The sequence below is a fragment of the Talpa occidentalis genome, unplaced genomic scaffold (genome assembly GCF_014898055.3).
Source record: "Talpa occidentalis isolate TD23 unplaced genomic scaffold, MPIMG_talOcc4v2.1 talOcc4.15, whole genome shotgun sequence".
Taxonomy (NCBI): domain Eukaryota; kingdom Metazoa; phylum Chordata; class Mammalia; order Eulipotyphla; family Talpidae; genus Talpa; species Talpa occidentalis.
Genome location: NW_023601543.1, coordinates 38278592 through 38347083, shown reverse-complemented (window position 1 = coordinate 38347083; position 68492 = coordinate 38278592). Strand labels below are relative to the sequence as shown.

The 68492-nt window shown below is 36.6% G+C and overlaps 2 protein-coding genes and 1 long non-coding RNA gene across 4 annotated transcripts in view; 2 read left to right on the top strand and 1 right to left on the bottom strand.

Annotated features, from left to right (window-relative positions):
* Positions 1 to 12057, top strand: part of KLHL4 (kelch like family member 4) — a 41808-nt gene extending 29751 nt beyond the window's left edge. The window contains exons 6-10 of the mRNA XM_037511625.2: positions 64 to 202; positions 2287 to 2449; positions 4812 to 5024; positions 6390 to 6561; positions 11014 to 12057. Of these exons, the coding sequence (XP_037367522.1) occupies positions 64 to 202; positions 2287 to 2449; positions 4812 to 5024; positions 6390 to 6561; positions 11014 to 11073 (747 nt within the window). The 3' untranslated portion in view covers positions 11074 to 12057. The remainder of the gene's footprint in view (positions 1 to 63; positions 203 to 2286; positions 2450 to 4811; positions 5025 to 6389; positions 6562 to 11013) is intronic.
* Positions 12058 to 19573: 7516 nt separating this feature from the next.
* LOC129145914 (uncharacterized) lies at positions 19574 to 47418 on the bottom strand. Its single transcript, XR_008552082.1, has 3 exons — positions 47383 to 47418; positions 23420 to 23480; positions 19574 to 19629 (listed from the first exon to the last, which is right to left on the bottom strand). It is a non-coding gene; the product is annotated as an uncharacterized LOC129145914 (long non-coding RNA).
* A 6312-nt stretch (positions 47419 to 53730) lies between these two features.
* Positions 53731 to 59736, top strand: CPXCR1 (CPX chromosome region candidate 1). Of its 2 annotated transcripts, none has more exons than XM_037513003.2 (3): positions 53731 to 53847; positions 55600 to 55684; positions 58306 to 59736. In XM_037513003.2, exon 3 carries the CDS (start codon positions 58314 to 58316, stop codon positions 59277 to 59279), a length of 966 nt encoding a protein of 321 aa, XP_037368900.1. In that variant the 5' UTR covers positions 53731 to 53847; positions 55600 to 55684; positions 58306 to 58313; the 3' UTR covers positions 59280 to 59736. The 2 variants fall into 2 exon arrangements, with proteins under 2 accessions (XP_037368900.1, XP_054551911.1); XM_054695936.1 differs by lacking the exon at positions 53731 to 53847 and adding an exon at positions 55423 to 55514.
* Positions 59737 to 68492: the final 8756 nt, after the last annotated feature.

Here is a 68492-nt window from a genome sequence, read left to right as displayed (position 1 = left end):
AGTAATCTTTAGAGGAAAGAGAAAGAGTGGTGGTATCACACACCCATACTTTATAATACAAAGCTATGGTATTTAAATAGCATGTTAGTAGAACAAAAAGAGACCACAGACACAGACCAATGGAATAGAATTGGGAGCCCCGAAATAAACCCTCATATCCATGGACAGTTTGTCTATGAGCCAAGAATATACAACGGAGAAAGTATAGTTTCTTTAGCAAATAGTGTTGGGAAAACTGAACAGCCACATGTAGAGAATGAAACTAGACCACATGTGTCACAAAAGTTAAGTCAAAATAGATTAAAGACATGAATATAAGATTAGAAACTATAAAATATCTGGAAGAAAAGAATAGATAAAACACTCCATGACATTGGCTTCAATAATACCTTTGTGGATTGTTTCTCAAAGGCAAGAGAAACAAAGGCAAATTGTAAACAAATAGATTTACATAAAACTAAAAAAGCTTTGGACAGCAAAAGAAACTGTCAATAAAAACACAAATATTTGCGCAGAACACACCCAACAAAAGGCTGATTCATGCAACTCACCAAAAAGAAAATAAGTAACTCAATCCAAAAATGGGCAACAAAGAAAACAATCTATTGTCAGTAGATTCATGAAAAATGAAAAATGTGCATTATCACATATCATTAGGGAAATGCAAATCAAAACCCACATATACTTTTGATGGGACTATACACTGGTCACTCCCTGAGGAAAGAGTATGGAGGTTTCTCCAATTATTAAAAATAAATCACCATATGATCCAGCAATTCCACATCTAGGTATCTACCCAAAGAATGCAAAAACACAAATTAGAAGGGGAATATGCACTCTTATATTCTTTAGTTCACACAACACTATTTACACTAACCAAGATATGGAAACAACTTAAGTGTCCAATGACAGAGCAACAGATTAAGAAGATGTTGTATATATGCACAGTGGAATACTATTCATTTAAAAAAGTATATGAAATCTTGCCATTTGCAACAACATGGATGGAATTGATGGGGATTATGTTAAACAAATCAGAAAGTGAAAGACATATATGTGATGATTTTACTAAAATTTGGAATATAGAGAAACAAAAAAAAGTAACACAATCTAACCAAAGCAATCCTTAGAAATCAGACTGTAGAATTTAGGCTATAAGAGAGGGACTGGGATTATAGAGAGCAAAGGTGGGATGCTGCCCAATGGAAGGTGTTGGAGTATTTGGGTGCTTTGGTGGTGGGCATTATCTGGTAACATGCACCTGAAGAAGTGTGAATCTATACCTCTAAATCATATGCAATGTTATAAATCAGTTAATAAATATAAAATATAAAAATTATTGAGTGGAGACTTCTAGAACAGTGGGAAATTTTGATTCTTCTGAATATTTGACAGGGTACACCTTTCTTTATGCTAGATTCCATTGGTTTTCTGTCAGTTTGTTTTTAAAAAACGTTAATTACCTTGTATTTTAAGAAATGACTTTTACACATCTGAAAATTGTCACATCTAGAACTGGCATTGTTTGCTCCCAAATATCTGATAAATTGCCTATGTCAAGTGATAGACTGTAACTATTCACATCAGTTGTGTCAGCGTGACCCCAGATATAACTTGGAAAACCTGCCTTACAGAGAAATCATAGCAAGTTTTAAAAATCTTACTGATAGTACTAAAGAGGTAGAAGAAGTGATACCACAGAGAGCTTAATTGAGATAGTAAACAAGGCAGGGGGGAAAGGCAATAATGTGAATGTTTGGAGCAATAAGAAACAATTCAAAAGGGGTTATTTATAATATCTAATGGAACGAACTTCTAACTAAACCTCAAAAAGCTTTAATTAATTTTCTCACAGGAATCTTTGTTTATCCTTATGATAAAAAACTGGATTAGAGAGACTTACTGGAGTTAGCCTATAATTCTATGAATTATTTAAAATTAAGTATCATAACTTATCTACATCTTAGATTCAAAAATGGCATTGTAGCTGTGCCAGAAAAAAAAGCAGATTCATTTTTCTACTACATCCCTAGAAATGGTATGTTCCAATATATTTTTTGACTCCATTATTACAATGATACCTTTCCATGGTATGGTAACTATGCCTTAAAATTTCTTAAGGTTTAAAGAATATATTTAATTTCATATCAGGATCAGTAAATTATTCACATGTACATAAAACCATTCAGGAAACAAGAACAAATTTAAGTTGTTTGCATAATGCAGCATAATCCATTATGTGTGGCATAATCCATTATGTGCAGTCATAATATTTTTATCCTTTAGGTGTAGCCACACTTGAAGGACCAATGTATGCTGTTGGTGGTCATGATGGATGGAGTTATCTGAATACTGTAGAAAGATGGGATCCTGAGGGACGCCAGTGGAATTATGTGGCCAGTATGTCAACTCCTAGAAGCACAGTCGGTGTTGTTGCATTAAACAACAAGTAAGTAAACCAAAACATGCAGGTTTTTGGTCACAGGTCATATGACACAGCATTCAGTGGTGTGATCCATCAATCAATAAGCATACCCAATGACTGGGACATCATAGTTATCAAAAATAAAAGGGCATTGTTGAAACCTCTTCATTATGATAGACAATACTTTTTTAAAATGAAAATTTAATTAAGTATTCTGTAGTTCCTTGCAAATAAAGTGTGATCCAGGGACTATCAACATCAGTATTATCTGAAGTCTGTTTAGAAATCCTGAATTTTAGCCCCACTCTGGACCTCCTGAATCAGAATCAGAATCAGCATCTTTAATGAGATCCTCAAATGACTTGCATGCATATTAAACTTGAAAAGCATTTTTATATGCAAACCAACTCCAATTTTGCCCTCAGTCTACCACTTTTTACATTGACTTATTCTTGATTTATCAAAATTTCAATCTATATTTATACTATAGAGGGAAAGTCTTTTTGTTCTTTATGCTCCCTCTCCTGAGTATTACCACCTCTAGTAATACATCTAGTCCCAACTTTCTGAATATTTCCCTCTTCCTGATCATTTGCCTGTGAGAGAAAACAAATATATTAAAACTCAGTAATGTTAGTGGTTGCTAAAAATTGAATTGTTGCTCTTCCAGGTAGGTATGTGCTTTCTGAACAAGAAACCTTTGGAGACAATGTCCAGCATATAGGAGGGTCTTGATTGATTAGAATTTCAGACACCAGGATGGATCAATGGAAGTATATAACCTTCTGTGTCCGTACTGACTATGGATGAAATCATTAACTCATTGTATAAATGAGCCCAATAGGCATTACAACACAGATATTTTTTAGCACCTTGCATAAGAAGAAATAGGAAATAGTCAAGAAGAAATACAGCCTTATAGTGACTTAGAGCTAAAGATACTCCTAAATAGGATCATCTCTGGTCTGACCTGAGTAATGTCAATCTCCTGACCATGATAGTGATTATTGTACAGTGCCATAAACTCCTTCCTATTGCATAGCAAACTAAAATCATTGAGCATGACTCATTTCATTGATTTGCTGTTGTTCATAGCTGAACAACATATAGATATATGATTTAGTAAATGTTTATCTTCATTATTGATGCAACATTTAATGTAAATAAGATTAAATATGCAACTCATTGAAAGAATTGGTATTTTAAAGATTGTGGGAGAAATGCTCAGTATATCTTCCTAAAAAAAAATGTAATTTCTAAGTTCTTAGTGACAAATGCTTTTTATGCTAAATAAAGTATTTCGGTCCAACCACTATGGAATGCTGTGTGGATATTCCTCAACCTGCTGAAGATGGAGCTTCCATATGACCCAGCAATTCCATTCCTACATATTTACCCAAAGGACAAAGAATCATTAATTCCAAAGGGCACCTGCACTCCTATGTTTATAGCAGCACTATTTACAATAGCTAAGTTATAAAAACAACCCAAATGCCCAAAAATAGATGACTGGATCAAGAAGATGTGGTACATATACACCATGGAATATTACTCAGCAATCGAAAAAGATAAACTCATGAAATTTGCAGCAATATGGATGGAGCTGGAAGGGATCATGCTCAGCAAAATAAGCCACAAAGAAAAAGAAAAATATCAGATGGTCTCACTCATAGCAGGAATTTAGAAAACCTAAATAAGGGACCAGGAGAAAGACTAATAAAGTAAAAATCAAAATCAATAAGCAACTATAAACCAGAAACACACTACAGGGGTGGGAGGAGGGAATAGGATCAAAAAAAGGGAGGGTGGGAATTGTTTGGGGACTATAACTAATATGAAAATGCATACATTGTGCAAAAATGAAAAAAATGATGTAAAAATATATAAAATTTAAAAAATAATAAAATAATATAAATAAAGTAGTTCATATAAACAGTTTGAACCTGGGTATAATTGTAAGATAACTGGAGTTGGTCTATGGAAACATTCTGGCTACATTTTTAAAATCTGAGTTTATTGAGGTATAATTACTGAAGCATAATTGAAAAATACTGCCAACCCTCAGCTCCATCCTTTCTCTGAACTTCATTTCACATGGGATCTTTTAATCTATAGTACTTGTCAAAGTAATTTTCATAAAAATGATGCAGTCAGGTGGATTTGGTGTAGGGTAAACCTTAACCAAGGTGCCCTTCAGTAATTTCATTCACAAACTCAGGTCATAAGCTTCAGAAGAATGAGGAAGCAGAATACATAGTTAGAAATTTGAAATGCTTTGTACAAGGTTCTCTAATTTTTATTCTGTGCACTAACCAGAATTTATTTGTTTATACACACACACACACACGCACATATACACACATATGCAATTCTGTCTTTTTTCTAGACTATATGCTATTGGTGGACGTGATGGAAGTTCCTGCCTCAAATCGATGGAATTCTTTGACCCACACACTAATAAGTGGAGTCTGTGTGCTCCAATGTCCAAAAGGCGTGGAGGTGTGGGAGTTGCAACATACAATGGATTCTTATATGTTGTTGGTGGTCATGATGCTCCTGCCTCTAATCATTGCTCCAGGCTTTCTGATTGTGTGGAACGGTAATATATTTCCATGTGTGTGTGTGTGAGAGAGAGAGTGTGGGTCTATAATCCTGTGTGTGTATATATAAATATATGAGGAAGATTTTTAGACTACCAGAAAGTAGTCTTGCAAATAAATGTTAATACTTTCAGAGGGTTAAACCTTTGTAAACTTTACATTTACTCCTAGGTACAAAATATTTTGACCAAATCTCCCTTACTCATTTCAAATCTATCATAGGAAATATATTGAAAATACGCTGTTTTAGTGTCTCATAATAACACAAGTAGGAATTTTTTTTTTTCAAATTAGCCCAATACTTAGTAGCTTAAGACAATAATAATTTATTATTTTTCATGGGTTCTTGGACTCAAAACTTCAGGGCACAGTTTCTCCTTTACCACATCTTAAGACTTAGTTGGATGGAGCAAAGGCTTGACCCGGAAGATCAAAAGGCTCATTTACTCACAAGACTGACTGTTGATGTTCTAATGCTAGGCTGGATATGAAGCCAAGTTCAAATTGAATCTTGGATTAGATAATTTGGAATATGATTATAGAAGTAAAAAACAGAAATATGGGGGATAATGGAAATATTATGAAATTAGTAGAAGGTGGTAAATGAACATCTCTTTTGTAAGATGAATGTTTTATATTTAGGTTTTAGAAATAGGCCACTATAGAAAGAGACCATTTCTTCGTATAATTATATGAGTTTTCCTATTTTTCACCCATTTTATATTTTTTTCATTATATGTTTTTTAAATAGCCTTCAAATTTTAGGAAAATGTTGCTGGAAAATATTTTGATTAATATTACTATTTCCCCCTTCATTTTGCTAAATAAAATTAGGATAAGGAGTTACCTTCAGATTAAAATGGAAAAATTCCTAGGATACTTGGAGATAAACAGGAACTCTCGTGGGAGTAAAAGATAGGACAAGACTATGGTAATTCAAGTACAAATAGTATTAAAACCATAGTACTTCATCCTATAAAATTAAAGGAAGTTATATTTGGATTTCTTGGATTTCTTCAACTGTCATGTAAACAGGATGGGGTCTCACAGTATAAGTTTGATGAACAGTACACTGAACTAGTAAGGGGGAATTTTTCACATAATTTTAAAATGCTAGCATTATTTTCTCATAGACAATCTGAATAATGAAAAAAATGCATGGTATTTTGGAAAGGAAATGCTTCGAGTGACCTCTGGTGGGTCAAGAGAATTTTCTATGTACATACTGTTAACATTACATTACACTTGATATTTATAAAGTCTTTAATTGTTTTTATTAGATAAGTACATAGTTTATTAATGCCTGTTATTTTTAATTTTAACAGTATTTGCTTCCCCTTTCAATTGTGTTTGTAAACTTGAAGGTATGATCCAAAAACTGATTCATGGTCAACTGTGGCACCTCTGAATGTTCCTCGTGATGCTGTTGCAGTGTGTACCCTCGGAGACAAGCTGTATGTGGTTGGAGGATATGACGGGCATAATTACTTGAACACTGTTGAGTCATATGATGCACAGAAAAATGAATGGAAAGAGGTACTCAAATTGCTATATTTCAGGTTTCTGTAAAAAGATTTCAAAATATATGAGCATTCCATTCTCTTTCTCTCTAGGGTTCAGTCAGATCATTTTAGTAAAATTTGTCAGATGTGCTTTACCTACCCTATATCAATATAGGTGGCCATTAGCAGGATCATCACTAATTATATGAAACAGGACAGAGTATTCTCTCGACTTCATTTACTCATTCTTTTCACAGAAAAGTAAATCAGTTTCAATAACTCAATAGCTTTACTCTCAGTTCAACTTTCTATATATGCATGTATTATGGCTTAAGAACCAAAGATAATGTCTTTGACTTTAAATGTCTGCCACTCCTTGTTGACTGGTGCCCAGAAGAAAAGTCTTTCAATTCCTCCTTATAGATTGTATAAACTGCAACACTGAATATGCTTAATCAGTCATTCAAGGAATTTAGAATATAGTAAAAGACTAGAATTAAATGACATCAAGAATGCAGGACATCTAATAGAAGAAATTTCAAGCTAAGTTCAGAAAGTGGCAATGAGAGGATATCGTGGGATGCTAAAGGGAAACTTAATGCTTATGAATTTTTTTCCAGGAATAGCTCTAGATTTATTCCAAAATACCTAATGGTTTTCAATGAAATAATAGGTTTAAAAAATCGAAGAGAAATTAAATGCAGCATTTCCATAAACAGCCAAATCTTGTATTTGGCACCTTATACTGACATCTGTATACAAGTATCTAAATAGTACAACTGGTTATTCTTATAAATATATATGCATTAATATAATGACAGCTGATAATTGGTTTCTTTTTTCTCCAACAATTTGATTCATCCCTCAGAAACATGCAAATTCTGCAATGTAGGAAGCTCCTTACTTTGTCAATGCTTAGGACCAGCTGGAAATTGAAGAAAGGAATTTAGCAAATGAGAAATTAGGGCAAATAGAATCATCAAAAAGTATGTCTAAGTTTGTGGAATTTATTTTTATGAAAATTGTAGAAAAGTAGCTATGAGCTGAAGATTCTATTCCTTACATTTCACTCTTTCATTGTGTGACCTTGGAATGAGTGAAAGAGAACAAATAATGGTATTATAACTACTATATTACAGATTATTTTTATTATCTCACCTAATCCTCACAAAAACTTTGAAGGGAATTATTAAATTTCTAAAGTGAAAAAATTAATTGGAAAAGTGAAACATGCAAAATCATCTGCTCCTCAAACTCAGTTCTATATAATTTTATTAATTAATGTTTTAAATGTTTTACTTGTGTATATCTTCTGCTTTTATTTTTTGTTGAAATAACATTAGTGTACAATACTGTATATGATTTAGAGGTATAGGATCACACCTTTCAAGTATTTGTTACCACACCACCCACACCACCAAGGTAACCACAATTATTTATAATAATACGAAGGACACCCCCCTCACTTTGTTCTTTGTGGATCTTGTATATCAGACCCTTGTCAGATGTATGGTGTGCAAATGTGTTCTCCCATTCTGTTGGGTATCTCTTTGTTTTGGTTACAGTTTCCTTTCCTGTACAGAAGCTTTTTAGTTAAATATAGTCCCAATTGTTTGTCCTCTGTGTAGTGGAGAAAGGCCCAGTGCAGGTTTTCTATCAATTTGGGAGACAGATAAAGGAGGCAGGAGCCTGGGGGCCTGGGAGCTTGGCAGGCCTCCTAGCCCTCAGCGAATATTTACTCTTTCTGGGCTCTCTGGCCTTCTCTCATGGTCTCTTCACTGGTCCCTACTGCACTCCACTGTCCTGCCCTCTGCTGCCATGCTCCTCTATGTTGCTGCCTTTTATATGCTCTGTCTCTGTCTCCCACTTACGCACGCCCACAACACACTCCAGGTGCTGTTATCAGGCATGCATGTAAGCCCACAGGTGTAGATGATAGCCGCTAATGGTGGGAGGGTGGAAAAAACCTGATCACCTCCATTTACCCTACACTGCTTTGTTTTCCAGCTACTGAAATGAATCCATGGACATATCTAAAGCCTACATATTATAGTGTTTTACTTATGTTTTCTTTTATGTATATTATGGTTTTATTCTTGGTTCTATTACTTTGAAGAATGTCATTGAAACTTTGGTAGGGATTGCATGAATACATATATTACTTTGGCTAAGGTAACCATTTTGACAAGGTTTATTGTTCCAATAAGCAGGGAAAATATTTCAATTTCTTTGTATATTATTCTATATCTTTAAACATTTATTGTTCTTTGTATAGGTCCTTCACCTCCTTTGTTTATTCCTAGGTATTTGATTAATGTTTTGTTTTTGTAAATGGGATTGCTTTCTTCTTCCTATTCTAGCTTGTTGTGTTTAAGGAAGTGTAGGGTGAATGGGAAAAAATGCATGGTATTTTGGAAAGGAAATGCTTTGAATGACCTCTGGTGGGTCAAGAGAATTTTCTATGTACATTCTACATTTCTTCTATAAGTGATACTGTTAGAGGGGAAGGATGTCCTGAGCTAACAATAACATCCTATATTTTTCTTTTTCTTTTTGGTTTATTTCACTGAGCATAATCCCTTCTGGTTCCATCTATGTTACTGCAAATGGCATGAGTCTATCTTTCTTGATTGCTGAATAGTATTCCATTTTGTATATATACCACATCTTTTTGATCCAGTCATCTATTTTTGGGCATTTGGGTTATTCCAAATTTTACCTATTATAGTGCTGCAGTAAACATAGGGGTGCAGGTATCCTTTTGAATTAAGGTTTTTGTGTCCTTTGGGTAGATTCCTAAGAGTGGAATTGCTGGGTCATATGGTAGCTCCATTTTTAGTAGACTGAGGAACCTCCACACAGCTTTCCACAATGGTTGGACCAGTTTGCACTCCCACCAGTAGTCCAGGAGAGTTCTTTTTCTCCACATCCTTGCCAATATTTGTTGTTGCTAGTTTTTTTAATATATGCCATTCTCAGTGGTGTAAGGTGGTATTTCATTGTGGTTTTGATTTGCATTTCCCTGATTATGAGGGATATTGAACATTTTTATCATATGCCTATTGGCCATTTGCATTTCCTCTTTGGAGAAGTATCTTTTTTAGCACTTCCACCCATTTTTTGACTGGATTGTTTACTTTGTTTTTGTTGAGTCCTGTGAGTTCTTTGTATATCTTTGTGATCAGCCCCATATCAGTTGTTCGGAGTGCAAAAATTTGCTCCCAATCAGGAGGGTGTCTCTTTCTTTTGGTTAATGTCTCTTTTGTTGTACAGAAACTTTTTAGTTTAACATAATCCTAGCTGTTTATCTTTTCCTTCACTTTCTTTGCTTTGGGGAATATTAAAGATGTTACTGAGATGTATATCATGTAGTGTTTTACCTATCTTTTCTTCTATATATTTTATGGTTTCAGGTCTTAAGTTCAATTTTTTTATCCATTTTGATTTGATTTTTGTGCATGGTGTGAGATAGTGGTCTAGTTTCATTATTTTGTATGTGGTGGTCCTAGTTCATTTTTTAAGATTTGGTAGAACTAACTTGTAAAGTCATCACTACTGGGCTTTTTTTTTTTTTTTTAGATTTATTTATTTATTTATACAAGCACTGGGTACAGTCAGAAGTGCAAGAGGGTGAGAGAATTCACCAGAGTCAGAGCGGAGAGCAGAGCAGGCAGACTGACAAAGTACACTGCTGAGGGGAGCAGTGTGCGGCAGGAGAGGTCTGCTGCCATGAGGGACCCTCACCTGGTGTTCAGGGATCAAACCGGCACTGCAGAGGTTGCAGGCAGCTTCTGAACCCAGCGCGCAACCGCTGGGGAGGCCCTGGGTTGTTTTTTTTTTTTTTTTTTTTTTTTTGGCAGACTTTTGAGTGCTGTCTTAATTCCCTACTTTAAATTTATCTGTTCAGGTTTTCTATTTCTTCCTGATTCATTCTTAGATGATTGTATATTTCTAAGAATTGTCTAGTTTATTCAACTTATTAACATACAAAGTTTAGAGTAATCTTCTATGATCCTTTTAGTTTCTCAGATTATTCTTGTAATTTCTCTTTCCTTTCTGATTCTATTTCAGTGTTTTTCCTTTTCTTTGTGAGAATGGCTAGTGCTTTTGCTATTCTGTTTCTTTTTTCCAAAGAACCAGCTTTTGGCTTCATTTGCCGCGGACCAGCACAGCAGTAGATTAATGTCTTTTTTAATTTCTATTACCTTTATTTAATCTCTAATATTTATTATTTCCTTCCTTCTACTGGCTTTGATTTTGATTGTTCATCTTTTTCTAGTTTAAAATGAGAAAGATTACTTTAAAGACTATTTTCTTTCTACAACGCTGGACTCATTTTGGCTGTAGTATCCCTTAGTTTTACACAAAGTAAAGTTTATACCAGAATAGCTAATGATACTTACAAATCTAATGTTCCATATTATGCTAAGGACAGTTGATTCAAGTAGCATTTTCCCCTTGTTTTTTTTTTTTTCTTTTGTCTTAGGAAGTTCCTGTTAACATTGGACGAGCTGGTGCATGTGTTGTGATGGTAAAATTACCTTAAACTATGTTTATCTAATGGAAGAAAACTGGATAATTTCATGAAATAGAGTAAGAAGATGAGAGGAAGGAAAAAAAATCTTCAATTAGTAATCAGCTGAAAATGTTTGTGTTGTTTTACTATATTCTCATTTATTAAGCCAAAAAAAATGTCAGACATGAACTACATGTAGGTGTTAAACGTATGTATTGCTGCAGCTTATGATATAAATGGGAATCCAGTAGTCTAGGTTTAGCCTTGTTATCATAAAATGTTTAAATATTTGAGGGAAATTGATAATGACTAATGTGTGAAAAGTTATAAAGGCACTGGTAATTTTTAAGATTAGAATTTGAGGTTAAAACAGTTTTCATTTCAAAAAAAGAAATCTCTTAAATATAGCTGGTATGAAAGAACAATTAAAATTTGAAATATAAAGTCTGATTTTCTCTAAGACATCATCATTCTCTTATTCGAACAGTATCTCAAACAGCTAAATATGTCTCACATTTATCAGGAGGACAGCTTTTATTGTATTGAGCCTAAAAACAAATTGCTATTTGACATAATGTTATGCTGATCACAGTATGTTACATTTTTCACAGATTTATTGTTTCACAGCACCTTCTTCCATAGTACAAATACATTTTTGGTATTCCTTAACAGGTTGTCTTATATTTGTTACCAGTAAAATATTATTGTAATTTCATATACATAATCTATACAATAAAATAGTATTTATCATATTGATACAAACTGTGACCTCAGCCTTAGAGTGTCAGGGCCTCACTTGTATAGAAATTGATATTCCCCTCAAGCATTTCTGTGAATTCTGTAACAACCTAACATGAAATGAAAGTTTTAAAAAACAGTTTTTAAAGCGCAGTGAAATTGCAAAAATGTTCTACAATATTAACACACAGAAACACTAAAATTTTCCATAACCATTGTTAATTATATAGTTATATTTTATGTATCAATAGTTGTTTTTATTTTAATATTATTCTCATCCAGTAGAAAATAGTAAGAAGATACTTACTACAAAAAAGTTTAAATTAAAAATGAAAAAAATCTAGTTGAGTATCATTTTACCTTTACATTCATCTGTTTATTCCATTATCAAAAAATTTTAGATAAAATGTTGAAAAAACAACTGAAAGTAACTTTTCAAGTGAATATACAATTTTAGAATTTCTGTAGTATGTTCTTTTAAATAGGACTTTTATCGTATTTGTGAAATCAGCAAATATAATCCAGAGAGAGAGGCTTATAAAATGTACTACTACCTTTTAAGTTTAAATAAAGACCAACATAAGTTGTACAAAGATGTGTGTACTTTGACAAATTGAACTAAATAAAATCTATTTTCTCTGGTTACAAAGAGAGTGGTTTTGAAATATGTCAAGTGCAACTTAAACTAAGTCTGGTATTTATTGTCTCAATAGGTAAAATATTTCAATACAAAAATAAAGTTTTGCACCTTTGTTATCCATACTATTGTCTTTTAGTCTAAGATTTTTTATTTATTTACACATACAAGAACTGGGGTACAGACCAGAGGTGTAGATAGTGAGAGGATTCACTAGAGACAGAATGGGGAGCAGATCTACTGAAATGCACTGCTGAGGTAAGCAGCAGGCAAGACAGGAGAGGTCTGCTGTGCCATGTGGGTTAGCTCCCTGGCCTGGGATTGAACTCATGCCACAGTGGCTGGAGATTGCTTGATAGCACTGAGACTTTAACCCCTGTACCACCAGAGAGGCCCCCATTGTCTTTTATTCTAAATACAGGTCTGTTGACATCTTAAGTCCTGGATGTAGAGACAGAGACAGATGTTGTGAAAACACACATACACACACGCAATCTCTCTTGGCTCTTTTAAATTAATACCTATCCAAATCAGTGTAAAGGTAGAGTTTATCCCATAACATAGTTTAGCCAGTCAAATTATTTTTCATTTTTTTATTTATGCATAAAATAACTGGGGTGTAGGCCAGAGTTGAGGGGAGTGTGAGAGGGTTCACCAGAGACAGAGTGGGGAACAGAACAGGCAGATATGCTGAAAAACACTGCTGAGGGGAGCAGCAGGCGAGACAGAAGAGGTCTGCTGCACTATCACCTGCCACAGTGTTGGTGATAGCTTTATAGTGCTGAGACTTTTATAGTGCTGCACCATCAGGGAGGCCCCCTGGCCCATCAAATGAGAGTGTCAGTTAGTGGGAATGGGAAAGATCAAAGACCCTGTCACAGCTCACTTATCAATACTTACAGATGGCACCAATAAAGAGATGGTGTCCAGTGTCATGACTGGTCAGCAAACATATTGGAAACCTTTTTCTTGATGGTCCAATTGGACTTATTTCATTTTGATAAGAGAGAGGATATAATTTGCCCAAGATCACCACTGCACAGCTACACTTGCAAATTGTGCTTGGACAGCTATAGCCTAACTGGCTGCTAAAATCTGAGCCTATCTTAGGAGTCAATATGGAAAACTGTAGAGGCCCAGGGCATGAAATCAAAACTGATTACCGCATTAAAACTTTGCTGTAAAAGGGAATTATAAGGGCAGTCCCCTTGTCACTATGGCAGAGTGGATCTGACCTATCAGGAGTGGTTTAAGCTAACAAGGATAAGGAAGTAATTTATATATTCTTTCAACAAGTATAAAGGTTCACACATTTGCATACTATACTCAAATTGAAAATAAAATGTTCTTGATTTTTTTGTAATCACTTAGGAACTTGCTCAGGATTCCCTACTCTAACTTTTTTTTTTTTTTAAGATTTATTTATTTTGGGGCCTCCCCTGGTGGTGCAGCGGTGTAGCGCTGGGCTGCGAAGCTTCCCACAGCCTCTGCAGCACCGCTTCGATCCCCACCCACCGGCGAGGGGCCCACATGGCGCGACAGACCTCTCCTGTCTTGCCCACTGCTCCCCTCAGCAGTGTATTTCGTCGATCTGCCTGTTCTGTTCCCCACTCTGGCTCTGGTGAATTCTCTCACCTTCCAGCGCTTCTGACTGTACCCAGTGCTTGTATAAATAAATAAATAAATCTTTTTTAAAAAGAGCTGGGATACAGGCCAGAGGTGTGGGGGTGTTGAGAGGATTCACCAGAGACAGCGGGGAACAGAACAAGAAGACTGACTGAAATACACTGCTGAGGGGAGCAGCAGGCGAGACAGGAGAGGCTTGCTGCTCCATGTGGGTTACTACCTGGCCGGCCAGGAATCGAACTCATGCTGCAGAGGCTGCAGATTGCTTCATAGAGCGTTGCTTAACCCCTTGCATCACCAGGGAGGCCCCCACTCTGTAACTCTTAACCTGTATCGTGATACCTATCTAGACACCATCAGCTACATTCCCTGTATTTCTGCAGGCACACTGGATCTTCTAAAAATCTTCTCTACTGACTGCACAGAAGCTAAAGAAGAATCTGGGGCACTAATTTCAGATCTTCTCTTTCCCTAACCATGCCATCCATCACCGTGACTCAGATATTTTTACTGCCCAATTTTGAAATGGAGGGAACACTGAAAGGAAGTCTCCACCTATATTCCCAAGTGGGGTGTGGAACAAAAACTCCAATTTCAGATTTTCCTTTAAGCTCTTTAACAAGACTCTGGCCATGTAACCCAGAAAACAAAGAACATAAAACATATGCTTTCTCAAATATCATCATTCTCTGTCCTCTTTTTCCTACCATAGTTATCTAAGGTAGAAGGGACAATTTTCAGTTACTTTTTCTCTTTGCATGGACTTCCCTTATATCTCCCTTGCTGGAGACAGCAAGCCCCAACCTGAATGATGGGAATAAGTATCTAATCTGTGAAAGATATTATATGAACTTCCTATTTCACCTAATACTATATCTCAAAGTAAAACTTTTAAAAAGTTTTTTTAAAGCTTTTTCCTCACTTGACAAGATTGATGCCTGCTGCAGACAAGGAAAAGTCTTATTCTGGACTCTAAATGTTTAACATTTGTTGCCAGCAGGGCACCAGGTTTGGAGGTGGTGCAGGATGAGAGAAAGAACACTCTAAATCCAAGTGAGAGAGGTCTAGAGGGACTCACACCTAAAAATGTGCAGCCCCAATCTATGCTCAGTCTCATATTCATTTAGAACTTGTTTCAGAAAAAAATGGTAAGTATGTGAAGGAATGTACACGTGTGGGGGTGTGTTATTGGGGATAATTATTGTCTGGTGCAAGCTAGGGTGGAGTGTCCAGGGGCTATTGCTTGTGGGGCTCCATAATTCCTGCTAATCAAAGCACACTATCTCTAATCCCTAGTCTCACCACTAATCGTTACAAGTAAGGTATTCTAGTTGATCTTGCTAATCTGGCTATGTCTGCCTGCTGTTTTCAGCAGATACTGTTTCCCATTATGTTCCTCATACCAGGACTTTTGCCCTGGTGAGAGGCCTTCTGCCTGACTCTACATTTTAGCTTGACCAGCATGAACCGTGGGTACCAAGACAATAGCCCTGAAAATAAAGAGGGCTGGGGATTCCACAAATACTGACATCCTTTTTCTTGTATTCTTGTTTTGTACTTGGTGGCTGAAGCCAACGACTGTTAAAGATGGTGCCCCTGGAGGGGGTTGCTGATGAGCATAGATAGCCCCAGGGAAAATGCTAAAAAGTATCACATTTTGTGGTGGAGCCACTGATAAGAAATATAAGGGACACAGAAGCAACCACGGATTATTCCATGGTCGGGATTCAGCGTTTGAGGATTTAGAATTTGGGATTTAGCATTTTTGTGGTCAGTGATTTTGGCCCCCACTGCACCCATCTTTTCGATGGCTGTTGCAGGCCTCTGAATGGGGAGAAGCCTCCAGAAGCCAACCTCAGAGAGGAAAGTTCGAAAGCTTTGCAAGTAGTCAAGCAACCGAAACTGTTCCTGATTTTGCTGCTTTTATAGCCTGGCAGAGAAGGCAAAGACACAGAGCTGGGCACCTTGCTGAACTGTGTGAGTGTGGCCATTCAGTCACTGCAGCTGCTGTTTTGAGTGTCGCTTGTCTGGTGCTGTGCTAAGGCATCTCAGCAGCTCCAGGAACATCTCTTGCTGTGTCTTCTGTTGTCTTCATGAGTTGGAACCTGGTCTATAGTCTGGTTGCTGAGTGCTTCAGGTCCACAGTGGCAGGAAGATGCCATCTCGGACATATGGCCTATTGTTTAGGAGAGGAGCTGTGCATCCTCAGTGGTGGGAAGACACCATCTTAGATGCTTTTTGCTTAGAACTTGAAAGCATTGGACACAGCTTTGGGTGAGGTAAACAGCCATTTTTGGTGAGTGTGAGCCATTTTTGGTCAGTAACTTTTTGTTTTTCCCTGTTTTTTTTTAAATGAATCCCATTGTTGTTGTTCACCTGAGTAGTCAAGTGAAGAACTCAGACAGTGACTCATAAACTATTTGGGCAGTTTCTTTGGCCAGTTTTAGTGCCCCTTGTTGCCTTGTATCAGTTTTAATTATAATCCCCCTTCTTACAGAACAGACACACACAGTCTATACAGACAATGAAGAAAATGAACACATAAAGAATGGGAACATCATATATGAGTAAATGTTTAAAGATAAAATCATTAATATTCTTCAAAAATAGAATTCTCTTGTCACAAAATTCATAAGTATCTACTGTTTCTTTGGTGTTGGTGATAGGTAAATTAGAAATAAATTTAGAAATCTCTACCTGTCCGGAGCCATCCGGAGCATGCACCGTGTTGCGTGTGCGTGCCATGAGTTAAGTTTCGCTTTACCGTTTAGCTTTCGGAGAACCACAGGTTTTTCCCATAAATCACATGAGACTGGGAGGTATGGGGGGAGGAGCTACCAGGATATAAGAGGAGAACGCAGGAGAGAGAGGAGAGAAGAAAAGAGATTTAGGAGGAGAACCACGAGAGAGGAGAGTGCTGCGAGAGGAGCAGAGAGAAGGCCAGGGAAGTAAGAAAGACAGGGAAAAGAAAGACATGGAAAAATAAGAGAAGGAAAAGGAAAATTAAAGAAGCATGCGCTAGCGTCAAGTTGTCTCAAGCCCCTCATTTCATCCTCAGCCCTTCTCTTTTCGTGCCTACAAATCCTGCGGGTCGGGACAGGTGGCGCCCAACATGGGGCACGAAAAAGAACGAAGGAACCGCTGAAGGACCAGCTATGGTGAGCCAGCAAGTAAGAGTAGGTAGCTGGGATTCATGGGCAATTCAATGTCCAAGGGGCGGTTAGTTATTTCCCTGGAAGCTCTCCTAAAAAAGTTTGGGGTTCCTCTTAGTAAGAAAAATTCTTAAAAGATTTGTAGAGACCCTTAGTATCTCTAGTAAGTGGTTTCTGGAGCAGGATCAGGTCGATAGTGCCAATTGGAATAAGGCAATAGGAGATAGAGGAGGAGCTGACATTTAATTAACAAAGGTCATTCAAGGGTCGACAGAACCATATGCGGAGTTCCTAGCAAAATTGATGACTGCAGCTGGCCAAATTCTAGGTAACACTGATGCCTCCCTACCGATAGTTAAACAGCTTGCATTTTGAAAATGCTAATAAGTGGTGTTAGGAAGCTATTAGACCCTGGAAAGCTCGGGCTAGTTTGTATGATTATGTGAGACTTTGTTAGGATATTTGTGTATGTAATAATCGTTCATGTCTGGACTGGTGCCCTTTTGCCCTGGTGGGCCAGGGTGAGGTGAAATTATATAATAGCACTTACTCAGCAAACAGTACCTTTGAACAATCCATTAGTGTCCAGAATAATGGGTCGAAGAGTTTGTCTGCTGCTGTCTGTTTGTCCCCTCCCTTCTTTCTTGTCCTCTCCAATAATACAGGAAATGCCACTGTGTTGAACTGTTCAGCGGAGCCCGGCGCCCTCTCGCTTGCTGGGCCCGGAGTGCGGAGAGGGCGGTGATCGTTCATCTACCTTCTATTTTAATCATGCCCGTGGATGTTTCTGCACATCTTTCCCCTGTTCTACTCAGGGGGAGACGTGATTTTGGCATCACTGCAGCTATTGTCGCCGTTTCAATAGCGGTGGCTGCGGCTGCTGCCGCCGTCTCTGTCACTCAAGCTGCTGCAAATACGGACACTATAAACAATTCAGCTGCCAGTGTTGCTTCTGCATTATCAACACAGCAAGATATGAATGGACATTTACGAAATGGACTTTTTATGCTTAATCAGCAGATAGCTCTAATGTAAGAAGGGATAGAAACACTTTTGTTTACTGCTCACATACCTTGTAACCCTCTGTACCGTTTTATTTGTGTTACCCCTGTTATGGGTGAGGGTCTCATTGCCTGGTTTAGAGGACTCCTCCCAGAGTTGCAAGCTTGGGGCAGGGTGGTAACCTTAGCTCTTGGCTTTTTGTGCATTTGGCATATGGTTTCTCCGTCAGCTACGGAAGTGAAACAACGAACGTGCTATTGCGGTCAGGCAAGCACTTGGCACCATGGTACTCGAGCAGGACTTCCCAGTGGCACCTGGATGGGTCAACTTAGCCCTAGAGAACCTGTGAGACAAGGACTGGTAAGAGCGTAGCCCGTCCAGACCAACCAAAGACAGCGGTCCGGACCAAGTGCGCCGGACTAGCAATGACGGGTAAAACTGGTCACGGGATGTGCCAACCTAAGACAGGCCAGGTGTCTCATTTAAAAGAAAAAAGGGGGAGATGTCCGGAGCCGTCCGGAGCATGCGCAGTGTTGCGTATGCGTGCCATGAGTTAAGTTTCGCTTTACCGTTTAGCTTTTGGAGAACCACAGGTTTTTCCCATAAATCACAGTAGACTGGGAGGAACGGGGGGAGGAGCTACCAGGATATAAGAGGAGAATGCGGGAGAGAGAGGAGAGAAGAAAAGAGATTTAGGAGGAGAACCACGAGAGAGGAGAGTGCTGCGAGAGGAGCAGAGAGAAGGCCAGGGAAGTAAGAAAGACAGGGAAAAGAAAGACATGGAAAAGTAAGAGAAGGAAAAGGAAAAATAAAGAAGCATGCGCTAGCGTCAAGTTGTCTCAAACCCCTCATTTCATCCTCAGCCCTTCTCTTTTCGTGCCTACGAATCCCGCGGGTTGGGACATCTACCAAATCCAGGTATAAATAATTTAGGTTTTATTTGAAGGGATGAAGAATCAGAATTTGCCAAGTTTTCATTTCACCTAGCATGATGGAAAGCATCATTCAACAGCCCAATTACATATGCTAAATTCAATTTATAAATGGTTAAGTAATCCTGTACAGATCATAATTAATTGGATTTTATCAGAGTTGGGACACATAGAGGTTCTCACTATCAGAGTATTTAAAAATAAGCCAGAAAAGACACAATCAGGAGTTCTTTGAAGTGAGTGACATCAAGCAAAATGGTGAATAGAAATTTCTACTATTGATCCCTACTTTCAACTGTCCCCTACCAAACAGCAATCTAACAACTGACAACTCTCCATGTATGACAATACTTTTATAAGAGAACAGAATTTCAGGTGAGACATCATAACATTTGGCTGAAACAGAAATGATTAATTGAAGCGTAGGAAAGATAGATTCACATTACCTCATCGTCCTTCCAACAAATTCAGGCAGTCCAGTGTGAAGAGAAACACCTTCCTGTGGAAGAAGGAGAGCAAACTGTGTGATCAAATTCACCTCTGATACCATATTCTCCCACTTACAAGGCTGACTCTTACAGTGATAGGTGGCTCCTTACAGGCTCTTGTGAATCCAATCCTCTCATCTCTCCCCACCTCCAGCAGCTCCAAAGAACATCCTTGGCACCAAATTCCCAGTGGGTTAATGTCAACCCAGATTCCAGCTTATCCCAGCACCAACTGCTCCTGAAACATCAGTAAGTAGCACAGGCCCAGGTAGTGTCCTTTGTAATATTTCCTATGGGATCATATGCACTGAGGCCCCTGATGACCTCTGCACTTGCAGAATTCAGCAACCAAGGTGAAACCTGTAGTACCAGGTTCTCCAAATATTCTCTGGGATGCAGGTTCCCATCTCATCTCATAATGGCATCTGCTAACTCTGATGGTCACAAATGGTATTCTTGATGCAAATTTCCTGGTGGGCTTACATGAACTCAGTGTCCAGTTCCCGCCAGCATCCCAAGTGGTTTCTATGTTAGAACCCCCACCAAGCTATCAAAACCCAGGTCTCAGCTCACCCTGGCATTTGCCTATTTCAAATCCCAGGCACTTGCCATAGTTACAGGTAGTACTGCCAGTAGGATACTGGTAACCCAGGCTCCCATAGCACTCAAATGCCTGAACAATTCCAGGCCTACCTGACTCCCATGACATGAGGTTTCAGCAGGTTTTTTGGGAATCCTGACCTTGGTTTACTCTGGCATTGGCCAGCTCTCCTAGTCCCAAGCAATGTTTTTGCCACGAGACATCAAGTAGGCCCTTATGAACCTAAGCCCCATCTCACTCTGGCACCTACCAGCTCCAGTGACCCCAAGTAGCTCCCAGGGCACCAGATGGTGTCTATGACATTAGGCTCTCCACAGGCTCTAAAACTCTAGGCTCTAGTTCATTGCATCACCCGTTGGCTCCAGCAGCATCTCTGACACTAGGACACATTTGGGGTCACATGAACCCAAGCCCCTAGTCTCAACCTGTTCCCTAACAACTCCAGGGGCCTCAGACAGCTCCTTCAACTCAGGTAGCTTTCACTGGTAGCTTCCAGGAGGCTCTCACAAAGACGAATCCCAGTCTTCCCCTGATGCGTTCCATTTGATATACCTCCAGTGGTTCCAGGAGGCTTCTACCACTCCAAGTTCTCAGAGGGACTCTGAAAACTCAAGCTTTCAGCCCACCAGTAACTAGTTAGCTCTACCAATTCCAGCTATCCAGTGGCCACAGGTGATTCTGAGATTCAGGTTATGTTCTTTGACTCCAAGACCTTGATAGAGTGTGCCTATGAACTAAGTTCCCCAATATACTCCTATACTCATGGTCCCAGGCAAGTCCACTGACTGCAAGATCCCAGACCACCATGATGCCAGTCAACTCCCCTAACACCAGGTACTTTGTGGACTCGTAAAAAAAGGATCCAAGTTTACCCCAGCACCAGTAGACTCCTGTTGCCACAGGCAAGTTCCATGGCAACTGCGAACTACAACAGACTCTCAGCACATTCCATTGAGAGTTAGCTCCTGCTGTCCTGGGTGACTCCTATAGTCTCAGGCATCTTACAACCACCCCACCAACAAAACTGACTGTTTAAGAATTACCAACATTCTGGCTGCAATAACTTGCAATTTTATAGCAATTGTAGTGATTTTAATAATGCCTCAATGTTTTTGGCTTTATATAGTTAAATGTCTCCCCATATAACATTTAAGAAAGAGAGCATTTATTCTATACCCATCTTATGTTCCATACACTCTGAAAGGTATTCTCACTTATAATAGCTGATAATAAATACACTGTGGCAATATTTGGCTGGAGAACTGATGCTATTTTTCAATGAATTTAACCACCAAGGGGAAATATTATTGTGTATGCTAAGGCATTATGATGAAATTCTTTAGGGGTTGTTTAAATTTCTGTAGTTTCAGGAATAGTGTATTTCATGTGTAGTTGGCTCAGAAGAAATTTGCAATTAGTAGATACAAGATGAATACTTATAACTGTCTGTTAGTTGTCCATGATTTCTCACTACATAACGCTATGACTTAACTAGAGTTGCATTGCCCAAGAAGTGCAAATATTAAAAAGTGAATTGTGGTTCTGAGAGCCTATGATAAGAGTTACTTAAGTCTATAGTGATGTGAAAAAAATGTTTATAAAACTTTTATATTTCGCATATGGCATACTAGCCTTCAGTGACTTAATTGTTGTTAATAAAGGAGCATGCAAAGCAAATTTCCTATTTTACTATAGCAGCAAAATCAATCTCCCTTTGTTAAATTGAATCTATAGCTGAATTTTAATAAAGTAAAAGTGTTTAGTGAAACTGAATTCAAGAAAAATAAAACAGCTAGATTAATAATATATAATCTTATGAAAGTTTTTTCCCTAAACTGAATCAGTTATAAAACTTTTGGACTCAGACTTCTTCCTGTACTTTTAATCTTTAAGATAAAATGCATAAGAGAATCTCTGTAAAATATTGTTTAATAAGCACTGTAATGCTTAGTAAAAACTATACTTTCAAAGTTTCACACTAGATGGCAGCATGAGATAAACAATAGAAAACCATAGTTTCTGATCACATTTGTATGAAGTGAAAAAGTAGTATAAATGCACGTTCCTTCCAAGGTTATTTCAAAATTATTTTCTGTAACAAGTGAAATTGTTTGAGTCTTTTATTTCAGCCAATTGCTACCACTTTCCCCCAAATAGTTACTTTTAACACTGTGCCTTATTTGAAGGATTTCAACATTTTGTTTAGGTTTTGAGATCAATTTAGTTATGTGCTTTGAATTCTGCTGATGGCATAATAAAGAATGAATTCAAATCTTTTATCTGAGGACTGAGAACAAACTCCTGCCTGATTAGAAGTGTATTTAGTCTCAATTTATAGTGAATATTGTATCAATAACAACATTGCCTGTATATATGCTTTAAAGAAGTACACTAAAGATTAGTAAATTGCTTTGAATGCATGACTTGACTCACACTTGAGTGCACATGTACCTGAGCTGGGGATTAGTGGACGTTGTATGTAAACACATACAGCCAGTACAAAATAAAGTTGCTAATAATCTGGGAAGAGGAAAAAAAAAAATCTCACAAATAGCCAGATGTCCCTAAATCAAGAAGGATGGAGTTGAAAATATACAATTAATAAAATATGAATAAAATGATTGATTTCAAGAATATTGATGATATTAATATCAACTTGGTATTCTAAAATTGTCTATTGTGGGTAGAAAATCCATCCTACTTAACACTCCTGTTGATAATTATAAAGACAAGGACTATTCTACTAGACAAGACAGACAGTGTTATTGTTTGAATTGTGTCCCCCATCAAAATTCTTATGTTGAATTCTTAACTTCTAATAGCTCAGAATGTGACCTTACTTGGAAACAAAGAAATTGCAGATGTAATCAGCGAAGATGAGATCATACCGGCGTAAAGGGAGTCCCAAACGTGTATGACAGGTGTGCTTACACAAAGTGAAAACTTGGAGACAGACATGTACAAAGGGAAGATGAGGCCAACGGGAGGGCCTTGGAACAGATATTTACATTAGTTCCTCAAAAGGAACCAATTCTGCCTGCACATTGATTTCAGACTTCTAAAAATTTGTTGGTCTGTGCCATTGTAGTTGGGGCTTCTTCTGGGCATGAGTCTTGACACCAAACCATTTTGGACATTTGTTAGATGTGGTCATGGCAGCTGGGGACTCATGGGGTTTAGGTTGGGAATGAGTCACTCACCAAGGTGTTTGCAGGCTGCATGGAGATTGGAAGGGGTCACAATGTTTCTCATCTCCAGGAACTAGACAAAGAAAAACAAAAAGTCCAAAAGCTAGTAGAAAAAAGGAAATAATAGAAATTAAAGCAGAAATAAATGAAATAGAAATCAAAAAGTAGTCTGAAAATTAATGAAATCAAAGGTTGGTTCTTTGAAAAAAAATAAACTTGTAGCTAAATTCACAAGAAAAAGAAAATCCAAACAAACTAATCAGAAGTAAAGGAATTGTAGCAGAAATCTAAATTCTCCCAGAATACACATGTCCAGGACCAGATTACTTCTCAAGTGAATTCTACCAAACTTTCAAAGATGAGCTAATACATATCCTGTTCAAACTCTTTTGAAAAATTGAGAGAAAGGGATACTTCCAAACACATTCTATGAGGCCAACATTACTCTAATACCAAAAACAAAGACAACACACAAAAAAAGAAAACTACAGACCAAAATCCCTTATGAATATAGATGCAAGAATCCTCAATAAAATCTTAGCAAACTTCTGCTGATCTAGTGCTATTAGTTCTAAAGGGAGGATTGCATTCATCAAGAGACACAGCAATGATTCCATTAAGCTGGAAATTAATACTGCCTGCTAATGTCTCTGAATTAACAAACAAATAAGGGAGTTAATTTATTGACGGGGTATTGATACTGACTACAAGGGGAAATTCTACTAATACTCCACAAAGGAGGTGAGGAAGAGCATGAACGGAAGAAGAAAAGAAGGCAGGAAGGAAGGCAGGAAGGAAGGCAGGCAGGAAGGCAAGAAGGAAGGCAGGAAGGTAGGAAGGCAGGAAGGAAGGAAGGAAGGAAGGAAGGAAGGAAGGAAGGAAGGAAGGAAGGAAGGAAGGAAGGAAGGAAGGAAGGAAGGAAGGAAGGAAGGAAGTAAAGGAAGGAAGGAGGGAGGAGGGAGGAGGGAGGGAGGGAGAAGGAGGGAGGAGGGAGGGAGGGAAGGAAGGAAGGAAGGAAGGAAGGAAGGAAGGAAGGAAGGAGGAAGGAAGGAAGGAAGGAAGGAAGAAGGAAGGAAGGAAGGAAGGAAGGAAGGAAGGAAGGAAGGAGGGAGGGAGGGAAGGAAGGAAACTTTTTAGGACTTGTCTTATTATTGTCACACCCTGTGATTAAGTGTCAATGAAAATTACAGCAACCCAGTCCACAGAGACTACAAATGGCATATGGCCATCAGCAATGAAAATTTGGGTCACTTTGCCAAGGTGAAAAAAAAAACAAAAAGCTGAGGTACTTGGGCCTCCCCTGGTGGCGCAGCGGTTGAGCGCTGGGTTGCGAGGCTGCCCGCAGCCTCTGCAGCGCCAGTTCGATCCCTGACCACCCGTGAGGGTCCCACAAAAAAAAAAAAAAAAAAAAAAAAAAAAAGCTGAGGTACTTGCTGAATGCAAATGGAATTCAGAATGACTAGTAGAAGAAGGCTGTTATAAATACCAGTGACAAATGTGTGAGCAGTTACCAAAATGAGTACTCTACTTGTCATGAGAATATCCTCCTTATTTTTGAGTATATTTAAGTGTATATAAACACACATTAATTAAATATTCATATTTTATTTCTTCACTTATCCCCTTACCATGTAACATAAGATATGTTGACTTTATAAGAATATTTAGTTACTGTTAATTTTGCATCAAAGTGTGTAAGTATGGGATATCAAGAGAAGAATTAGAGAAGAATTATGTGTTCTTTATCTCCTCCTTGGAGGGAGAGATTAATTCATTTCTGGTTGTATTCAGTATTATTATGTCATATTAGGCAGAATTATGACTTTGTTATTGTCTTTATTTGGATGTTAAGTATGGTTTAAGTAGCTTCATATAATTGTCAGGGTGAAATGTGGTGAATTTCTAATGGCTAATTTTATTGGTCATATTAACTGGGTTAAGGCATACCAAGATGGCTAGTAAAACATTCTTTCCATGAGTGTCTGAAATGTTGGGTTGTATTTTTTTTTTTTTCTGGAAGTCACTATTATTTGAATTGGTAGACTGAGTTAAAAAAAAAAAAATTGCTCTCGGGCCTCCCTGATGGCTCAGTGAGTTGAGCACAGCACTGTGAAGCTGTCCACAGCCTCTGCAGCGCTGGTTCGATTCCCAGCCCGCCAGCGAGATTCCTACATGGTGCTGCAGACCTCTCCTGTGGCGCCCGCTGCTCCCCTCAGCAGTGTATTTCGGTTCTTCTGCCTTTTCTGCTCCCTGCTCTGTCTCTGGTGAATTCTCTCACTCTCCTGCACCTCTGGCTTGTACCCCAGTGCTTGTATAAATAAATAAATTTAAACAAAAGTTACCAAAAAAAATTGCTCTCACCAATAGTGGTGGGGATAGTGGTGGGGATCATTCAATCCCTTGAGGAACTAGAATGTAAAACAAAGGCAAAAGAATGGAATTTTTTTTCTCCCTGAGTTTAAACATACATCTACCTTTCTTGCCCTAAACATTTGAGCTACTGATTGTGGGCCTTTAGACTAAGACTGAGACATACCGTTTACTCCTTGAGTTTTCATTCTTTGGGGATTGGACTGGAGCTACACCACAGGTTTCCTAGGCCTTCACAATGCAGATGGCAGATAGTGAGATTTCTCAATCGCCACAATCATATAAGTGAATCACTTATGTTGAGTGAAATAATCATTGTTGTGAAAATATCTCATTGGTTCAATAAAAAAGTAGCTCATTAAAGAAGTTATCAAAAATAAAGCTAAGGGGGCCTCCCCGGTGGCGCAGCGGTTGAGCGCTGGGTTGCGAAGCTGCCCTCAGCCTCTGCAGTGCCGGTTCGATCCCCGGCTGCTCCCCGGCCACCGGAGGAGGGTCCCACATGGCGCGCAGACCTCTCCTGCCGCCCGCTGCTCCCCTCAGCAGTGTACTTCGGTTCTTCTGCCTGCTCTGCTCCCTGTTCTGGCTCTGGTGAATTCTCTCACCCTCCCGCGCTTCTGACTGTACCCAGTGCATGTGTAAACAGAACAAACAAACAAATAAATAAATAAATAAACATGCCTCTATAAAAAAAAAAAAAAAAAAAAAAAAGAGTTTAATAAAAAAAAAAAAAAATAAAGCTAAGGGCGTAGACCTGTGAGAAGCAAACTTCAGATTTCTGAATGCTGGCTGGTCTTGCCATTCAGAAGTTTGGTTTCAGTTTATTTAATTTTGCCTACATGACCTACACATACAGAAGCAGAAAGACTATATAATTCTTCTCTAACAAAAACATCTGGTTAAATTCTAACATTCTTATTCTTTCAGTTAATGATAAAGGAGGTATAATGCTTGCCACTTCAAAAGAATCCTTTATTCAGCAGAGACAAATGATATCTCTGTGTTGGAATATGTAAGATCTGGAGCTATCCCAAAAAATGTTCCTACAGAAATGAGGGCCAAGCTGTACAGTTCAGCAATTATCTCTGGCTCGTCTAAGAACTCACAATATGATAGGGAGATAGACTTGATATGTGGAATCCTCTGTGCATTTTGGCTGCATGGCTGTTTCAAAGCTAATATTGTTGCTGAGTCAGTTTCTGAGTTTGCTCTGGAATGTACTAAGAGTGAAGAACATCCCTAGTAGTAGAATTATACTTTAGTCCATACATATAATTTTTCTGTCTATATCAACCTCTATAACTATCTTATCTCTCTATTATTTATCTATTCTATTCAGCAACAATGTATCTATCAATCATACATACACACACATCTATATCTATCAATCAAATTGTTTCTGTTTTCTTGTCAACTCAAAATACATCTGATTTACATTTGTTACTCCTTTTTTTCTAGACAAATGGTTCAATATTGATATCATTGTTTGTCTTCTATTCTTTACGTAAGCCTTATTCTAGTTATTTACACAGGACCTATATCAGCCTTCAGGTTTTACTCTTTCTCATCAGCCACCCTTTATATTCCCTTAAGGATATGTTTCACATTAGATGAGAGACACTAGAATATATCATCTCTGAGATTCCTTGGGTCACATGTAAGAGGAATTTTCATTTACCGGCACAACTGAAAGCAGATGGAAATTAGAAGTGTTCTTTACACATGATAAAAATTATAATACATTGGAATGTCAAAAATGTATTGAAATATATGATCCCCTATTATTTGATGATTGGAAGATGACAATATAAAGGGAATTCATGTAGTCAAAATAAATATTCACCCAAACTATCAAAAAGGAAGACCAGGAAATGACGTTAATACAATTAATAGTTTACATGCCTGACGATACCTCACCAAGATGGCGATAGAGGAGATTCCTTGCTTCACTTTCAAGTCTAAGAGGGCCATTATGCCAAGATAATCCCCTGTGAGGTGAAACTGAAGTAGCCTATGCACATCAGAGAATAACAGACTACACAAAGGAGATACAGAAGAGATTGATGCATCATTGAACTAGAGGCAAGTAGACAGACACCTGCAAGCTGAATGAAGTCCAGGCCTGTGGACATGGACAGCAACACTGCTAGCAAATTAGGGGTCTTGATGATGGAATAGTGTAAACAGTGCAGGGGCACACACTCTTGAAAGGAAAACCCATACTAAGGAGCTGTGGTAGCTTCATAGTTCAGGTTCGCAGAAAGGAATGGAACAGAGAAAAAACCCTAAATGATGACACCTTTTTTCCAAGGTTGATGCTGACATAAAGAATTATGCAACTATAGACCAGAGACACACTACAGTTGGGGGCAGGGGGAGGAGAAGAGGGATTAGAGTCAGAAAAAGGGGGTGGAAATTATATGGGAATATAACCAAAATGAAAATGCATACATTATGCAAAAATGAAAAATGATGTAAGAATTATATAAAATAAAATAATTTATTAGAAAGAAATAAAATCAGTTCAAAATTGAAAATAAAAAAAAGAAGTATGCTGCCATTGCACACACTGACAAGTCTTGTATTTGCAAGAGTGTGTTTTGTGGTGCCACAAGTACAAAGCAGTCTCCCCAGCACATTTCCACCAGCAGGAGAACCCCTCCAAACCCCAATCTGATCATGCTGACATAAGAACTGTAAACACAAGTCTAAGTGTATAATGGATTATGGAAAGGCCTAATAACCAAATCAGACTACAGCACCACCTGTGGTTAAATAGAAAGTAGTTTAACTCTCTATGTTGCTACTACAGATATTTTAAGAAATAGGAAAATTTAAAGTATCAAACAGATAGACAAAAAATAACACATGACACCTGGAACTATCATGGGAATAAGGCATCACAAGGAGAGCACCACTATCCAGACCCAACTACAAAAACAGGAAAGTTTATATCTACTGACAGAAATTCAAATTTCGATAAAAAAAGAAAATCAGAAAAACAGAAGAAATTTCAGAAAACAAGACAAAGTAATATAACTCAGAAGAGCATATCAAACAGAAAATAAATAATTCAGAAAAAACAAATGGATGAGCTTAGAAATAAAATAAATGAATAGAAAGTAGAAATTTTAAAATAAAATAGAAAATAGAAAAAATTCAGTATGTATTGGGATCAATATATGAGATAAAAACTTGAGAGAAATATATGGAAACAAAATTAAAGAAATGGGAGATCTAATCAGTGACCTGAAAGATAGTGATGGTTTAGGGGTCTCCCTGGTGGTGCAAGTGGTTAGGCAGGGCACTGTAGAGCAGTGCAGCCTCTGCAGTAGGATTTCGATGGCCGGCCAGCTAGGGAGCAACTCACATGGTGCGGCAGACCTTTCCTGTCTCGCTCGCTGCTCCCCTCAGCAGTGTATTTCATTCAGTCTGCCTGTTCTGTTCTCCACCCTGTCTCTGGTGATTCCTCTCCCCCCCACCCAACACACACACCTCTGGCCTGTACCCCAGCTCTTGTATGCATAAATAAATAAATCTTTAAAAAAAAAGATAGTAATGGTTTAAAGGATCTAGGTGGAAGAAGGAAAAGAATAAATATTTTTTTTATGAAACTCTATGAGAACTATATGAATCTATTAGAAGAGGGAACGTAAGGATAATATACATCTCAGAAGAAGGAAGGAGAGAGCAAGAATGGAGCAGAGAATGTATTCAAAGACTTAATAGTGGACTCCATGCACGACATAGTAGAATAGAGAGGCTGGGGTCACCCTTCTCCGTAAAAACAACTATAAAAAATAACATTGGCTCAATGGAAGACCCAGAAACTCTGTTCATTGGTGCAGTCCCAGGACTTTCCCATAGAGATTACTGAGGCTGGTGGTCAATTGAGTGGAAAGAGAGGGAGAAAGTTAAGGGGAACCTGACTGGAAGAATAGATACCCCAGCTGGCATAATGGGCAGGGGATCAACCATTTAAGCCATGATGGGCAACTTGGTATATTGTGAAACTCCCTGAGGAACTTTGCTGACACATATTTGGGCACAGACCCAACATGGGGCATTGGGAACTCTGCTGGTGCAGGTGTGATGTGGGAAATCTGGAAATAAATAGTAAGCATATGCACCAAAAGTCTCTCTTTACCCTCCTCTCTAAAGAGATCAAAGAGGCCTCCCTGGTCGTGCAAGGGTTAAGACGCAACCTATGAAGCAATGCACAGCCACTGAAGCACAAGTTCGATTCCTGGCTAGCCAGGGAACAACCCACATGTCACAGCAGACCTCTCCTGGCTGGCCCACTGCTCCCCTCAGCAGTGTACTTCGGTTAATCTGCCTGTTCTGTTCCTCACTGTTTCTACACCAACTCTTGTATGCATAAATAAATAAATCTTTAAAAAAAGAGAGAGAGAGATCAAAGAGATGTCAGGAGAGTGCAATCAGACACCAGAAAAGGTCCAACAGCAGAGAGAAGGACCTATGATGTGACTCAGTCTCTTGAGAAAGTAAACATATAGCACACAGATCTTGCAGTCCTGCAGAAACTAGAGCAGAGGTAGAGGCAGGGCTTCAATGGCCATTGTTGGCAGCCATAGTAACAAGGTAGAACACTCCTGTCACAATTGAAAACACTACCTCTCTGTCAAGCCCAACTAAGACTTGGATAATGAGTCTTGCAGTTCAGACCTAGATTTCCCTTCTGGGAGACTTGAGCATCATAGATCAAGACCAGCACCAGAAAAAAGCAGAAGGATGGTGGGATGGAAGTTAAGACAAACTAAGCACAGAATACAGCTTGCTGTGGACCAAAAGGAGAGGATGGAGAGGTGACCAACTTCACTCCTCAAACTGAGATTGAGGATTAAAGTCCCAGATTCCCCTCCTGACCACATCTCAAGCCAATGTAAACTAAGAAGAGAAACAAAGCTAACCACAGTGCACCAGCCACCCACCCCCCCGCCACACACACACACACACAAATACCAAATAAGGCAACACACATGCCTAGGAAAGAAGGAGCACAGGAAAACAAGATGGAAAAGCGAAATAAGACGAACAGAAGTCCTGAAACAAGCATGAAAGATATAGAATTGGAGGACTTATCAGACAAATATTTCAAAATAACAATATTAAAATTCTAAATGAGTTACTGGGAGGTCAGTCAGTCAGACAGTTGAAAAATCTTAGAAAGGAGATCCAGTAACAAAAAGATCTCTTCATCAGAAAGATTGAACATATTAAAAGATCACAAAAAGAGACTCTGAATGAAATGTAGAAATGTTTATAAAGTGCTTTAAATAGAATTAAACTGGCAAAAGAAAGAATTTCAGAAACAGAAGACTCAAAGGAACAAATCACCCATTTAGAAAAAGAGAGAGAAATAAAACAAAGGAAAAGAGAAGAAAATCTACAAGGACTATGAAACTCAAATAGGAGAAGAAAGTTAAAAATAAGTCAGATTCCAGAAGGCAAAAAGAGACAGAAGAAAGCAGACACCCTATTCAAAGACATAATAACTGAGAATTTCCCAAACCTTAAGAATGAACTAAATATGAATGTCAAGAAAGCAGAGAGAACACTCAAATTTTTAAATGCAAAAAGACCTACATCAAGACACATTGACAAATTATCAAAAATCAGAGATAAAGAAAAAAAAATTACATAAAGCAAAGAAATAGAATATAACATACAAAGGTTCTCCCAATCTTCAACATAAACACGTTCAAGGAAAGAAGAGAGAGGGAGTAAGTGTTCACAACCCTAAAAGATAAGAACTGTCAGCCAAGAATACTCTATCCTGCAAAATTATCATTCAAGTATGAAGGTAAAATAAGGTTTTTTTCCTAGACAAACTGAAAATAATAGAGTCTATCACCACCAGACCTGTCCTTTCAGAAATGTTGAAATGAAATCTTCTGCAAAGTAAAAATAAAATAAATTCCTGAACAAAATGGCAACAGGAATACAAAACCAGAAACATGAGCGAGAGTTTTACGAGTCAAAAATAAAACAATATAGTTTGAAGTCTAGGAGTGTGATGCCCCCGTTCCCTTCTTTTTCTTCTTTTTCTTTTTTTTTTTTAGGAGAGCTTTGGCTATTCAGGGTTTTTGGTGGTTCCATATGAATTTCATCAATATTTGTTCTATTTTTTTGAAGAATATCATTGAAATTTTTATTAGAATAGCATTGAATCTGTAGATTGCTTTTGGTAGGATGGCCATTTTGATAATGTTAATTCTTCCAATCCATGAGCAGAGGATGTCTTTCCATTTCTTTGTGTCTTCTTCTATTTCTTTTAACAATGTTTTATAGTTTTCTTTGTATAGGTCCTTTACCTCTTTTGTTAGGTTTATTCCCAAGTATTTGATTTTTTTTGTTTTAATAATAAAAGGGATGATTTTCTTGATTTCTTCTTCTTCAGATTTATTATTTGTGTATAGGAAGGCTACTGATTTTTGTGTGTAGATTTTGTATCCTGCTACTTTACTAAACTGATTGATTAGTTTGATTAGTCTTTCTGTGGAGTTTTTGGGGTTCTCTATGTATATTACCCTATCATCTGCGAATAGTGATAGTTTGACTTCTTCCTTGCCTATTTGGATTCTTTGTATGTCTTTCTCTTGTCTTATTGTTCTGGCTAGGACTTCCAGTATTATATTGAAAAGCAGTGGTGAGAGTGGACATCCTTGTCTTGTTCCAGATCTTAAAGGAAATGCTTTCAAATTTTCATCATTGAGAATGATATTGGCTATGGGCTTGTCATATATGGCCTTTATAATGTTGAGGTATGTTCCTTGTATCCCAAGAATTTCAAGAAACCAAATACAAAAACCAGAAATAAACCCCCAGATTTACAGTCAACTAATCTTTGACAAAGGAGCAAAGAATATGCACTGGAGCAAAGAAAGTTTGTTCAATAAATGGTGCTGGAAAAACTGGGCCACCACATGCAAAAGAATGAAGCTTGACTACTACCTCATACCATGCACAAAAACCAACTTAAAATGGATTAAAGAACTAGACATAAGACCTGAAACCATAAAATATATAGAAGGAAATACAGGCGAAACACTACATGACATACACCTCAGTAACATTTTAATGACTCATCACCCAAAGCAGCGATAGCGAAGGCAAAGATAAACAGTTGGGACTATATCAAATTAAAGAGCTTCTGTAGAGCAAAAGAGAAAGTAACCAAAACACAGACACACCATCCACTGGAAGAAAATTTTCGCACACAACACTAATGATAAAGGATTGATCACAAAAATCTATAAAGAGCTGAAGAGTCTCAACAAAAACAAAGTAAATAATCCAGTAAAAAAATGGGCAGAAGAGCTAAAAAGGAACTTCTCCAAAGGGGAAATGCAAATAGCCAACAGGCATATGAAAAAATGATCAGCATCACTTGCAATCAGGGAAATGCAAATCAAAACTAAAATGAGATACCATCTTACACCAGTGAGAATGGCACACATAAAGAAAACTAGCAACAACAAATGTTGGTGAGGATGCAGAGAAAAAGGAACCCTCCTGCACTGCTGGTGGAAGTGCAAACTGGTCCAACCACTATGGAAAGCTGTGTGGAGAATTCCTCAACCTGCTTAAGATAGAGCTTCCATATGACCCAGCAATTCCACTCTTAGGTATTTACCCAAAGGACACAGAATCATTAATTCCAAATGGCACCTGCACTCCTATGTTTATAGCAGCACTATTTACAATAGCTAAGCTATGGAAACAACCCAAATGCCCAAAAATAGATGACTGGAGACCCAAGTTGTGGTACTTGGGTCTCCCCTGGTGGTGCAGCAGTTGAGTGCTGGGCTGCAAAGCTGTCCACAGCCTCTGCAGCACCAGTTCAATCCCCGGCCACCAGCGAGGGTCCAACATGGCATGACAGACCTCTCCTGCCATGCCCGCTACTCCCCTCAGCAGTGTATTTCAGTCCATCTGCCTGTTCTGTTCCCCACTCTGGCTCTGGTGAATTCTCTCACCCTCCTGCGCTTCTGACTATACCTCCTGCTTGTATAAATAAATAAATCTTAAAAAAAAAGAATGAACCATTAAAAAAAAAAGAAGATGTGGTACATATATACAATGGAATACTACTCAGCAATCAAAAAAGATAAAGTCATGTAATTTGTAGCAACATGGATGGAGCTGAAAGGGATCATGCTCAGCGAAATAAGCCAGAAAGAAAAAGAAAAATATCAGATGGTCTCACTCATAGCAGGAATTTAGAAAACCTAAATAAAGGACCAGGAGAAAGACTAATTATAATAAAGTGAAAATCAAAATCAACAAGAAACTATAAGCCAGAGACACACTATGGGGAGGGAAGGGTAGGAGGGATTATGGTCCAAATAAGGGGGGTGGGAATTGTATGTGGACTATAACCAAGATGAAAAAAGCATACATTGCACAAAAATGAAAAATGATATAAAAACATATGTAAAATAGGGCCTCCCCTGGTGGCGCAGTGGTTGAGTGCTGGGCTGCAAGTCTGCCCGCAGCCTCTGCAGTGCTGGTTTATTCCCCGGCTGCCGGTGAGGGTCCCACAAAAAAAAAAAAAAAAACAATAATGGAAGAAATGTACAGACCCTATATAGTTAAATGTTGGAGAGTAGATGACAGTTCATAAAATGCTTAAGCCATAGGAATTTAAGAAAAATCCTCATGGTAACCACTAAACATAAATCTAGAATAGAAGCCCATAGTGAAGAAACAAGACATTGATAGCATTACTAAGGAAAACTATACAGAAAGCACACATAGAAACAAATAAAAAAGAAAAACAGAAAAAGACAACCAAAATGTCTGATAATGAACACCATATATATATAATCACACTAAATGTGAATAATCTACATTAACTAATCAAAAGACAAAAACACAAAAAGTAGATTGAAAAGTCTCAGCATTCTATATTTTGCATACAAGAGACATATAAAACCAAAAGACAAAAAACAAAAACAGACAGTTGAAACAAGGTCATACATGCTAATGACTCACCAAGAAAAGGAAGAATTGCTATTCTTATATCAGATGAAATATACTTTCAACTGAAAAAGGTAATCAGGACCAAATAAGAACACTGTATAATGATCAAAAGAAAAATTCACCAAGAACATATAATTGTAATTAACATTTATGCACCTAAAACAGGGGCACCCAGTCACATAAAGCTACCATTTATAGACCTAAAACAACATATCAACAAAATTACAATTATTATCAGAAACTTCAACATACCACACACAAAGTGATGATCATCCAGGCAGAAAACAAACAAAATGGCCTTAAATGAAGTATTTGACCAGATGAATTTGAAGTACTTTTAAAGAACTTTCTTTCCAAAAGAAATTAATACATGTTCTCCTAAAGTGCACATGGATTATTCTGAAGAACAGATCATATACTGGGACACAAATCATGTTTCAGAAAACATATTAAAATAGAAATTATAGCAAGCATCTTCACAGACAGCAGTGCTGTAAAACTAGAAATTAACCACAAAAAGAATCCTAGAATAAACTAAAATATATGGAGACTAAATGAAATGCTTCTGAATTACTTCTTAGTAAATGAAGAACTCAAGGAAGAGATCAAAAAGTATCTCAAGACTAATAAAAATGGAAGACAAACTACCAGACCATAGAGATGCTCTAAAAGCAGTACTATGTGGGAATTTCATAGCAATAGAGGCCCATATTAAAGTACGAGAGTTGGGGGGGGGTGGGCGGCGAGAGAGAGAGATCTCTAAAATAAGCTCTGAAGGTGAAGGAACTAGACAAAAAGAACAAAAGCATTCAGAGTCAGTAAATTATAAGAAACAACAACACTTTAAGAAGAAATAAATGAAATAGAAAACAAAAAGACAGTTGAAAAGATCAGTGAAACCAAGAGTGGTTTCCTTGAAAAAAATAAACAAAATTCACAAGCCCTAACCTAGGTTTATGCAAAAGAGAGAAAACCCAAATTAATAGAATCAGACATGAAAGAGGTAGAGTTACAACAGATACTGCACAAATACATAGGGTCACAAGAAACTATTACAAATATCCCTATGCAAACAAATTGGACAACATAGAAAAACGGACACATTTTTAGTCTCATACAACCTCCCAATATTGAATCAAGATAAAACAGACAGCTTAAACATTCCAATCACAAGTGTGGAAATTGAAAAAGTAACAAAGGTTCACCCTAAAAACAAAAGCCAAGAACAAAATGGCTTGTCTTGTGAATTCTAACAAACCTTCAAAAAAGATCTAATATCTATCCTGTTCAAATCCTTCAAAAAATATCTAAGAGGGAGAAAATTCCCCAACACATTCTATGAGGCCAACATTACCCTGATCCCAAAACCAAAGACATTACAACAAAAGAAAATTATAGACCAATATCTCAGATGAACATAGATGCAAAAATGCTCAACAAACTCCTAGCAAACCAAATGGTGACATATTAAAAGACTTCATCCCATGGATTTAAGCTTAGTTCAACATATACATACATATCAATCAATGATGTTCACTAGATCAACAAAAAGGGAGATAAAAATCACATGATCATCTCAATAGATGCCAACAATAAATATTTACAAGATTCAGCACAAATTTATGACAAAAAGACTCCATGAAATGGGAATAAATGAAAGTTATCTAAACATTATAGCAACCATCTATGACAAACCCACAGGCAATATCATACTCAATGGTTGAAAGCTGAAGGCATCTCCACTCACATCAGGAACAAGTCAGGGATTCTACAATCTTCACTACTGCTCAGCATAATATTGGAAGTCTTAGCCAAAACAATTAGGAATGAAAAAGACAAAAGACAAAATCTTGAAACAACCCAAATGCCCAAAAAAAGATGACTGGATCAAGAAAATGTGGCATATATACACAAGGAATATTATTCAGCAATCAAAAAAGATAAACTCATGCCATTCACTGCAATGCAGATGGAACTAGAAGGAATTATGCTTAGTGAAATAAGCCAGGAGGAAAAAGAAAAATATCGGATAGTTTCACTTATAGCAAGAATATAGGGGAACCCAATAAGACATCAGTGTGAAAAAGTAATAGTACAAACACAACAAAGCAAAAACGGAAAATTATAAATCAGAGACATACTGCAGGGGAGGAGGAGGGAGAGGGATCAAAGGGAGGGAGGGAGGAGCACAGGGGACTGAGGTGATGGTGCACGGGTGCATTGGTGAAGGAAACTCTATGAGGACTACACCTGAGGGGGTGGGGGAAGCAAATATTGTTTAAAAATGAACAATGATGTAAAAAAATTTTAAAAAATTAAAAAGATGAAAAAATAAATATATAAAATCAAGCCAGAAGGGGGAAAAAAAAGAAAAAGACAAAAGAGTCCAAATTTGAAAACAAGTGAAATTTTGAAAAACTGAGGGAAAAAAGTATTTACAGGCTGGGAGAAGTTATTTGCACATCACATATCTGACAATGGTTTAATTTTCAAAATACATGAAGTACTTATAAAACCCTACAAAAATTCAAAAATCAGGACATCCAATTTAAAAAATGGTTAAAACACATAGACAGTTGTCTGAAGAAGACATTTTTTACTAATTCCAAGCTTTGAGATTTTGTGAAGAAACCACATACTACTAGTAAAGCAGCTAATAATATGTAGTTCCAGCATTTAGAAGCCTGTCTAGTTATATATTAACTATAGTTTTTTTTCTTATATTTTGGTTTAACCATTAAATGAAAGATTTTTATAAAGAAGTAAGATAATGTATTTTATTATGTCAGGGAAACCAAAACTGCATTGGTTCTGAAGGGCACAGGACTTCAAAAAACGGTTGGTGGCAGGTCTATATTGTAGGTTGGAAATCTATACCAAAAATAATCTGTGGATCAATACAAAAGAATGTATACAACTCAACAAAAAGAAAACAAATAACTTATGGCCTTCCTGGTGGTGCAAGAGTTAAAGTGTCAGTGCTATCAAGCTATATAGCCAGCCACTTCACCTGGCCAGGGAGCTACCCACATGGCACAGCAGACCTGTCCTGTCTCACCTCCTGCTCCCCTCAGCAGTGTGTTTCAGTAGATCTGCCTGTTCTGCTTCCCACTCTGGCTTTTGTGAATCCTCTCATCCCCTGCACTTCTAACCTACACCCCAGCTCTTGCATGTATGAATAAATAAAAGTAAATCTTTAAAAAAAATAAAACAAATACCTTCATCAAAAAATCCATAATTAAAATGTAAAGACACCCTACCGAATGGGGGAATATATTGCACACCATATATCTGCCAAAGGACTGATATCAAAGATATGTGAAGAACTCATACAACTACAAAAACAATAGATGGGCAATCAAAAGATGGGCAATCAAAAGATGGGCAAAAGAACTAAAGAGACTTCTTCAAAGAATACATTCAAATGGCCAACAGGCATATGATTTTTTAAAAAATTTTCACAATCACTTATTGTTAAACAAATGCAAATCAAGACTACAATGAGGTGCCATCTCATACCTGAAAAAATGGCTAAATCTAAAAGACCAGAAACAACAAGTGCTGGCAAGGATGGGGAGAAAAGAGAACCATCCTACACTGCTGGTGGGAATGCAAACTTGCCCAGCCCCTATGGAAACAAGCATGGAGGTGTCTGAAAACGTTCACATGATTCTGCCATTCGACCCAGTAATTACACACCTAGGCATTGCTACAAAAAAATTCAAAAACACTAATTCAAAAGGAAACTATCACTCCGATGTTTATTGTAGCGCTATTTACTATAGTTAAACTGTGTAAACAGCTTAAATGCCCCAGGAAAGAAATGAGTGGATCCCAGAAGATGTGGTATATATACATGATGGAATGCTACTCAGCGACCAAAAACATAAACTGGTTCCTTTTGCGGCATCGTGGATGGAGCTTGAAGGGATAATGCTAAATGGAATAAGTCAGAAGGAACAAGACAAATATTGTGTGGTGTCACTGATATGTGGATTATAAAATAACTAAATCAGTAATCAGATAAAGACAAACTGAAAAATTAAGCCGTGATAGCTGATTATAGAACTGAAACAAGTGGAGGAAAGCTTGGGGGAAGGGTAAGGACAAAGAGGGAAGGAAGCAGAATAGTCTATGGTGGTGGAATATGGGTGAGTTGATGGTGGATGCAGTATGGTGGTAATACTTGATGGGGGTACCCCAATATTAGCTCAGTTAAAAATAGATAAATCAATTTATTAAAAATATATAAAAATTAAGAAAATATTTCCTCCCACAGTCTGCTATTAAAAAAAGTTTTGTGGTAAAGGTCACAATGAGAAACAGAATACTGCATTATTAATCTATATTGATAGAGGAATATTTTTTCATTATATTGATGTATATAAGGAAAAACACAATGCAGCAGAAAACTAACTTCGGGATGATTTGTGTTTTCCCATCTCTGCTGAAACTTCATTTTATTTCCTTTCTTAATATTCAAAATTGTTGCATGCTGATCTAAAGTACAGGTTTTCCCCCCAAGGCAATCAGAATTGGAAATATTACATGATTTGTATTTATTTCTTAATCATGTTTTGAGTGAATCACAATTCCATGGTGACCTAATATACTTGCCAGCCTATTGTCATTCAACGTTTTAATGACAAAAAGATGAAGAAACTAGAGAGCCAACTTGCATTATATATAATTATATATTAATTATTAAGTACTTTTCAACTTACTGGATTCAAATAACTCTGCTTCTTAATATTAGAATTATTTTTTTATCAGTTCATATTGCTTACATAAAATAACTTATTGAACTATCAAATAACAATGATGAATTAATTTGACTAATGATTTTCTATTTATAACATCTATTAGCTCAGGGAAGTTGTATTTTTAAATCTGGTAATGACATTCTATCTATTCAAAATTATACTTCAGTCATTCCATATCTTAATTGAGCTTTGCTTTTTATATCATGTACTTTGGTTACCATCTTTTCCCTTCTCCAAATTCTATCTTATTAACTTAACCTTTACTTCCAATAATTTTTATGGAAAAGCTTTCTTATGAACAAAGTTTAACTGTGATTTACAATATGAAAATACTTTCTTACAATGCTTTTAAGTTTTACAGTACTTACTGGAATAACTGAAAAGATGTGAATTATTCTAAGCAAGAGCTGGTAAACAAAAAGTGACAAGGTAAGCACAGCACATGTGAAGAAATATATGTTAGTTTGTGAACTAGGTAGCTAAGAGCAAAAACATTGCTGTCCATTACAAGGTTCTGTAATTTTCTGCTTCAAGTTTTTATTTCTGGCATGAATTATAACTACATCCAACAGCAATTCAGTTCAAATATCCAAGTTTGCATTTAGTATCATGAATTGTTTGACAGTATTTACTGTTACGGAAAAATGAAGGTACAGTTATTTATTTCCCTTAAATAGGTGTTAGGTTTCACAAGTTAACCTCTCAAAAGTGCTTAAATATGAAAAATTCTTAAAACTATTTTTCACATATATAGTTAATATAGAAAGCTATGCAGCAGCTATGGCATGGCTGCCTCACAGACATGTTAAATATCTAAGCTTCTTATTGACATTCAGGAATGGTTCACTTGACATCAAATGTTGTCACATGTCTAAGTTCTAGAAAATAGATTCTGGAACAACATGATGCAATAAGATTTTTGCTCAAAACAAAACTCAGAAGATCCCCGATAGAGTCCCTTGATATTCCAATGGAAAACTAAAATTAAGGTTGGTGACTGCTGAGGCAAAGAATTGGGAGGAAACTAAGTAGAACATGACTCAGAGGGTAAATACTCAGCCAGTACAATGGGCGGGGAGTGAGATATACAGGGAAAAAACAAAGCATTATAGCACATGGTGAATTTCCCTGGAGGAAATTTGTTCATGTACGTAAGATCCAGGATATTTGGAACTCCATGACTGGTGTGGACAAGGAAATGCCCTTCTTTCCCCTCCCAAAAGAGATAAAAGATCTTCCAGGCTGAGCCAGGTTCTGTGCCTTTGCCAGCCAATGACAGATAGAAGGACTGATGACATAAAATAGTGACCCCTTGGTAAGTATCAAATAGTATGCAGAGCTGGCAGCCTCTGAGATCCTTCAGAAGTGGCACAGCAGTGGTGAGAGTGGCTTGAAGATATAGCTGGACAGTGGGAAATATGCTCAGGCTCTCCTGTCTGCCAAGTCCAAGTGATTCCCAAAATGTCAGCCCTGTAGACCAGAGCTAGCTCCCTTTAACAGAAGAATCAAGCTTCATAGATCACAATATGCAGCAGGAATGAGCAGCAGGAAGGAGGGATGGGAAGTTAAGTCAATGAAAACACCAATCAGAGCTTGCTGTAGATAGAAAGGAGGGGAGACAGAGGTAACCACTTTACTGCTCAAACTGAGAATGAGTATTTAAGATGCAGACTTCTTCCGGCCCCCATATTGTGCCAAGGTAAACTAAGAAAACAAACAAGCAAAACTAAACCTAGAGAGCTCTAACCACAAAAAAAAGTAAATAAGGAACACATATGCCTAGGAATTAAATAACATTGGAGCACAAATTGGATAAGTAAAAAGAGAACAGAAGGGCCTCCTCGGTGGTTAAGATAAATTGATGCTTTCGTGGACTCTTCAAAATTGACAAGAGTGCGGCCCTCCCCTGGTGGCGCAGCGGTTGAGAGCTGGGTTGTGAATCTGCCCACAGCCTCTGCAGCTCCAGTTCGATACCCAGCCACCGGCGAGGGTCCCACATGGCACGCAGACCTCTCCTGCCGACCGCTGCTCCCCTCAGTAGTGTACTTCGTCGTTCTGCCTGTTCTGTTTTCCGCTCTGGCTCTGGTGAATTCTCTCACCCTCCCGCGCTTCTGACTGTACCCAGTACTTGTATAAATAAATAAATAAATCTTAAAAAAAAAGAAGAACAGAAGGAGCAATTATAAAGCATACAGAAATAGCGCACTTAACAGACAAAAATTTTGAAAAACAATATTAAAAATGCTATATGAGCTACTAGAAGGTCAGTCAAAGGTAGATAGGCAGGTGAGAGATCTTAGAAATGAGATCTAGGACCAAAGATAATTCATCCCCAAGGAGACTGACACTATTAGTAGAACACAAAAATAAGCTCTGAATAAAATGAAGACAAATATAAAAACCACTTCAATAGAATTGAACGGACAGAAGAAAGAATTTCAGAAACAGAATACTCAAATGAAGAAATGAACACATAATCCAATTAGAAAAAGAGAGAGAAATAAGGTATATGAACAATGAGGAAATACTACAAGAATTACAAGGGGAATTAGGAAGGAAAATGTAATGGGTGTTCCCGAAAGAGGAAAGAGATAGAAGGGAGCAGAGACCCTATTCAAAGAAATAATAACTGAGAATTTCCAAAACCTAAGGAATGAATTAAATATGGATATCCAGGGAGCAGAGAGAACACCCAAATTTCTAAATGCAAAATGATAGCAATAATCACCCTAAATGTGAAGGGCCTGAACTCAGCAATTTACAAAGTATCGGCTGACAAAGTGGTTGAAAAAAGTTTCAGCTGTCTATACTCTGTGTACAAATGACCTTTCAATACTGAAAGACAAAAGCAAACTAAAGTAAAAGGTTGGAGCAAGATCTTACATACAAAAATCTGAAAAAAAAAAGCAGAAATTGCAATTCTAATATCAGATAAACAAGACTTTCAGCTTCTGTCTCCCCGGTGGTGCAGCGGTTTGAGCACAGCTGTGTGAAGCTGTCTGCAGCCTCTGCAGCACGTGTTCAATTCCCGGCTGGCCAGGGAGATACCTACATGGAGCGGCAGACCTCTCCTGTCTCGCCCGCTGCTCTCCTCAACAGTGTTTTTGGTCTGTCTGCCTGTTCTGCTCCCCGCTCTGTCTCTGCTAAATTCTCTCACCCTCCCGCGCCTCTGGCCTGTACCCCAGATCGTGTATAAATAAATAAATCTAAAAAAAAAAGCCTAGACTTTCAGCTTAAAAAGGTAATTAGGAACAAAGATGGACACTCTATAATGATCAAGGGAAATTCATCATGGAAATTTATCTTATTAATATGTATGCACCTAACACAGGGAAACCCAGTTATATAAAGCAACTATTAACAGATGTAAAAAATACATTGGTAAATATACAATTATAATTGGAGACCTAAACACACCACTGATACAAAGGGATATTTCATCCATACAGGTAATTAATAAAGAAATAAGAGCCTTAAATAGTGTTGGACCAGATGTAATTAATGGGCACTTACAGAACTTTGTATCCCATAAGAAATGAATATGCTTTTTTCTAAAGTGCACATGTAACATTCTCAAGAATGGATCATGTACTGAGACATAAAACATGTCTCAGAAAATATATGAAAATAAAAATTATATAAAGCATCTTCACAGATCATAAGGATATAAAACTAGAAGTTAACTGCCAAAAAGAAAAATCCTGGAATAAATCAAGATACGTGGAGACTAAACAATATGCTTCTGAACAACTCCTGGGTCAATGAAGAAATCCAAGAAATATCAAAAAGTATGTGGAAACTAATAATAATGGAGAGACAAGGTACAAGACCCTATGAAATGCTCTAAAAGTCATACTATGTGGAACTTTATAACAATACACTCGTGTATAAAACATAGAAGAAAAAAATTCAAATAAACAATCAAACTCTGCAGCTGGAATTACAAAGGGAAAACAAAAGTATACAAAATCCCGGAAGGAAACAAATAATAAAAATAAAAGCAGAAATAAATGAAATATTAAATAAAAAGATAGTGCAAAAGATAAGTGAAACTAAGAGGGGTTTTTGTGTAAATAAACCAAATTGGTAAACCCTTAACTAGGTTTATGCAAAAAGTAGAGAGAAAACCTAAATAAATAGAATCAGAAATGAAAAAGACAAAAATTACAACAGATGCCACAGAATACATGAGATCTTAAGAACCTAGAACAAACATCTCTATGCAAACAACCTAGATAACCTAGAAGAAATGATAAAATTTAAGATTGATACATACAACATTTCAAGACTGAATCAAGATGAAATAGCTTAAACAGCCTGATCACAAGAGCAGAAATTAAAAGTGTAATAAAAACCCTACCTTACAATAAAAATCCCATACCAGAGTTTCTCCACAGAATTCTGCCAAATATTCAAAGAGGATATAACTAACCTACTCAAACTCTTTTTTATATTAATATTTTATTTTATATAATTCTTACATTTTTTTCATCTTTGCACAATATATGCACTATCATTTTGATTATATTCTCCATACAATTGCACCCCCCTTATTTTGACCCTAGTCCTTCCTCTCCCCTTCCCTCCCCTCACCCCCGTAGTGTGTCTCTGGTTTATAGTTGCTTGTTGATTTTGATTTTTACTTTGTATTAAAAATAAAATAAAAGCAGAAATAAATGAAATATTAAACAAAAAGATAGTGCAAAAGATAAGTGAAACTAAGAGGGGTTTTTGAGTATTTTTCTTTTTCTTTCTGACTTATTTCACTGAGCATGATCCCTTCTAGCTCCATCCATGTTGCTGCAAATTGCATGTGTTTATCTTTTTTGATTGCTGAATAATATTCCATTGTGTATATGTACCACATCTTCTTGATCCAGTCATCTATTTTGGGGCATTTGGGTTGTTTCCAAAGCTTAGCTATTGTAAATAGTGCTGCTATAAACATAGGGATGCAGGTGCCCTTTGGAATTAATGTTTCTGTGTCATTTGGGTAAATACCTAGGAGTGGAATTGCTGGATCATATGGAAGTTCTATGTTTAGTAGGTCAAGAAATCTCTACACAGCTCTCCATAGTGTTTGGACCAGTTTGCACTCCCACCAGCAATGCAGGAGAGTTCCTTTTCCTCCACAACCTCGCCAACATCAAACTCTTTTTAAACATCAAAGAGGGAAGAAAACTACCTACGATATTATTTGAGGCCAATATTAACCTAATCACACAACAAAACAGACAGTATAAAAAATTAAAATTATAAACCAAGGTCCATAATGAGTGTACATGCAAAGGCCTCAACAAAATCTTAGGAAACTGAATACAACAATATATTAAAAGAATCTTCCACCATAGTGAGGGAGGTTTCATCTAGAGAAAGCAAGACTGGTTCAATATATGTAAAACTATCATTTTCATTCACCAGACTGACTAAAAAGAAGATAAAAGTAACACGATCATTTCAAATGATACCAAAATATCATTGGACAAGATTCAACATCCATTTATGATAAATGTAGTCAATAATATTGTAGTAAATGGAACTTATTTAAACATTATATGTGTATTTAAGGCATATATGATAAACCCACTGCCAACAAAAAACTCAATGGTGAATACCTGAAAGCATTTCCAATAAGATCAGAAAAAATACATGAATGTCCACTGTCACCACTATTATTCAACACATTATTGGAAGACATAACAGAAACAATTAGGCAAGAATAAGGTATAATGTGAATGCAAACTGGAAAAGAAGTATAATTGTCAATATTTGCACTATTTGCACATCACATGACAATATACCCATAGAGAACCAAAAAAACTTTACCAAAAAAGCAATAGAAATTAAAAAAGGAATACTGTAAAATGGCAGGATTCAAAATCAATACACAAAAGTCAATTGCACTTCTATTTGTAAACAATGTGTCAGAAGAAAGGGAAATAAATAAAACAAAAACATTTACAATCACACCAAAATGAATAAAATACAAAATACATGGGCATAAACTTAACAAAGTTGAAGGATCTATATATTGAAAACTATAAGGGTAATAAAAGACGACACAAAGAAATAGAAAGCTATCCTGTGCTCATAAAATGTTCCTATTAAAGCAATTTACAGATTCAATGCTGTACCTATCAAAATCCTAATTAGTTTTTTCAAGGAAATTGAACAATGATAATATGTATATGGAACCAAAAAAAAAGGGCCCTGAATAGCTGAAGCAATCCTGAGATAAATGAAGAAAACCTGAGGCATCATACTTTTAGACTTCAAACCCTATTACACAGCAATGGTATTCAAAGCAGTGTGGTGGTAGAACAAAAACAGATACTCAGACCAATAGAATATAATAGAAAACCCAGAGATAAAACCACAAAAATATGGGCAGTTAATCTTTGTCAATGGACTCATGGCTATACAAAGTAGAAAATAATCTACTTAATAAATTGTGCTGGGAAATATGAATAACCACATGCAAAAAAAGAAAGAGACAAGATCCATAGCTATATCTACACACAATAATTAATTCAAAATGGATTAAAGATTTGGACATATGGTCTAAAATCATAAAGTACTTGAAATACAGGACTATATCAAGAAAAAAAGAAAGATCTCAAATCAATAATCTCACATACTACACAAAAATAAAACAATAAAACATACAAATTAGAAAAAGAAGCACAAGGAAACAAAAACCCACCAGAAAGATGAAAATAATAAAAAAAAATTAGAGCAGAAATTAACAATATAGAAACAGAGAAATAGTAAAAAAAAAAAAAAAGATCAACAACAAAAGCTTTGTTCTTTGAAAAGATAAGCAAAGTTGACAAGGCTGTAGCTAGGGTAATTTGAAAAAATGGAATGGACATGAGGGAAAAACCAGATCACATGTAAAGGAAATTTGATTAGGCTAAACTAACATCAGACTTCTCTGAAGAAACACTAAAAGCAATGATAGAAGGGAGAGACATATTCCCAACACTCCAAGATAAAAACTTCCAGCCAAGAATACTCTATCTGAGGTTTCTTCTTCAGATACAATGAAGAAATAAAGGTCTTCTCAGACAAACAGAACCTTAGGAAGTTTGCACACACTAAACACCCCCTACAAGAAATATTAAAAGGAGCTCTAGTATTTCTTTGTTTTTGAAGTTTTTTTTTTTTAAGATTTATTTATTTATTTACACAAGCACTGGGTATAGTCAGAAGCATGGGAAGGTGAGAGAATTCACCAGAGACAGAGTGGGGAACAGAACAGGCAGACTGACGAAATACACTGCTGAGGGGAGCAGCGGGCATGGCAGGAGAGGTCTGCGCTCCATGTGGGACACTCGCTGGAGGCCAAGGATTGAACCTGCGCTGCAGTGGCTGTGGGCAGCTTTGCAGCCCAGTGCTCCATCACTGTGCCACCAGGGGAGGCCCAGCTCTAGTGTTTAAATAGAAGAATAAACACAAAGAACTGAACAAATACAACCGCAAAGCAAAGGAAAATAATGGTAGTAGCAGATCTTCATATATCAATAATTACTCTAAATGTCAATGGGCTGTAATAACCAGTTAAAAGGCACTGAGTATCTAGTTGAATTAGGAAACAAAATCCAACATTCTGCTGCTTCTAAGAAATATACCTAAGTACCAGGATTAACTTAGCCTGAAAGTAATGGAAACAATTCTATAAGTAAGTGGCACCCAAAGGAAAGCAGGGACAGCCATACTTACATCAGATAATATAGACTTCCAGCTTAAAAAGGCAAAAGAGACAGCATAGACACTATATAATGGTTAAGGGAACAATACAGGAGGAAGACATAGCACTCATCAGTGAAACATACTCACCAAATGAAGGAGCACCAAAATAACCCAGGCAATTGATATCAAATCTGAAAACAAACATAGGAGAAAATAATTTATGTGGTTGGAGACTTCAACATCCTACTCTCATCAGTGGACAGATCAATGGGACAGAAAATAAGGACACAATTTCCCAAAACATAGAAAACACCAAAAAGCCCAATACACATTTTTTAAGTGGGCATGTGTCATTCCCCAGGATAGAAGGCATACTGAGTCAAACGACAGGAATCAACAAATTCATAAAGATTGAAATCATACCAAGTATCTTTCCTAACCATAAAGTTACTGAACTAGAATTCAACTACAAAAATAAAACAAAGAAATACTCTAATATGTGGTGATAATATCTGTACTGGGTTATTGAGGAAATCAAGGAAGAAATCAAAAATACCTTGAGACAAATGATATTGAGGATACAACCATCCAGAAGCCATGGAGCACAGCAAAAATAGTACTAAAAAGGAAGTATATAGCAATACAGGTCCACATTAGGACACTATAAAGAGTTCAAATGAACAACATTATCTCTCATCTCAAGGAAATATAAAAAGAAGGAAAAGAAAATACAAAAACTAGTAGAAGGAAGGAAATAATAATTAGAACAGGGGAAAAATGAAATATAAATAAAAAAGACAGTTTAAAAGATCAATATCAAAAGTTGTTTCTCTGAAAAAAATCAACAAAATCAACAAACTTATGGCTAGGCTAACTGAGAAAAACAGGTAGAAAACTCAAATAAGTAGAATCGGAATGAAGCAGAAAATAAGAGTATAATAAGAGATTACTATGAACACTTTTATACAAACAAATTCAACAACCTAGATGATATGGACAGCTTTTAGGACTATACACTCATCCAAAACTGAAAAGGGCCATAGTAGAAAACCTGATGAACTAATCAGAAGCAACAGTAATAAAAACTCTCCAAGAAAACTGAAATCCAGAACCAGATGGCTTTACATGCAGGTTCTTCCAAATTTTCAAACATGAACTAATACCCATCTTACTCAAACTCTTTCAAAAAATATTGAAAGAAGGGGGACTTCCACACACATTTTATGAGGCCAACATTACAGTAATACCAAAACCAAATAAGGGCAACACAAATAAAAAAAAAAAAAACTACACATTAATCTCTCTAATGAACACAGATATAAAAATCCTTAATAAAAACTTAACAAACTGAATCCAACAATGCATTAAAAAGATTGTGCAACATGTCCAAGTGGGATTTAAACCAGGAACACAAAGATAGTTCACACCCAAAAATCAATCAACATAATTTACCACATCAACAAAAGAAAAATAAAAGCCATTTAATCATATCATTTGCTACTGAGAGAGCATTTGAGTAGATTCAGCATCCATTTATGATGAAAACCCTTGAGAAACTGGGGATAAATGGAACATACTTTAACATAATAAAAGGCATATATTACAAAACCACAAATAATATCATTCTCAATGTTGAAAAACTGAAAGCTTCTCCAAAAAGATCTGGTTCAAGACAAGGATGTCCTTTTTCATCACTACTACTCAACATAGTATTAGAAGTCATAGCTACAGCAATTAGGAAAGGGTAAGCTATTAAATTGAATCCAAATTGGGAATGAAAAAGTAAAGTGATAATTACTTTCAGGTGATATGATAATATACATAGACAACCCCAGACACTCCACAGAAAAACTAACTAAAACAATAAACCAGTTCAACAAAGTGTCAAGCTACAAAACCATCATGCAAAACTCAGTTGCCTTCTTACATGCAAAACATGAACACAAAGAAGAAATAATGGAGTAATTAGAATTAGAAATAATTAGTAATTTACAATGTAAGCAAAAAAAAAAAAACTGAATACCTACCACGAAACCTAACAAAAAAAGTGAAGGACCTATACAAAAAAGACTACTATAAAACATTGTTAAAGAAATAGTAGACACAAAGAAATGAAAATATATTCTCTGCCCATGTGTAGGAAGGATCAACATCATCAAAATTGCCATCATTCCCAAAGCAATATACAGATTAAATGTAATCTCAGTAGAAATCCCAATGGCAAATCTAAATGAAATAGAACAAATATTACCCAAATCCATATGGAAACACAAAAGACTCTGAATTAACCAATGTGATCCTGAGTGAAAAAGGAAAAAGTGGATGTATCACACTTACAGTTTGAAAAATATACCATAAAGCCATAATAATTAAAACAGCATGGTATTGGAACAAAAACAGACACACAGATCAATGGAATAGAGTTGAGAGCCCAAAATAAAACCACACATTTATGCACAAATATCATCTGATGAATGAAGTATATACACTGGAAAAAGGAAACTCTCTTCAATAAGTGGTGTTGGGAAAATTAAGCTACCACATGCAACAGATATAATTAGATCACTATTTCATGCTTTAATTGAAAATCAACTTAAAATAGATAAAAGACTTGGATGTAAGAACTGAAACCATAAAATACACAGAAGAAAACAGGCAAAACACTCAATGGCAGAAACTTCAAGAACATTTTGTAGATTCTTCTCAACCTGCATGGAAATCAAATGAGAACATAAACAACTGGAACTATATCCAATTATAATGGTTCTGTGCTGCGAAAAAGACATAACCAAAATGAAGAAACATCCTAAAGAACGGGTGAAAATATTTGCACACCGCATATCAAACAAGGGACAGATATGAAAGATTTTTAAAGTCCTCATACAATTCAACAAAAAAGAAAATAGTCCAATAAATAAAATGAACAGAAGAGATAATTAAGCACTTCTCTAAAGAAAGCATGCAGATGGCAAACATGCCATCTGAAACATTCTTTTCAAATGAAAAGATGTTCATCATCACTTATCAAGCAAATGTGAATCAAACCACAATGAGACACCACCTCACACCTGTGAAAATTGCCCATATGAAAAACAAAAAACAGAAACAAGTGCTGGTGAGGGTGTAAACAAAAAGGAACCCTCTTATACTGTTGGTGGGACTGTAGACTGGTCAAGGCCCTATAGAAAAAAAGTGCAGGGGTTTCTCAAAATACGAAAATCAGATCTGACATAAGACCTAGCAATTTCTCTCCTATGTATCTATCCAAATAACACAAAAACAATAATTTGAAAGAAAAATCACACTCCCATATTTATAATAGCACTATTTAGAATTGTCATGATATGGAAACAACCTAAATGCCCTAAAGCAGATGAGTGGACCAAGAAGATGTGGTATGTACACATAATGGAATAATACTCTGTGAACAAAAAAGGGAAAAATTCATACCATTTGCAGGAACATGGGTGAAACTGGAAGAGGTTATCCTAAGTGAAGCAAGCCAGGAGATAGATATAAATACTGGATGGTTTTATTTGTATGTAGAAAATAAAGAAATCAAATGAAGGATTAGACAAAGACAAACTTAAAAATTGAACCTTGAAAGCTGACCATAGATCTGAGGTATCCAGGAAGGGAGAAGCATGGGATAGGAGATGGGGAGGAGAGAAAATGGGGAAGGGAGAACTAAATGGACTATGGTGGAAAATCATGGGAGCTTTGGTGTTGGTGGAACTATACTATGGAAAACGTAATGGAAATTCTTCAAAATATTACAAATATATTTCCCATATGATCCAGCAATTTACCTCTTAGATATCTACCTGAAGAAACGGAAGCACTAATTCAAAGGGATATATGTATTCCTATTGTTACCAGAACCTAGCTGCTTCAGATGTGGGAGCTTCCAGGAACAGTGGTATTCTTTCACCCTGCTGCACCACCACAAGTCAGTTGTAGCAGTTGCTCCTCAGAGACCTTTTATGTAACAGTGTACTTCCTGGATTGTGGAATTGACCAATCAGGTGCAAGCTATGAGCTGGATTGGTGCTAAATGGTCCAATCAGCCTTTTGTTACCAGGACCCAGCAGCCTCAGTAGTGGGGGCTGGCAGGAGCAGTTGGTGTTCTTTCACTCTGCTGCTTCACCACCACGAGTCTGTTGTGGCAGTTGCTCCTCAGAGCCATTTTATGTAACATCGTATTTCCTCTATTATGGAATGGACCAATCAGGTGCTATGAGCTGATTGGCAAATGGTCCAATCAGCCACAGGATTAAAAATAGTCCAATCAGGCTTGTGGGTGGGGCACCCTGAAAGAGGATATAAGCCAGAGACGGAGGGAGCTGAGGAGAGAGGACACAAGCCAGAAATAACACCAGCCCCTGAAGAAAAGAAGACGGTTCCAGCCTCCAGAGGAAGGAGAAAGAAGGGGAAGACTCCATTCCTGGCCTCCAAAGAAAGAGGAAAAGAAGTATCCAGTAGCTGACCTCCAAGGAGGGAAGAGAAGCCAATGACCTCTGTCAGAGACCAGGCCAGAGGAGCACCACAGGCCCTGGGCCTGGTGTCTCAAACAGCTGTTTGTTGTTGGTGCAACCCAACAACTCACAAAGAGCTGTTAACAGGAATGTCTCCGACACCACCTCTGAAGGACCAGTGGTGACCATCACTACTGGCCAATGCTGTCCAGCACACCTGGTGACAAGTGGTGACCATCACTGATACTATCTGGGTGAGATAGATAGCCACTTGAGGATACAGTAAGCTATTTGTAAAATAAATCCCAGGGTGGTTGTTCCTGGAGCCTGAAGTTTCTTGCAATTATGTGTGCAGGTGACCACAGTGACTTGTCCTCTTATCAGGCACTGTCCTTCGTTAAGCTATAGCCCTTGATTTTGGGTTTTTGGCATTTTGGGGCTTTTTGGTGGCTCTCTGGTCTCAGAGCCTGGGCAGGTGGGTGACCATTCCTTCCATCCGGCCTCCTGCCTTGTTGCCCTTTTGCCTAGTCCACCCATTTCACTATGTTTATTGTAGCACTATTTATAATAGCCAAGTTATGGAAAAACCTAAGTGTCCAACAACAGAACAGTAGATTAAGAAGATGTGATATATACATACATGACGGAGTACCATTAATACAAAAAAAGATGAACTCTTGCCATTTGCAACAACATGGATGGAACTGGAAGGGATTATGCTAAGTAAAAAAAGTCAGAAGGATAAACACAAATAGCAGATGTTTTCACTCTCAAGTGTAACATAGAAAAAAAAAAAAGAACTGACAAAACTAAACCAAAAACTCTAGAAATATCAGCAAAATTGAGGATACTACAAGGACATGGATGATTGGGGTGGGAACACAAGGAACCTGATGGTCTACGTTGAAGGATTATGGGTGCTTTGATGGTGAGTGTGGTGTAGTGGCGTACATTTGAGGAGATATAAATATATTCCCCAAAATCATATACAGTGCTGTAAACTAATGTTGCCCCCCCACCCAAAAAAAAATCAGGAAATATGAAAGAGATGAAAAAGTTCTATGGGAAGGTACACAAAAGCAAGAGCAAGAGGAATGAATATCCATGTCACTGGCAAACACTTGAGCACAGGTATCAGTCTTTGTTAAAGGGCATGAAACATCACAACTTTGTAAAGGAAGTTTTGTATTAAAAATAAATATGTAGAGCCTCCCCTGGTGGTACAGTGGTTGAGTGCTGAGCTGCGAAGCTGCCCGCAGCCTCTGTAGCACCTGTCGATCCCCAGCCCCTGGCGAGAATCCCACATGGCGCGCAGACCTCTCCTGCCGCCCGCTGCTCCCCTCAGCAGTGTATTTTGTCAGTCTGCCTGCTCTGCTCCCTGCTCTGGCTCTGGTGAATTCTCTCACCCTCCCACGCTTCTGACTGTACCCAGTGCTTGTATAAACAAATAAATAAATCTTTAAAAATAAATAAATAAATAAATATATAGGTGTAATTTTGTAAACCAAGTTAGTAAAATATTACAATCCGTGATGTTACCTCCGTATAGGATTTTTAGATATAGTAAATAAAAATAAGAAATTCCACTAAAAATTTTAATTTGAGATAAACAATAATATTTTAGTACAAGTGTGTCTCCAGCCATCAATATATATAATGATATACATGTATATATATATATATGTATATATATATACACACACACACATATATAGAGGTACATACTTATATTACAATAAATTCTGTCAGAAATTCAAATTTGACTGAATGTCCTGTACTTTATCTAACAATTCTTTTCTGCTCTTCCAAACTTAGAACACTATATAATTAGGATTTTTATCTGTGATCAGGCAAAAACTATGAATTTATGTGTATTCCCATACTTTGTACTCCTCACTATCATTTAAAATGACTCTCACTTTGCCATTTCAGTTACTTGCTCTACCACCATTTGCAATGTGATCTGTTTGGTTGCTAGGTTTCCAAGTTTTGTGATTATTATGATGCAGTCATAATGGCCATGAGAGTTATAAAGAGAGAGAGAGGGGACTGAAGGAAAGTAGGAGAAGAGGCTGGGCCTACTAAAGTGAAGCACATCTTTTGAAGGAATTTTTACTACTGAGAATGGATATGAAGGGTATGTTGAAAGTAAAAAGGGAATATTAAGGAATCTTAAGTACTTCTGAGTCTATCTATCCTTTTTATAGCATATAAAATTTTACTTAAATTTGATTTGGTTGACTGATTTAAGTTTATTTGATATAATGCTATTCTGAGACTTGTTCCTTTGGTCAGGTCTTCAATATGTTTATATGATTTTGTGAATATGTTTCAAATATAGAAAATATCTCATTTTTTTCATTAAATTTTTGAATGACAAGATCATTTTAAAGATAAAATTAAATTTAAAGAGGACAGAGGAAGTTAAGTTTCCTTAAGTGAAAGGGTTGTGTGATGGTTAAGGGTTTCACTGACACTCATAAGTATGTGGAGTTCAGAAGATATATTAATTGACAACATTTCTTTTTTTTTTTTTTTTTTTTTTTTAGAGACATGTTTTATTTATTTAATTTGTTTGTTTTGTTTATACAAGCACTGGGTACAGTCAGAAGCGAGGGAGGGTGAGAGAATTCACCAGAGCCAGAGCGGGGAGCAGAGCAGGCAGAAGGACCGAAGTACACTGCTGAGGGGAGCAGCGGGCGGCAGGAGAGGTCTGCGCGCCATGTGGGATCCTCCTCCGGTGGCCGGGGAGCAGCCGGGGATCGAACCGGCACTGCAGAGGCTGCAGGCAGCTTTGCAACCCAGCGCTCAACCGCTGCGCCACCGGGGAGGCCCAATTGACAACATTTCATCCAAGATAATGTGAAAGTTTATTTTGAAGAGTTTTTCAAAAGGGGAAAATGAGACAATTCATGTAAACAAGATTTGACTAAGCAGATGAGTCATTTATGCAATTTGGTGTACAAAAATATTTGGTGGGGGGGTGGAAGGGGAGAAACAAACTTCCCACAGCTTAAGGGCATTGGATGACAGTTTTATTAGAATGTAAACAAACTGCCCTCAATATGGAGGCTACTTGAATCTGATTTAGAATGGTTTGTTATAGCCAGGTTCATTTTAAACTCTATATATGTTTATTTTAAACTTTAAGCAGGTCTTGTATGTAAAAATCTGAATCAGAAAGAAAATATTTGAGAACATCAACCCTGGTATATAACTACATTTTATGTTTTATAACTTTTTATGAAATTAGTCTTTAGTAATATGTAACTAATAATGTTTTTTCTCAAGGATCCAGTGGCAAAGTTAAAATGTGTATTTAGAAATTTAAAAGTGGTTTTAAAAGTTATCAGTTATATTACATTTATCTTTTTTTTAAAAGATTTATTTATTTATGCATACAAGATCTGGGGTGTAGGCCAAAGATGTAGAGAGGTGAGAGGATTCACCAGAGACAGAGTGGGGAGCAGAACAGGCAGATGTACTGAAATACACTGCTGAGGAGAGCAGCAGGTGAGACAGGAGAGGTATGCAGTGCCATGTGGGTAGCTCCCTGGCTGGGGATCGAACTCAGGTTGTAGCAGTTATGGCACTGAGACTTAACCCCTAGGCCACCAGGGAGGCCCAATACACAGATTTCTGATGGGAATACTTTGCAGAGGACAAGCTTTTAGTTTTAACTTATACTCTCTTATATGTCTTAGATGACATGCCAGTGCAGGCTATGGAAGGGAACAATGAATCTCACAGCTAGTCTGGTATGTGGAAAGAGAAGACCATTTACCAAAGGGCACAGAAAAATAGGTAATGGACTTGAATGCAGGAGGTACAAGAGTTGACAATTCTTCATCTGTTTTATAAAAAAAAAAAAATCTTGATTTATTTTCAGGGTGAATCCGATAAGATCTAGATGGCCTCCAATAACTTCCATTCTCATCGAACTACTGGATCTCAGCCTTACTGAGAAGCGGCTAGTGAGTTTTTCCTCGAACATCATGAGTACAATTTGATTATTTTAAACATACTCTAAAATGTAGACTCTTGATTATAACTCTGATGATGCTGATATATCTTGGTAGAGAGCTTATCTAATAGTCAAACTTGAATTATGCTCAGTGAAATAAGACAGAAGGAAAAAGAAAAATATCGGATGATTTCACTTATAGCAGGAATATAGGGGAACCAAATGAGACATCAGGGGAAAAATAATTAACAATACAAAACAAAACAAAAACAAGCAGACAATTATAAACCAGAGACATCCAGCAGGGGAGGAGGTAGAACGGTCATAGGGAAGGAGGGAGGAGCACAGGGGACTGTGGTGATCTTGCACCAGTGCACTGGTGAAAGAAATACTATGGGGACTACACCTGGGGGTGGGGGGGTGAAGCAAATATTGTTTAAAATGTACAATGATGTAAAAAATATATAAATAAAAATAAAATTTGAAAAAAGAAAAAAAATAAATCACTCCTTGAAATTTCTGGAATATATGAAGATGCTGAAGAAATAAACTAAATCATTAAAATATAAATCCTGTTGAATACCTACATTTAAAAGTTAGAAAGAAGAAATGCAACAATTCAACAAAATGGAGGTAATTGAAAAAAAATATATGCCATAAATCAAGTCAAAACAATAAAAATAAATATTGGACGTTCATATCACAGACAGTTAAACAATGTAAAATCCTTTCAAAACTTACTGGATGTCAACAAATATCATGAGGGTTCTAGTGTTGAGAGGGAAGGGGGAGGGGAAAAAGGTAAGGGGACAAAAACAAAGGTTAGGAAGAATAGAGATGTAACAAAGACACATTAGATAAGGATAAAGGAAACAGAAGGTTAGTGAACCATCACATGGTATATTGAAACTGGAAACCCTCACAGTGTCAGAAGCCGCCTCAGCAGCAGGATGGTGCAATGGTCTCTCATTCTGCTGCTCCACCACTGGCTGGCTCTGGCTGTGATTCCACGGAGCCCAATAGCCTAGAGAACAAGGCAGGTTGGGTCTATACAGGCACCAAGTTTCCTGTTGTACTTGGTGCCTGGATCATAGAATGGACCAATGAGGAGCAAGCTATGAGCTGAGTGGTGCTAAATGGCCAAGTAGGAAAAGTAGGGAAAGATAAAGCGTGTATAATCATATGACCGTAGTAGAACATCACTAGAGAGTGGAACATACAGAATAAAATCTCACTGTGAACACTCACATCAGGAGAAATAAAACAAGATTCGAGAGTAAAATAGTCACACTTGAATTATCAAATTTGGGGAAAATTAAAGGTTAAATTTTATTTGAATGTGAATATGAAACAATGAAAAAAAAAAAAAAGCCAGCAATATCAGGACAGAAAAATCATGCTGAGGAAATACAAGAAAAAATGTGACAAGGAAAATGGAGTCAGATTATGAAAGGCCTCTGAGGACTGCAGTATGATATAAATGGCTACACCATTCTATGTTTTCAAGTCAGGCGGACCAATCCCTAAATTCTATCTGGGTTAGCTCATGGAAGCTAGCTATGGAAAATGAAAGCCATTTTAGTTAATTCCTAAACTTCCTTTAGATTTGTTGTCAGCCCATTTGCATTTGCCTTTATCCACCATTGCCTTCAATAAGAAACTTCAGTAAGAAACTTCAGTAAGAAACAAGAAAAAAATCCTTGTTTCTACTCTGAAGAAATCTTCAGATTAGAAGATATTCCCAACATTCCTAATATTCGAAGTTCCCAATATTTAATGTTTCCTCCTAGACAAGAGTGTTAAATACATGGTTCAGAGAATTAGTACTCACCGAAGTTGTTTAAGCAGGTAGGGGCCATGGAGAGAGAAATAGATAAAAGGAGAGACTTGAACCAACAGTTTTGAGTCAAGGAAATCAGCTACTAACAGCAATAAAGGAAGCATGAAGTGATTACCCATTTGATTAGACAAACAGTGAGAATGAAAAGGAAGTGGTAACTTTGAAAGACATTTTAATAAATGACTCAGTCTGTAATCACTATTTTCCTCAGTTTGTAATCACTCTTACCTCTTTTGTCTTCCCCTCCCACATAATTTATAATTGTTTTGTTTAGTACAGATATTGCTTAAAAAGAACAGATAAAATAATTTAAAAATGAAAAAATTCCAAAGGAATAAATAGGTTGTTTTTCACACAAATGGAACAATTTTATTTTCACAAGTCTTTATTCTCTCTTAAACATACATAATCATTAAAAAAAACCTGCCTTCTACTTTAGTCTCATTTTAAACTCCCAGGTCAGTAATTCAGATCTATCTTATTAAATGACAATTGTAATTAATCCACAGTCCAAAAAAAGGCATAATTGGGCTTCCTATTAGTGTACATTCAGATAATAGCCTAATTCAAGTTTGTATTATGCCAAGTTGATACAGAACTCAGGGATGAGAAGACCTACTTAATAAAAGTTCTATTTTATTTTTTTTTATTTTGTGGGACTGTGACAATGATAAAGTATTTAAAATTTTGAGAAAGATCAATAATGCCTTTTGGCAGTGTTAAAAAATTGAATTCTTATGAAGTTAAAATTCTTCAATTTAATAGATCTTTGTGTACTTTCTTAAATATAGGACCCAAGATGTCTTCTCCTACTGAAGAAGAAAGTGGTTCAGCAGACCAACCTCTCAAAAATTTAGAAAATGAGGCTCCAAATGACTGTAATACAGAGGTAGAGCCTTCACTTGATAATCCCAATACGTCTGAAGTGGAAACCATCCCAACCAATGCAGAGCCAGGCACAGCAGACATCCAAGAAGAACATGCTGTTCCTGAAGCAGCAACAATTGATAAGTCTGAAGTACAGAACACCCAAGAGGATTCCCAAAAAGAAGATTTAAGAGAAGAATCCCTCATAGTTCAGATTCCCATTCCTAGGAAATGGATCCTTTTTATTTCTGGATTAGGGAGAATTACCAATCTGAGTATCCAACTAGGAAAAAATGATAAAAACAATCACTTAACTGATAGTGCAAGGTTCTACTCAAGAAAAATAGAGATAAAAGTAAGTGATTTATGTTATCACACCATAAATTACAAAATGCCTTTCCAACTCTCAACTTCATGGAGAATTCCATTCATTAGCAATCATGAGATAAGAAGAATGATTCTCCGTCTGCTATGTAGCAGACATTTCTCTCAGGCCATCAGACGTCAAAATACCACATGGGTGAAACAAAAATATATAGCATTACTTCCTCGTCCAAATGCTCTCACTCAAGGCGAGAGTGCCTTACTATTTGGAAGACCTTTGAGGATGTACTACCAGCAACCCCTCACTGACAGAATAGCAGCAGGAAAAGTTTTCAAGTCAAATGCTAGTAAAGGGAAAGGTGGAATCCACATTTTTGTGAGGCCTGTGTTCTATGTCCCACGGGCCCACGTTCGAAATACATTGGCTAGAAAAACTTTTGGGTATCATTTGAGAGCTCATCGTAACATAAGGGTTGTGATCATAAACATAAATAATGCCTGGAAATACCTATGTCCCATCTGTGGGAGTAGCTTCAACAATTTAGCTGAATTTAGAGCACATTCCTGCAACTAACTTAGGAATTAAATAAAATCGGGATGAAATTTAAAAGTAAAATCTTAAAAAAAAAAACATAATTCGGCTAACAATTTGAGTCCAAATTTCTTAAACATGTTTTACTAGTGTTAGATGGAGTTACAGAATGGAACATCAATTACAGCATATAACACCTTTGAGAAGAGGAGAACTTGTAAGGAAACTTTTGCTTATACTGTGTTACTACAAAACCAATCATCAAACCATCGGATCCTTGATCTATATTAAATTAGCAGTTGAACAAAGAAAATGTTTGTGCTTTCTTATATTTCTGCAGATAAGAACACTGTCAGTATTATCGAGTTACAAATCTACAGGATCTTAACAACAATAGCAAACTTATTGGAGGGCTAACCAAAGTCCTTCTATGTGCTTCTAGAGACTGCTACATTTAATGTAAAACATGTTCTCTATAAATTAAATAAAAATCATTTTAAAGTCATTCAGAATTCCATTGTATGCTTATAAGTAGATAAAAATTCTATACCTAGAAAAATTTTCAAGTGTCATAAATGTCATATTTAGATAATAATTTTGATTGTTCAAAATAATTAAACTCATAAAAATAAATAATTTCATAGAGGTGAAATAATTTGATATATAAGTGAATAGATATTAAAATGGTGCCATACAATTTAAATCATTTTTTCTTGAAGTTACCATTGCCTACCATCAACACACAAATTTTACACGTCCATATATATATATATATATATATATATATATATATACACACAAGTATACACATTTTTAAAAGTTCTTTGTTTTCCTACTTGTAGCTCAAACTTTTGCACCTCTTCTTTCATAAAAATTAAATTAAAGTAGACTCCATAACTACATTTCTCCATCAACATGCTTATTGGTTAACCATTACTTGTGAAATGCTATGCTAGGATAGTTGCCTTTGTTTGTTAATCACAGTAATCTTACATGTGTTCATTTTTATGAAAAAATTAAATGTACAAAGACAGTTTCCAGAAAATTGAGTAACTTTTCCAGGTCACATATTTAGTAAGCATATAATATTGTTATCATATAAGAATATAGTATATAGGGGCCAACCTGGTGGCACAATGGGTTAAATCTCAGCACTATGAAGCTATCAGCAGCCACTACAGCACAAGTTCGATCCCAGGCCAAGGAGCTACCCACATGGTGCAGCAGACCCCTCCTGTCTCGCCCGCTGCTCCCCTCAGCAGTGCACATCAGTACATCTGCCTGTTCTGCTCCCTGCTCTGTCTCTGATGAATCCTCTCACACCCCTGCTCCTCTGGCCTATATCCCAGCTCTTGTATGCATAAATAAAAAAAAAATAAATCTTTAAAAAAAAAGAATCCAGTATATAATCCTACTCAGTTTGGCAGCACCTCCCAGCAGACTGGAACCTAGCCTGGGCCTTGCAATGCCTTGTTCTACATTGGAGACCCTTAGCTACCCCCAGGGGAGCACCCCCTGAAAATTGAGTGGTGGTTCCTCAAAATATTCAATACTAAAAATGGATCTACCATATGATCCAGTGTTTTCACTTCTAGGAACCATCCCAAAGAACACAAAAACACTAATTCGAACGGAAACTTGCATTCCTATGTTTATTGCAGTACTATTTACAATAACTAAGATATGGAAACAACCTAAATTACCCAAAACAGATGAATGGATCAAGAAGATGTCGTATATACACACAATGAAAGACTACTCAGTGATCAAAGATGATAAATTTATGCCATTTGAAGCAACGTGTATGGAGCTGGAAGGGATTATGCTAGCAAAATAAGTCAGAAGGAAAAAGAGAAATATTGGATGATTTCACTTATATGTGGAATATAGAGAAACTGAACAAAGGTTCAGAAAAAAAAAAAGACAAAACTTGCAAGGTGATATAGATCTGAGGCTTACGGTAGGGTAGGGAGAGTGAGAGGGGTCAAAATAGGGGAGGGAAGACCACAAGTGACCATGGTGATGGATCATGGATGACATGGTGGTGAGAGAAGTGTGGCGACTACACCTGAGCAGGGAAATCAAATACTGTACAAAAATTAACAATGATGCAAGAAAATAATTATATAAATTTAATTTAAAAATATAATATAACTGCAATTTATCTTAATGGGTGTTTTTATGCACATTATACCTTATTTAATCAATATGTATGCATGAAATGACATATAGAATTTATCTAGACCATAGAGAAACATTATTACAGAAGTTCTAAACTCATAAAATGAAGGTTATTTTGGCTATATATTTAAAGCATGTCAATTTTGTTCATCTGGAGGTAAATTTGCTACTTTCAGAAACAATTATTCAATGTGAAGAAAGAATTATAGTGAACAAATAAACTAATTTAGACAATGAAGGCAACTAAATCAAATGTTTCTCTTTTAAACAATACACATGACTTTGCTTTTTAATCTCATTAATGAAAATGAGATATGAAATACAGCTTTGTAAAAATATAACCCATCAGGTAGATATTAATAAAAATAAAACAATGTAACTATTTTGACCTTCATTTTTGCTGGGCATAAAATAAAAATTAGAAATGAATTTAAAAACTATGTTTTATCATTGTCATTTTATCAATAGAATCCACATTTTAGCTGGAAAATTTTAACAACATTTGAAAACAATTTAAATACAGAGCAATGTAGTTAAAACGGATATTCTTCACATTTTTGTTTTAAATGCAAACAAATCTGTTGAATAAAAATTTCAGAGATGACTATGTGAATCAGAATTAAGACTAAATAATGAAATCAGAAAAAATAAAATAAAGAATCCTAGCTACAGGGCCTCCCCGGTGGAGCAGCGGTTGAGCGCTGGGTTGCAAAGCTGCCTCTGTGGCGCCGGTTCCATCCCCGGGATGGCCACCGGATGAGGGTCCCACATGGTGTGCAGACCTCTCCTGCCGCCCGCTGCTCCCCTCAGCAGTGTACTTCGATACTTCTGCCTGCTCTGCTCCCTGCTCTGGCTCTGGTGAATTCTTTCACTCTCCTGCGCTTCTGACTGTACCCAGTGTTTGTATAAATAAATAAATAAATAAATGAATAAATAAATGAATGACTGACTAAATAAATGAATAAAATCTAGTTTCTAAAAAAAAAAAAGAATCCTAGCTTCATCCTGGATTATTAAATTCTATATGGAGGGAAGCCAAGCTTTTTTCTGGAAATACATGAATGAATAATGTAGTTTAATGTTTTAAAAGATTGAGTTTTCTATCTTTAAATTTTTATAAACTAACAACACATCACTGGTGTACTTATTTTTTTTCCTCAAAGATACAGGTGCATTTTATTCCTTTATTATTACATGCATTTTATTCCTTTATTGTATTTTATTCCTTTATTATATACATGCATTTTTTCCTTTATTACTGTATTAGTAATTTTCATAATTCCTTCACAGAACATATTTTAAAATGCAGGTACAGGGTAATATATTTATTTCATATATAAATAGTAATGAATATTCATAATATTACATTGCATTAACATCATCAGGACCAGTAAATTATATTCCCAACACAAAGTAGAATACATTTTTAGAATGAATAAGCTTATATAATATGAAGATGACATTATTTTACCATATTAATGCTCTCAAATTTGTACATGTTACAATTTAAGTGTTTATTCTTACACTTTATTTCAAAAGTGCATCTTATACCAGTTTTCTATTTTCCTCATATTTATTCTATCAGTGTGTTGAACATTTCTTTGTAAGTTATGTTTTTGATATATATAATGTCAAAATGTACAGGTTTTTAAAGTAATCTATCACATATGTGATCATTTTACTTGAATTTATGCAAAATTCTTAAAAAGTTAAAATGAAAGCATGACAAATATTTCAGGAAATCTTGTTCAAATTATAATCAAAGTGAGTTAACAAATAATATCTGAATTCACTCACTTTCAGTGGGCAGATTTAGTATAGTGTCTAACACCTTTCATTTTACATAGAAACAAGTTTAAATGACTCATTTTAATATATAGAAATAAAGGGTCTGACAGTGTAGGCATCCCAAACGTTTAATTTTGAATTTGTTCTTGCATCAGAGTTGGAAATGAAAGCTCCCAAACATTGGAATTACACTCTAAGAATCCAGCCCTATAGACATTCATATTCAATAAAACATTTCAACTTTAAGCAGACTTCTATTTAACCCATGAATGAAAAAAATTATATATTTATTTATTTAAAATATATATATATATTTATTTAAAAATGTTTTCCCTCCACCAGAACACCCATGCCCAGACTCAGTCTGCTTCCGTCCCCCATGTCTTCCACCTTTTTCTCTTTTCCCTCTGGTAGCCATTATCTTCTTTTTGAGTTCAAATTTTTATTCCTCCTATTGTTTGAGTGTAATTGTGTTTTGATATTTATATTCCACACATGAGTAAAGCCATCCAGAATTCCTTCTTTTTGACTGATTTCACTCAAAATAATCATCTCCACCCATGTGTCCCAAATGCCACTGTTTCATCTTTCCTGACAGCTGTATAATATGCTGTTGAAGGGCATTGCTTTGGCACCATGATTTGTCAATTTTGAACAGTGATTCTAAAAACACAGGTGTCGATAGACTTTTTGTATTAGATTTCCATGTTATTTGTATAAATACATTATAGGAGTATTGTTGGCTCACCCGGAATTTCCATTTTTATTTTCTTGAAAAATTTGTTAATTTCATGTTATTATAAGGGCCATTCTCGCAGGGTGAGATGGTACCTCAGTGATGTTTTAATTTGTATTTCTCCTATAATAAGTGATGATGAACATTTGTTCATATGTCTGTAGGCCATCTGAAAGTCATCTTTAGCAAATTGTCTATTGAGGTCCTTTGCCCTTTTTTAAAATTAGGCTGTTTCTTTCTTTGATTTTCTTTGTCTAAGTACTTTGCAAATTTTGGAGATTAACCCCTTGTCAGATGTATGTTACGCAATTTTTTCCCCATTCTGTAGGTTGTCTTTTAGCTTTTGTGATGGTTTCTTAAAAACTTTTAAATTTGATATGGTCCTACTTGTTTACTTTTGCTTATTTTTCACTTGCTGTTGGGGTTGTATTCCTAAAAACATCTTTGTGGTAGATGTCCTGTAATTTATCACCTATATTACCTTTCAAATACTTTATCGTTTCAGTTCTTATGTCCAGATCTTTAATCTACTTTGAATTAATTTTGTGTAGGAGTTAAATATAGCTCTTACTGTATTTATTTTTTTGCATTGGCAGTACATGTTTCCCAGAACCATTTATTATAAAAGCTATTTTTTCTTATATGGCCATGACTCTTTTTTTGAAAATTAAATTTCCATATTTATAATGGATTTATCTCTGGACTTCCAATTCTCTTGCATTTGTTTGAGTTTATGTTTTTGATCCAGTGCATACTGATTTGATTACTGTTGCTGTATAATATTATTTGAGGTCAGGAAGTGTGATGTCTCCACTTTTCTTTCAAGATTGTTTTAGCTATTCAGGGGCATTTTGGGGTTCTATATGAATTTGATGATTGTTCTATTTCTTTTTTTTTTAATGTTTTTTTTTTTTTTAATAGAGGCATGTTTTATTTATTTATTTATTTGTTTGTTTGTTTGTTTGTTTTGTTTATACATGCACTGGGTACAGTCAGAAGCACAGGCGGGTGAAAGAATTCACCAGAGCCAGAGTGGGGAGCAGAACAGGCAGAAGGACCAAAGTACACTGCTGAGGGGAGCAGCGGGCGGCAGGAGAGGTCTGCGCGCCATGTGGGACCCTCCTCTGGTGGCCGGGGAGCAGCCAGGGATCGAACCAGCGCCGCAGAGGCCGCGGGCAGCTTCGCAACCCAGCGTTCAACCGCTGCGCCACCGGGGAGGCCCTGTTCTATTTCTTTTTTAAAAGTCATTGGTATTTTGATAGGTAATGTGTTAAATCTACAAATTGCTTTGGGTAACATGGCCATTTTATTTTACTTTTTTTAAAGATTTATTTATTTTTATACAAGAGCTGGGGTACAGGCCAGATGTGTGGGAGGGTGAGAGGACCCACCACAGACAGAGCAGGGAACAGAACAGGTAGACTGAGGAAACACACTGCTGAGGGGAGCAGTGGGCAAGACAAGAGAGGTCTGCTGTGACATGTGGGTAGCTCCCTGGTCGGCCGGGGATGTACTTGCACTGCTGAGGCTGTATATAGCTTCACAGTGCTGTGCTTAATCCCTTGTGCCACCATGGAAGCCCCAATTTTGTTTATTTTTTCAAAGATACAACTCTTTTTCACTGATTGAACTGTCTTTTTGTTTTAATTTTCATTTATCTCTGTTCTAATTTTTATTATTTCTTGTCTTTACTGATATTTATTTATTTATATATTTGGTGCTTTCTTTTTCTGGTTTCTTTATCTGCTGAGTAAGATTGGTAAATTGAGATTTTTTTCATTTTTTTTTAAATGTGGGACTTTTGCTATAAACTTCCCACATATTACTGATTCAAAAGCATCCCATGGGGTCTGGTAACTTATCTCTTCATGTTCATTAGTCTCTAATTACTTTCTTATCTTTTCTTTAATTTCTTCATTGACACTAGAGTTGTTCAGAAGCATTTTGTTTAATCTCCACACATTTCAGTTTGTTGAAGATTCATTTTATGTTCATTTCTAGCTCAGTAGTATTGTGGTCTGTGAAGATACTCATTGATATAATTTCTATTTTTTGTATATTTTCTGAGACTTATGTCCTAGCTTATGCTCTAGTCTTGAAAATGTCCCATGTGCACTGGGGAAGAAAGTGTATTCATTGCCTTTAGGATGAAAAACTTTATAAATGTCTAGAAATTCAGCTGACCTAATACTTCATTTAAGACCCTTACTTCTCTGCTAATTTTCTGCCTGAATGAAGTCTCATTTTGTGTCAGTGGTGTGTCGAAGTGCCGAACAATTATTGTATTTTTGTTGATATGTTGTTTTAGATCTATTAATAGTTGCTTTCTATAACTAAGTGCTCCTATATTTGGAACACAAATATTAAACTGAGTTATGTCTTCTTGGAGAGTTGTTTCCTTGATCATTGTATCATTATATTGTGTCCATTTTGGCCCTGAGTACCTTTTTTATTCCTTTTTATTATATTTTCAAACAAATATATATGAGACACATATATATGAGCCACACATAGTGGCTCAGAAAAGAGTATGAATTAGTCACACTGGCACCTAGGGCTCAGAAAAAATGAACTGTGCTCTGGACCTGAGTATCTTTATTTTTTTTTTTTTAAGATTTATTCCATTCATACAAGAACCGGGGTACAGACCAGGTGCGTGGGAGGGTGAGAGGATTCACCAAAGACAGAGCGGGGAACAGAACAGGCAGACTGACAAAACACACTGCTAAGGGGAGCAGCAGGCAAGACAGGAGAGGTCTGCTCGCCATATGAGTTGCTCCGAGGCCGGCAGGGATCAAACCGGCACTGCAGAGGCTGCACACAGCTTCACAGCGCTGTGCTCAACCGCCTGTGCCACCAGGGAGGCTCCTGGACCTGAGTATCTTTATTAGTTGGAATTCTACCTTATCAGAGACAAGAAGTTCCTGATTTACTCCTTCTGTTAACATGTATGACCTTATTCCAGCTTATTATTTTGAGTTTGTCTTTGTCTTTCAGTTTCAAATGAATCTGTTATAAACAAAGTATTTATGACAGGAAAATTTGCACCCACATTGTTAGCCTATATCTTTTTAATGGTGAATTCAAACCATTCACATTTAGAGTGATTATTGATATGAACTGTTTATTATCAGTTATTTTGGTTTTGATTGTTTCATTTTTCTGTTGCTTCTTTTTCCCTTTGTTTCTGTCTTTCTCCATGGCTTTCCTTAGTATTCCTGTCAATTTCTTTGCTTTTTTGTCTCTTCCATTTTTGGTTAGTAGTTTACATGGAGATTTTACTTGAATTCCTATGTTTTAGTCCTTTATGCAGCCGGTGTCTGCTCTCTAACATTTAACTATACTTGTTCTACGCATTTCTTCCTTCCCCGTAGTATTTTTTGACATGTAGTATTTTCCCTCTTGCTATTTGTGTTGCATTGCTATTGTCATTTTGATAATGAGTTTGTGTTTCCGTTTTTCTTTTCTTGTAGAAGAGCTATTAGTATTACTTGAAGAGCAGGTCTGGTGGTAGCAAACTCCATTACCGTCTGTTTTCTGAGAAAACCTTTGCTGCACCTTTATACTTGATTTATAATTTTTCAGGGTAGAGAATTCTTGACTGGCAGTTCTTTTCTTTCAATACTGAATATTTCCTTTCACTCACTTCTTACTTGGAGAGTGTCTAGGTTGAAATTCAGGGAGTCCTTATATGTTATATTTTTATTGCTTCCTGCAATATTTTTCCTTTATCTTTGAGCTTTTATAGTTTGACAATAATATGTCTGGCAGTAGGTCTTTTTGCATTTAAGGATTTAGGGATTCTCTCTGCTTGCTGGACTACCATGTTTAATTCATCCTGTAGGTTTGGAAAGTTCTCATTTATTATTTTTTTGTTTTGAAAAAGGTTTCTGCTTCTATTTTTCTCTCTTCCCTTCCTCGGAGCCCAATCATTCTTAGGTTCCCTCCTTTAATTAAGTCTGATATTTCTTGTAAAGTTTGCCTATTTTCCCTTTGTCTTGATGCTCTCTCTTCTTCTAACTGCTTAATTTATTAATTTGAGTCTTCTACAGCTTAAATTCTATCTTCTGCCATTTTAGTGCACGTTCTAAATTTGTATTTCATTCAGAATCTCTATTTTGTGATTGCTATATATATTCAGTCTCTGGTGAAAACCTCTCTCATTCCTGGATATCTTTCCTGAAATTTTCTGCCTATCAGTCTTTGATTGACCTATCAGTCTTTGATTGACCTTCCAGCACTTCATTTAACATTTTTTTATTATTGATATTTTGAAGTTGTCAGATAATTTCTCTATTTCTGTCTCCTTTATATTTGTCCCAAGATTTCTGTCCTATTCATTTTGGTTTTCAATCTTGTGTTGAGTTATGCTATGTATGCATGTGTATGCTGTTGGGGTGCAGAGGATTTAACTTTGTTCTTTTTTACCTTGGTGTGAAGTACAGATAAGAGGGGGGTCTGGGACGTTAATTTTAATTTCAGTTTGAGAAGTGAAATTAGTCACCTCTACCTCGTTTTGTTCCACAGCAAACTGTCTTTTGTACTTAGGT

What these genes read in the sequence shown, in the direction of transcription:
- CPXCR1 (XM_037513003.2), top strand. Translation starts at nt 58,314, where the DNA reads ATGTCTTCTCCTACTGAAGAAGAAAGTGGTTCAGCAGACCAACCTCTC.